The sequence below is a fragment of the Delphinus delphis genome, chromosome 11 (assembly GCF_949987515.2).
Source record: "Delphinus delphis chromosome 11, mDelDel1.2, whole genome shotgun sequence".
Classification (NCBI taxonomy): domain Eukaryota; kingdom Metazoa; phylum Chordata; class Mammalia; order Artiodactyla; family Delphinidae; genus Delphinus; species Delphinus delphis.
Window position 1 is genome coordinate 78,209,166 of NC_082693.1, and position 72,089 is coordinate 78,281,254.

Genomic DNA, 72,089 nt, shown 5'->3' on the forward strand with positions numbered 1-72,089 from the left:
CTGTTCTAAGCATTGGGAATGTAGTGGCAAAAAAACAGAACAAAGTTCTATTTTTGTGGCACTTTCGCTCCAGAAAAGAGACTAAAGAAACCAAACAACAACTAAATAAATGTATACTATGGTAAAATGTCAGGTAGGTATGTTGAGGACAAATACAATTTGGGTGAGAAGACAGAGCATGACCAGGTGTTGGGGATATTTAAAATAAGATAGTCCAGAGAAAAGCATCTTTGAAGAGGTGATATTTGAGCATAAACCTGATTGAAGTAACAAAGGGAGGCATGGGAAAGTTCAACGGAAGGGTGTGTAAGGAAAACCTTGGGGGGCAGAAGGGTCCCAAAGGAGTGGGTGGTGGAAGTTGTAAGGGAGGGGTAGAAGGGAAAGGAATACAGATGCTCACATAATAGCACCCCCTACCAATCCCTGAAAACCTTAAATTCTTAAGTACTATATGTCATCTGCTTCCTTTTGCAACCATCTCAAGCCCCTTAGACAGTACTAATTCCTTCCTTCATCATGACTTGCACAGTCATGTCACTTTGTATCACTAGAATTTGTTACTTTGCTATAACCTGAGCTTCTCCAAGGTAGGGATGTTGTTCACCTTGGTGACTGAAATACACAGCACAGTTTGCTGGGAACTCCTAGGGCCCACAAATGTATGTTGACAGAACAATAATGACAAACGAGGTGACTTTTTGAACGTGACTTCTGAAAACCACTATAAAACGTATGATCTGGCTGCTCTGTCCTTTGTAAATCTTCATGCTTTGAAATATGAATGGGTCAATATCGCATTAAATTTTTTTTCTTTTAGAATTTAGTTTACTTAAAAACAAATGAGACACATTGGACTAAGTTAAACAGAAGTACATAGAACCATAAGGCTTTTTAAAAAAAAAAAAGCAGTCCCTTGCGCCTCTCTACAAACAGCCAGTTACTACTTCTCTAGAGGTCACCCTTTTAACTCTTTTGCTGTGTCTTTTGGTATTTATCTCCATCTCCCTGAATAATAAGCTAATGCACAGTTTTTCTTTCAATTTTAGGCTTTACCTATTAACTTTCTACCATAAAATATAAGGAATCAGTTTTCACAGCACCCTCCTCCACTCCTACTACACACAGATGCACACTTCCCATCCATATTGAGTTGATACCCAATATAGCTGTATCATAATTTTGGTTAAATTAACATTCTATGTTCACTTTTTTATGACTACGTAAATATTCATAGCAGAGTTATGTGGTATATTGTGGTTTCTATTTCCATTTTTACTTTCTTGCACAACTTTTTTTTCCCCTAGTGTTAGCTTTCTGTTATTGGCTGGTCAGTTGATTGGTTTTCTAGTTTTCTGTGTACTCGATCATGAATTAAGTCCCTTACCTCCTCTCCTCCAGTTCTGTAAATCTCTTCCTAATAAAATTAAACATGTCAGATATGGGTGTGTGTGGGTGTGTGTGCATGTATTTTTGTTTTTTGACAATAGCATTCGTTGAGCCTTTTGACCTGCCATCTGGACTGGTTGCTCTTTTGTTCCAGTGCCCAACAGTAATCCTGGGATTTTTCCTTTGCTGACATCCTACGGGTTCCATTTACCTTTCTCAGACTGGATGCCCTGTCTTCCTCTTTCAGCTCATTCCTTTGTTTTGGTGGAACACCTCCTCAAGTAACTTCCTGAAAGGGTGCATGGGAAGTAAATTTGTTGGGACTTTACATGTCTGAAAATGTTTTTATTCCTCCCTGACACTTGAATGATAATATGGCTAGATAATATTAAATACAGTAACCATTTTGCTCAGAATCATGAAGGCATCATTAATTGTTTTGTAAATTCTAGTGTTACTATTTAGAACGTGGAATCTATTTTGGTTTTTTTATTTTTTAAAATTTAAAAAATTAAAAAAAATTTTTAATCCTCTTATTATTCGTTTTTAACAAACGGCCCCAGGGATAGGGGTATTCTGGTTCTTGAAACTTGTTTAGTAACATCTTTTTTCTTTTTTCCTTCATCTTGGGGAATGTTTAGAATCTCTCAGGACTTACCTGGTGGACCAGTGGGTTAGACTCCACACTCCCAATGCGGGGGTCCTGGGTTCAATCCGTGTTCAGGGAACTAGATCCCGCACGCATGCCACAACTAAGAGTTTGCATACTGCAACTAAGAGTTCGCATGCTGCAACTAAGAAGGCTGCATGCCACAGCTAAGAGCCCTCATGCTGCAACTAAAAAGATTCTGCATGCTGCAACTAAAGATCCCACATGCCGCAAGGAAGATCTTGTGTGCTGCAACTAAAACCCGGCACAGCCTAAATAAATAAACAAACAAACAAATAAATAAATATTTTAAAAAATCTGTCAAGCCAATGTTCTGTAATTTGACAATTATGTACTATTATGGTGTGTTTTTAATTTTTTTTATTTTAATTTTTTTTTTTAGTTTTTCGCCATTCCACGTAGCATGTAGGATCTTAGTTCCCCAACCAGGGATAGAACCCACACCCTCTGCATTGGAAGCATGGAGTCTTAACCACTGGACCGTCAGGGAAGTCTGTGGTGTGTTTTTTAAAAAGAATTAATTTTGTGTTTTATTTATAAGTTGAGGATATCACTTTATTTTTTAATAATCAGGAGCAGTTAGTCCCTGAGATATTTTTTAATAAAATCTATTGATGTTTAGTATACAAAAAATAAACTGCATCATTTAAAATATACCCTTTTATGAATTTTGACAGAGATATTGAAACTACCTTGAAACCACCACAACAATCAAAACAAAGAACAATTCCAATTGCATCACCACCAGTTGTTTCCTTGACTCCTTACAGTCCATTCCTCCTTCCACCAAGGCAGGTGCTGCACTGCTTTTTGTTACTATGGATTAGTTGGCATTAAATGTGGATTGATATCAGGGTAGGCCCCCTGACTTTGCCTTTAAAAAAAAAGTGTTTTGGCTAGGTCATTCACATTCCAAAATAAAATTTTGAATTAGCCTGTCAATTTTCACACACAAAAAATAAACCTGCTGGAATTTCATGGAGATTAAGTTGAACATATAGATTAATCTGGAAAAACTGACATTCTAGCAATATTGTTTTCCATCTCATTAATATGATATAGCTCTCTATCTAGGTCTTTAGCTTCTCTCAACAATGTTTTATAGTTTTCAATGTATAGCTATTGCATATATTGTATTAAACTAATTGTAAATATTTCATCCTTTTGAATGCTACTGAAAATGAAATTTTTATTTCATTTTCCAATTGTTTATTTCTAGTATATAGAAATACTACTCTATTTTTGTATATTGACTTTGCATAAGCCTTGCTAAATTCACTTATTGAGTTCTAGGGTCATTTTCCTGTTTGCCTTATGATTTTCTAGTACACAATCATATTGTCTGCAAATAGAGTTCTACTTCTTCCTTTCTATTTTGTGTGCTTTTTCTTCTCTTTTCCTTTTTTTTTTTTTTTTTTTTTTTGACTTTTTGCACTGGCTACGGCTTCTAGTAGAACGTTGAATAGCAGTAAGACAGGGCATCTTTGTATTGCTCTCAGTCTTAGGAGAAAGGCATTCAGTGTTTTGCCATTAAGTATGGTGCTAACTGTGGGCCTTCCATAAATGTTCTTGAACCAGTTGAGGATGTTTCCTCTCTTTTTTTCCTAGAGAGCTGATAATTGTGAATGGATGCTGAATTTTAAAAAATGCTTTTGCTTTATCTATTGGCATAATTATAATGCGATTCTCCTTTATTTTGTTAATATGGCGAATTATGTTAACTGGTTTTGAGTGTTAAACCAACCTTGCATTTCTGAAATAAACCTTACCTGGTCATGATGTGTAACAATCCTTTTTATATGTTACTGGGTTTAACTCACATTTATATGTGTATATACAATTTGTGTCTCTATGTATGAGGGATTTGAGTCTATTATTTTATGTAATGTCTTTGTCTGGTTTTAGCATCAGAGTAATACTGTCTTTAAAAAAAAATGAGTTTAAGGGATATTCCTTTCTCTTCTGTTTTTGAAAAAATTTGCATTGGGTTGGTATTATTCCTTCCTTACATGTTTGATAGAATTCAACAGTGAAGCCCTCTGATCCTGGAGTTTCCTTTGTTGGAGAGTTTTCTAATTACAACTTTAATTTCTGTAATACATATAGGACTACTCATTATCTATTTCTTCTTGTGTCAGTATTAATATTTGTGTCTTTCAAGATATTTGTCCATTTTATTTGTTATGAAATTTATTGGCATAAAGTTGTTCATACTATTCCCTTATTATCTTTTTAAATGTCTTTTGGTTCTGTATTGACAGACTCTCTTTCAATCCTCATACTGGTAATTTGTGTTTTCTCTTTCTTCTTGATAAGTCTATCTAGAGCTTTATAAGTTTCATTAATAATTTCAAAGAATCAGATTCTTGTTTCATTGATTTTTCTGTGTTGTCCATCTGTTTTCATTTTCATTGTTCTCTAATCTTTACTTTAAAAAAAAGTGCTCTTCTTTTTCTAGATTCCTTAAGAGAGAGCATAGATTATTGATGTTGGATCTTTTTTTTTCATAATATAGGTATTTAAACTTATATATTTTTCTATAGGCATTGTTTAGCTGAATTCCATAAAGTTTTATATGTTGCATTTTACTGATTATCAGTTTGAATATTTTCTAATTTATTTGTGATTTGATTTCTTCTTTGACCTATGCATTGTAAACAAGCAAAGTTGTTTAATTTTCCAGATGTTTGGGGCTTTTCTACATGCTTTACTGTTTTCTATTTCTATTAATTCTATTGTGATCAGAGAACATACACTGTATGATTTATTCTTTTAAAATGTATTGAGACTTGTTTCATGGCAGCATATAGTCTATCTTTGTAAATGTTCCATGTGTATTTGAAAAGAATATTTATCCTGCAGAGGTTGGGTACAGTGTTCTATAAATGTCAGTTAAAATACTGTAGTTGATTGTGTTCAGATCTTCCACATCTTTACTGATTTTTTTTTTTCTTATCTGGATGTTCTATCAATTACTGAGCTAATTCTGTTAGTCTCCAACAGTGATTAGGATTATGCACGTTCTTTTTTCCCCCTTTAGTTCTGACATTTATTCTTTTTTTAAAAAAATTATTTATTTGGCTCTGCTGGGTCTTAGTTGTGGCATGCAGGATCTTTAATTGAGGCATGTGGGATCTTTTCGTTGCGGCATGCAGGCTCTTAGTTGCAGCATGTGGAATCTAGTTCCCTGACCAGCGATTGAACCTGGGACCTCTGCGTTGGGAGCGTGGAGTTTTAACCACTGGACCACCAGGGAAGTCCCTGACATTTATTCTTCATATACTTTGAACTTATGTTATTGGTCACATATTATTTATAATTAATATGGCTTCTGGTTTTGCTGACCTTTTTATTGTTATGAAATATCCCTCTTTGTCCCTAGGAATATTCCTTGTCTTGATGTCTACTTTTGGAAAGCTGCATATGTTTATATAATTCATGTATCAGTGAGGTCTCCAACATTTGGCTTCTATTACTTGTAGACTGTATTATACAGAACTAGGAAACCCTATGTGCATAGATAGACACAGAGGTAGGAACAAGAATGGCAGGACCATTCCACAACCATGTCAGGTGATGAGGCTGTAGGACCAGCAGCGAGAAAGCAGCAGAGGTTAACATTTTGCCCTTTATGCTCTTGACAATATAGCATAATGGTTAAGAGCGCAGTTTTTGTAGTCTTACAATTCTAGGTTTAATTGCTGTCCACCATTACTTAACTGTGTGACCTTGGGCAAGTTACTTAACCTCTGTTTCTTCATATGTAAAATGGGGACATATAATAGTACATGTGTTTTACAAACATAAAATTACATATATATAGTATATATATATACTTCATATACATATCTACACACACATATAGTGCTTAGCAAAGTATCTGTTCCATAAATATTTTTATGTCATTGTATAATATATAATATGATATATTGCTATATCACATATTCATATATTCTAGTTTCCACTTTCCTGACTTCAAATTTTCAGAGATTTAGTTAATTGTCTTTTCTTTCTCCTATTTGCCCTTATTCCTCCTGCCCCTACTCCTACTCTATTTTCTTATTTCCCAAACTTTTTGGTCCCCACCCCTGCCAACATGTATTTAATAACCTCAAGAACTGTAAACTACAATTAAGGCGGTTGCTGCTTGCTGTCTTTGTTTTGAGGCTCCCCATCCATCTTTATAGCTTGTCTAGGGCTTCAATTTCTGCTCTGAAAAAATTTCTTCTCTGCATTTATTCGAGTTTTCCGGTTATTTGCAATATTGTTGCAAATAACCGGGGCTTACATACCTAGTTCAGAAACACACTCCAAGTGTGTACTTGTGCTGAAAGAATAATAACACTGTTTACAGAAGAAATGCCCTATATTTTTTAAAAGGATTCTCAGCAGAGCTTATTAAAAAAAAAAAAAAAAGCCCTGTTAGAAGGGGAATATGAAAGCTCAAGTCACCTACTCCTTTTCCCACTCTGAGAAGCATCTCCTTCAGAAGAATTCCCAACCAGATGGTGTTCGATGTTCCTGACCCTGCAGCATGATTTGGAAAAAAGATCATAGGTTTTGAAGTCGGATAACTCAGACACTTAGGCTTTCTGTTATTTCTTAGCTTTTCCTAGCATGTCTCCTGGTTTGTAAATTGCATCGGGTATTATCGGCTGTCCATGGTTTCCTCTTCAGGGAAGACATTCCCAAACCCACATCCATGTTCATTTCCCTTTCATACATTTTGTACCTTTCATCTGAGGCAACTCTCAGAGTTTTTGATTTTCATTTAAGTATGTATTTATTAACGTCTGCCCCTAATACTGGACTGTAGCTCCACCAGGCCAGGGACCACGAGCGTTGACCGTACCCCTGTATTCCCAGGCTAGACTCAGCACTGTGCACCCAGAGTCTAGCAGAGTGCCTGGCACACAGTAGGAAGCCAACGAACAAATGGATGACAAAAGGGCAGCAGCCTCTGGCCCTAGCGCCATCGGTGGGGTGTGGAGGGAGCCGCCCAGGCCCGCAGATCCGTTCCAGGCACTAGGACCAGGACCCCCACCAGGCCCAGCACCGCCCCTGGCCCTGGCCCTGCCCCTGGCCACCAACCCGAACCATCGCTTGCGGTAGCGCCTCTCCCGGTGACGCCATCCGGGGGCGGGACTTCCGGCCGCCGAAGTTTAACAGTCCAGGCGGGAGCCGGAAGCCCAGCGCCGGAGAGGGCCGCGCCGGGGCCCCCGGTGTACGGCGGCTGAGAGGTGAGGTTCCGGAGGGTCCGGGGTGGGGGCCGACGCCTGCCGAGTACTTGCCCACTACTGGTGCCCGCTCTCCGGTCAGTTCAGGGGGCGGGTCGGAGGCCCCTGGGGTCCCGGGGCTCCGGCCGGCCTGGCGCTCCGGACGGTTACCGGGCAGGGGTGCGGCGGCGCTTTTGGCGCGGAAGTGCCAGGGAGATGCGGGCCGGGGTCGCGCACCTCCCCCTGCGACGGGCTCCGGTCGGGCCTGAGAGGTGGCCCGGGGCAACTGGGGTAGGTCGGTGGCGGCTCTGGGGGCTGCGCTGCCTCCGGAAAGTTTGCCGCTTGTCCACAGTCCCGTTCTCTTTTTGTAAACCGCTCAAATCCAACTCGTTTAGCAGGCGCTCAAATGCATTTTACGAGGTAACCCCAGTTGAGCAAGACTCCTGCAAGTAAAATGCATTTTGGGTTTTTACTGAAACTTGTAGAAGTTTTGTTTAAGCTAAGTCGTAGTGGAATTGTTTTTTGTAGCCGCGCTCCCCGAATCCGGGGCTGACGGTGCTACCGCCTTGTGTCCTGACAGCTCAGTTTTGATGGGAGCCTCTTCCTCAGGCTGATATGATGCCGCGCCCTTAAAATGTGCTCAGTTCTCGGAAGACTGAGGTTGGTGGGCCCTTTCCCGCTCCACTTTGAGAGGAGGAGACCGACGTTGGATGACTTGGCCAAAGTGACTGTCACCTAACTCTGGGGCAGATCATCTGAGCCAGGTCTAAAGGGATCTTTCCGCTACATCACGCCGCTCAACAGGCATGGTCTAAGATTATAGTAAAGATATCTTTCAGTGGTTTTTACTGGGTTTACAGATGCCTTTCAGCACTTCATTGTTGTTGAGTAGGGATCCGAAAGGGCACATGTTACCACCTGTTAAGGCACCGAATCCAAACACTATGTCTACATTTCAGCAGATGACTAACGGCTCTTAGTAGAACTGTATTTATCTGATGAATGGAGCATAGTGAATCACATAGGTGGCTTTTCTAGTTAACAAAAGTTTTAGCTTCTTTATAAACACATTGAAAATTTTGTCTCTGGAGAATGAAAGGGCCCTGTAACTTGTTAGGGCTTTATTTAGGTTGTCCTCTGAAATAGAGTCTGCTCCTCATAATTGTGATGTTTTGTTGATGACTTGGGAACCTGTCTGTAATATCACTTATGCGCTGCTGCACTCTTGCACTGTCCACACCAGGAAGGTGTGAAGGGTATATTTCTAGGCCCCCATCCCTTCCCTTCCCCTTTCTCCCAGGTATTTCTCAGCATTTTTTTCTTACCCATCATGCATTACTACTTGCCTTTTGTCTTCTAGACTGCCTTGGTTTATGAAATCACTTTGTCAGAATTCTGTGTTTGAACTGTATACTGTGAACAGATAATACAAGCGAAGGCATTGTAGACTGTGTGTTGGTATAGGGACTTAGTGACATCTTCTTAGGCTGTATTTGCTAATTTTAGACTTATTTGGAAAGCCTGCCATGGCGGGATTCTGACCTGCAGGAGTACTACAGTTTATCATAAATTTTTTAAAAGGTAAGGAAGTTACCTATCCAGCAGTTATTTGTTGAGTACCAGCTGTGTGCCAGGAATGTTTCAAGACTGGTAGTAAACAAGATGAAATCCCTGTTCTAAGGATCTTTATTTTGTTCAAGTCAAGGGGAGTCAGACATGAGAGTAAGACTGCAGATAGCAGGAAGGGCCATAAAGAATGAAACAGGGTAATGGGATATAGGACAACTGGTGTGGAGCACCTTTAGCCATGGTGGTCAGGGAAGGCCTTTCTGAGGAAGAAACATGAGCTGAGACTGGAATGATGTGAAGGAGATGACCTTGGGAAATCGGGAAAGACCATTCCAGGCAGATGGGGCTGCAAACAGAAAGACTCGGAGGTGAGAAAGAAGGCCAGTGAGTTTGGTGGCCCTGGGAAAGAGAGATAGGAATGTTACAGCAGGCCAGTTTGTGTAAGGCACGCTAAGGAGGTTGGATTTCATTGTAATTGTTCTGGAGAGTCATTGGAAAGGTCAGCTAAGAGAATATGATCTGGTTTATGTTTTAGAGAGATCACTCCAAAAGCTTTGTGGTGAGCACAGTCTCTGAGACAAAAGTGAACGAGTAGAGCCACTTGTTTTAGATAAGATGCCTCATCTTAACTCTTGTTTTTAAAACCTATCCTTAATTGTTTTTAAAATATGTTGTTTTAAACTATTTGCAGGTGCAGTCATGCAGGAAAACCTCAGATTTGCTTCATCGGGAGATGATGTTAAAATATGGGATGCTTCATCTATGACATTGGTGGATAAGTTCAACCCACACACATCACCACATGGAATCAGCTCAGTGTGTTGGAGCAGCAATAGTATCCTTTTCTTTTTTAAACAACCACTTTTTGTTAGGTTAAATAACCAGTATCAATGAAACTTTTGCATGTGATCCATAATGAGAAATATATTTGGCATAGCTGTGAAATAGGAACTTAGTAAACAGTATGTCATATGATGCACACTGATATTCTCTGTTAATTTCATTAAAAACTTATTTGCAATTCACTACATTGAAAAACACTGCTATTAAAAATATGTTAGCTACTAGATGCAGATCATAGAATTAGTTTTGTTATTAACAGTTTGTTATTGAATCAAATGGAATAAGGTAGGTAATGGTGGGAAAAGTTCTGAAAGGTTCTGGAATGATGTTTTGTATCTGTGTTTGGATATTTGTAGTTGGGAAATTAAAGACAGAACTTGAAGGCAGAAGCAAAGGTTGAGGGAAGAGATAAAAATAGTCAAACATTCCCATCTTACTGATGTATTCTCTGTATTTCTCTTCCTTTCTATCTGTGATGAAAATAGTCTTGTTTCCCAAAAAGACAGGAAAATTATCTAGATTGAACTTTCCTAAGGTTTTTATGTTTCTGATTGACATCCTCCCTGTCTTAATAAGTTCCTAGATGTGGATAAAATGAACTCATAAATAGGGATTTCTCAGTATCTCACTATTGACATTTTGGGCAAGATAATGCTTCGTTATGGAGGCTGCCCTGTGCATTGTAGGATGTTTAGAAGCCTTCCTGGTCTCTACCAACCAGATGCCAGTAGCCCCAGTGGTGACAGCCAAAAATCATCTCCAGAATTGCTAGATGTCACCCGGGAGCCAGAATCACCCTCGGTTGTGAACCACTGCTGTAAACAAAGTATTCTTACCACCTTTTGTATGAAAATGTTCTGTATACTTGGCATGCTAGAAATAATCATTCGCCTGTGGAACTCATACGCATACACTATGTCTTAAACAACAGATTAAGCTTTAACATGTGTCTGATCTTATCAGTATCAAAGTAGTAATATTCTGCTTCCTGATGAAAGTAAAAATATCAAAGCTTTAAAATATGAATGATTCATGAACAAAAACATTAGAAGTTTTCATGCTCAATCTAACTATTCTTGCAAATACATAACAAAAATGATGAATTTTCTTATTGAATTAAATTTACCTCTTCATCATTCCTTGATTTTGTATTAAAGTATCAAAATAAATAACTTTGGTGCTTTATTAATCAAACTCATGGTGAAGGGACTGCATTTTTGAAGGACTCTAGATGTAGAGTGGGGTAAGATGTTTTAAAAAGAGTCACAAATGTGTGAGGTTCCTTCTATTAGATTTTTATTATGTTTAGAGCTTAATTTTCCTTGTTACTCACTGCATAAAAGTAGCAGTTCTTAATGAGATTTATTATTTTTTTCCTCCAAGGAATTTTATTAGGAGTTGATACATTTACTGATAAACCACTTAATGCTCTGTCAACAAAACTGATGTAACTATGTGATGGTGTCCTATGACTTTTGGAAACTGGTCTTATTTCTGTATAGTTTTGTTGTACAAGTACATGTGCACTGAAAACCTTTGTATAGTTTTATACCTATTGAGGCTTTGATGCCTTCCATAGAGGTTAGTTACTGAAGACCAAGGAATTCCCAGACTCAGAGATTTAGGGACCACTTAGCATGGATCCCAAGGACAGCGTTGATGGTGAGGTGCCAGGGAGATTAGTTTTCTTTTTTTTGGTTCTCTAGGTAATATTCCTCACTTTCTCATGATTTCTAAAACTACATGAGAAATAAAAGGAGTAACTAGAGTACCCTCTTGTATTGTTTTCTCTCAGTCCTTTCTTTAATATATTCTAAGGAGAAAAGTAACAATAAACATAGGAAGAAGCCAAGGAAAGGGAAATGATTTATTTTTCTCAGTGCTGTAATATCTAGGTAGGTGGAAGTGATTTTGTTTGAATCATATATCATAATAAAATAACAGTCCATGGTATGTTCACAAAATATCTGAATGTTATGTAAATCATCCAAAAGTAATGCAGTTAAGACTTTGCTTGTTAAAAGTATAGGTTTAAACTTCTGATATTTTAATTTGTTTTGACTCAAAATCAGATTCTTGGTCTTGGTTATATTATTGTATTTAGTCATTTTAGTTTTAAAATACTTACATTGTTTTGTGTTTACTGATTATTCCACTTATAATTTATGTAAAATAAGGAAATTATAATTTTAAATTATTAAATTAAATTTTAAATAATTATTTATTTTAATAATTTAAAATTATATTTTAAATAACTTGAATTTAATTGAATTGAAATAAAGTCAAAACTCTCATAACATAGTTGCTGTGTAACCACACTTATTTATATTTGCTACATATACTGTAATATTCTTAATACATTTAAGATTAAAACACTCTATCACAAAAATTCCATCCTGAGAAAATATCAGGCTTTATCTCTTAGTAGAAAAATAGGAGACTAATGTGGATATTTGCTTCCTAGCTTAAATTGATATCAAGCACTGTGTTACTAAATAGCTGTCTTAAACAGTATTTATAGATGAAAAGGTTGATTGATATTTCCCTGATGTTGCTTTTATCATGCTCTCATTCTTGAAGGATAAAATTAGACCTTCTGGCCTACTCTTTGAAAATGGAGTAGTATTTCACATGGGTTAAATAGCTTTCAAGTGATAGCAGAGTCAGAAAGGATGGTTCTTCCCTGCAGTAGTAGTAAAGAGAATTAGTCTTAGTAATTAGTAATCTGAGCCAGTTTTGAAAGCTAATGTATCAGCTATATTCGTTGCTTAGCGTGCTTGCTTTTATCATCTCAATTCTTATAATGATGGTCGAGTGCTAGAGCTGCTCATGGATTGTTCGATTCTCCATAACTCTTCATTTAGATAACTTTCTAGTGACAGCATCTTCCAGTGGTGACAAAATAGTTGTTTCAAGTTGCAAATGTAAACCTGTTCCACTTTTAGAGCTTGGTGAAGGGGTAAGTGTTTTTTTAACTTTTAAAAATCTGTTTTGCTTGGGTTGTAATTGCTTATTTATTATGGTGCTGGCAACTAAATATGAAGGTGTTTAAAAGCGTTATTCTTAACCTGAGCTTAAAATAATAGAGTAACACTTAAAGGTTAAGTAAGTGTGCTTACTGAAACATCTTTAGGTAAAATAATATTGGGTACTAGGGGAGCAATCAAGGACTTCATTTCGTCAACTAGGCAGTTACTTTCTCCATTTCCCCTCTGTGGGAGGTTCTCTGGTATTGCTGTGGTTTTTCAGGATGATGTTGCACCACGGTCACTGAGTTGATTTGAGCAAAAGAGTCCTAATGATGTAGCCCTACCTTTGCTGACATTGGGCTCAGGACCATCAGCTAAAGAGCCTTATCTGATGGTAGCCTTCTGCTTTAGCTTCTGTCCACATGGTACTGCCTGAGTCTCCCCAAGCTCTCCTGCAACAGAATGCCTTTGTCCCAGAGCTTTGGTCCCAGAGCATTTAAATGAAGCTCTCACTATATGTTCTTACCCTTTAGTTTTATAAGTTAATCCCTCTGATTCAGGATAATGCTGGCTTTCTTATTTCCAATCACACACTTCTTGAAAGCTATTTCCATTTTAAATAAGATCTAAATAAAAAGGAATAAGTAGTTAGTTGGTAGCTTGTTCTTTTTTTAAATTTCATAGTTTTCATAGCAGACTCTAAACCATTATGAATTGTCATAATTTTACACACTGGAGTAGATAAGGCAGCCCGATTAATAATTGTTCTACTCCAATTACAGTGGAGTAGAACACAGCAGAGCATTGGAATATAAGCTCATCTAACGTAAAAAGGACTTAGGATTTCTATCAGTCCTTTCCTAAAGGTATCTGTTGGATTGATCTCAGCATCAGTTCCAGCCCACAGATATTAAGAGACTGGGGCGGAGAGAATGTCTGCTAAGGGTAGGAATGATGTTTGCCTATCAACCTCAGTAAGTGAAATTGAGGCAGAGAGTGTCGCTGCTCAATAAAGGCAAACTGTACTCTTCAAGAACAGGCGGAACATCTTAGTCATCTTTGGATCTTCAGATCATGTCAAAGGTGGGCAGCAAACATTTGTGAGTTAAATATCAACATCAAAACAATTTAGATTTCCACCTCTACCACTATTTATCTATCTATCTACACACATGCGTGCACACACACACACACACACACACACACACACACACTCTTATGCGTTGCCTTAGAACCAGTTTGGGACCGTTTTTTGTTGTTGTCAATGTGTAAAATATAAAAATGACATGATATTTACAAGTGTGACACCACTTTAAGGATTTTGTGAATATTTTACATTAGTTGCTGTAGTTCTGTTTCCCACAGTTAAGTCATATCAGAATGCAGGTTGATGCAAGTGAGATCATTGTATTTATAATTTAAATCTGCTTTGGTTTACTTACAAAACATATTTTACAACCATTGGTTTTTTAGTCTTTATTAGTAATTTCTTATAACATATTAGTGTGTTGGTAACCTTTGCTTCATAGGATCCAAGTCCTATTACTTATGTACCATTTGAGATATTAGACCTTTGCTCATTGGGAAAATAAGGTTCTGTCGTACTTATTTTAACATTATTTTTAAGGTGGAACTTTATTAAGTTTCATATTTATTTTCTTTGATTTTGTATTTTACCTCTTTAAAGTAGACATATTGGTCTTAACAGTATTATAATGGATACGATAGGCTACTATATAGCCTAGAAATTTGACCTGATGTTATTTTCAGATTTTAAAATTCCACCCATTGCTTGTGTCTTAGGGTACAGGATTTCTGTAGTAAGCACTCAATTTCCATTAATTATTTAAGTTCATTAGCTACGTTAATAATCTATTAACATAAAAAGATCTTCTATCATTATGGTAAGCAGCTATAAATACAGGTTTTGTTCTGAGCCCTTAAGAATAATTTGAGTGGTTTTTGATGATTAGAATCCTAATATATTGATCTTTGATGGATGCCCTTCTTCTCTGTTTTCTTTAAAGGTTATTTTATAGCTCTTAGCACACTGTCCTGATCTGCAATGATCACCAGATTCTAACTTTTACTAGTCTGTTTAGACTAAAGTCAATTCCTAGAATGACCTGCAAGAGAATTGTAGCAACCATACTGAAACACTGATGGAACGTGCTCCTGATATTTTTGTATGTGTTAATAATTTTGACTCAGTCAGAATTTCAGAGCTGGAAGAAGCCTTGGGGGAGGGAGAGGGGGTTATCTGTACCCTTTTAAGAATCTGGTGCTCTCTTGAGCAGAGGATGTTTTTGAAGATGCAGGACTCTCAAGAACAGTAGATCTGGTCCTCATCTCTCGTTTCTCAGATGTAGAAATGTAGGCTCGGAAAGGTGAGATGACTTGCCTAAACCTGCATAGTTTGCCTTTTAACCTTTAACTAAGTCACAAAATGTCCCCTTTGGAATTCATTTCTCTTTTTTCCCCTCATGGTATTCAGGTGGAGGTGAGAATAATTAATGTAACTATGCAGTGTATCTGAAAATTAAATAGAGAAAAACATGCAATACTGTGCTCTTTGTAGCATAGTTACTGATGGTACTACCAGATAGATGACACTCATAGATAATCATTGTGAGAAAAACTTGGTTACCTCTGTACTTTAGCCGTTTGTTCTATAAATATTTATTGAACATGGATATGGTCTTTGCTCTAAGGAAACTGACATTCTGCTGAGAGACAATAAACTAGTAAACAGAATACTGAGTATAGTGATAAGTTGTTATGCAGAGAGCTAAAATAAGATATTGAGATAGCAAGTTACGTTAAGTGGCCAAGGGAGGTCTCCTGAAGTTGTGGCATTTAAGTTGATATCTATTGACCAGAAGCAGCCATTCAAGCCAAGATTCAGGGAAATTAACTTTCGAGGCAAGACTAGCTGTGTAGAAGCCTTGAGGCAAATATAGTGTTTACGGAATGGAAGATGGTCAGTGTGGCTAGAGAATTAGTGGATAAGGAGGAAAATGGTGAGACCAGGTAAGAAGGGACAGATGAATAGGGCTTTGAAAGCCAGGTTAATGATGAGTTCGGAATTTATTCTAGGTGTGATTGGAAGCCATTGAAGATTTTTAAATGAGAGACACATGATCTGATTTACATTTCTTAAAGGTCACTCTACTTACGGAGCATGGGATGTAAGGAAGCAGGAGTGGAAGCAGGACAGCCGGTTAGGAGGCTGCTGTTGTGTTTTGTCAAGGTTTGGATTAGGGTGGTAGCAGTGACAGTAGATAAAGGGGGGCCCATGTGGGATAGATTTTAGGCTTGGAGTTTAGAGAACTTACTGATAGATTGGGCAGAGGGAGAACAAGGAATCAAGGTTAATTCTGGACTTTTATCTTGAGGAACTGGATGAATGGGACCTTTACAGTGGTGGGGGAGAGTGTAGAGTTAGGTTCTGATGACATGATGTTTGAGACTTGGGCCATTAGGGGGAGATTTGCTGTGACACTGGACTAGTATCTTATCCTCTTTATAAAACTTTGCCCTTCTGTAAAATGAGCGTTTTAAACTAGGCATTCTTTACAGTTCCCTCTACCTTAAGAATTTTCTGAGCTGTGGGTTGATTTTAATATGAGATATTCTGTGGGAGTCTAAGACCAGGTTTTATTAAAGGGAAATATTAAGGGCAAGTAAGCCCTGATGGGAGCCCAAGACTTGCTGGTATTTCCTAAGCTTCCTCTGTCACCACGTTTCTGTGGACTAGAACATGAATCTTGAATCTGGTTGATTTCCTTAAAGCCTTTTTGAACACTTTGCAAACTATTGAATCCATGTGACAGATAATGAGAGGTGAATCTTTAGTACAAGAATTGGCATGTTTATAGCATTTAACTCAACAAGTATTTTTCATGTGCTTACCAAGTGTTGGGTGAGACTTGAAAGTCAGCTCTGGGCTCTGTTACGTTAATGTGACTTTTTTTTTCTTTAATAGCAAAAGCAGACATGTGTCAGTTTAAATTCAACATCAATGTATTTGGTAAGCGGAGGCCTAAATAACACTGTTAATATTTGGGATTTAAAATCAAAAAGAGTTCATCGATCTCTTAAGGTAAGCAACTTTTTTTTTTTTTAATCCTTACAGAAATGGGTATCCCACAATGTTTATTAGTAATAGTTACCAAACTTTTAATTTTGAGCTTTTATGATAAAAATAAGCTGCTTCAGAATTGAAGTGAGATTTGTTAGGGAAAAGAAAGATGCTGTGTAGCCAAAAACAATTTTTTTGGTTTATTTTTCCCTCCACATATGTTACTATATTGCTATATTGCTGGGGTTAAAACTTTTTCCTTATTTTTTCACTTTGGTCTGCTCTCGTGTGAGTGAACCACTTACTTCATTTTAAAAAAAATATGGTTTGTTGTCATTAGAGATCTTTTTAAGGCACTTTGAAATAATGAGAGTGGTTTTGGGATGACAGTATTTGGGGATATGGCTTCTTAGTTCTCTGCTACAGTTTGTATGTATGTATTTTCATCTCGGTAATGAAATGTTTCTAAAATGGTTTACAACTTACAGTTAGTGTTTCTTTAAATAGTTAGCTTTTTGCAGTTTCAGAAAATGAAAATAATCATCATGAAAGCCCCTGGTTGCAATTGTTTTTTTGGACTTCTGTCTTTTTAATATTTGGAAGTTCATTTATTAAATTACTTTTAATTTTTATGTCTTTTAAAAAAGTTTTAATATGCAAAATTTTAAACATATTTTTATCTATACACACACATACCTATATACACAGAGAAAGAACTTCCTTTAACTCATCATCCATGTATTCATCACCTGATTTCAGTGATGATCAACTCATGGCCAGTATTGTTTTATTTATGTGCTCATCTACTCTCTCATCTTCAGACCTTCAGAGTATTTTGAAGCAAATACCAGAGATCATTATAATTTTATTACATATCTTAATGTCATTGAGTTACTTCTTACTAGAGAAATAGTATATAGAAAATGGTTTTCTCTTAGCTAAGTTGAAATATAATCTTATGATTGCTGTTTAAAATATTACTTTTGGAAGTTCATTATTTTAAGTATTAACTAAACTTTGAAGAGTCTTCAGGAAAATTGAAAAGTTGCCAATAATGAGAATACTTAACTTTTATTGAATTCTTTGACATGCCAGCCACTGTGCTTAACATATTTATTCTATCTATTCTACAACTCTGCAGAGCAGGTAGTATTATTCCTAAGTACAGATGGAGAAACTCCGACTCAGAGATGTTAAAGAACTTGTTCAATGTCAAGCAACTAGTAAGGGCAAAGATGAGAGGCACACTCAGATACTATTCATTGTTTAATATTTTAAATTATGAAATAATTGAATTAAAGCTGTTTAGGGGGATATACCTAGTATGACTAAAGAATATCTTAAAGAATTGAGAAGAGATTAGAAGTCTGTGGCCAATTTTGTCACACAGTGTCACACGTTTTAGGAGCATCACTTATTCCCATCCCTCCTTACATGGCAAAATTCTACTCATTTTTCCATCCTCAGCTGAATGACTTATTTTCCACAGTTGAAATCAGGAAGACACACCTGCCTCTTTACAAAGTCATAGAAATTGTATTGGACCCCACGTTATAATTTCTCAAATGGGAATGATGCACTATATGTCCACTCCTTTTTCCTTTCTTATCAGATATTCTTTTCCTCAGGATGACATTTGTTTGATTTAAAAAAGCAGTAAAATGTAAAGGCATTTCCCAGCATGCTTCAAGGACCATTTGAAAAAGTTGTAAAATAAGTGGAATATTATAGCTACTATTCTTGATATTACATTAATCTAATTACAAGATACAAAGGTTGGTTTGTTTATCTTATTAAGGTATGACATCAAACTTAAAACCTATGCTGATCACTATGCTCCTAGGCTAGATATCTCTAATTTAATTTTGGAAAACATAGTCCTTGTGAACTCAGTTTGTTTAAAACTGAACAGTTTTATTTCCTCAAAGTGGATTCCCCTTTGGATTTGGGAGACAGTCGAGTATAATGAGAGGAAAATAAGCTTTGGAATATGACCTGGATTGAATCCTGGCTCTACCACTGGCAGTTCTGTGAGCTTGCACAGTTTCTTAACCTTAGTTAACTCATCTATCAAATGGGGAAAATGGCCTTGCCTCCCATGATTGTTCTAAAGATTAATAATAATATATAAAACTCCCAGCCTTAGTCGGTACTCAGCAGATGGAAGCAGCAGCCATCAAATCTCAAACATGCTTTGCTCATTCTGGCTTTGGGGCTTTTGTTTTTTGCTCTCTTCTATTTTGCAGTGTCAGTTTTCTTTCTCCTCCCCTAACTTACCTCTTATTACTTTTTTTAATGTTGAACTCAAGCTTTCTGTCTTCCATAAAGCTTCCTCTGTCAACTCAGTTCACAGTGATAACTCTCTTTCCTCTGACACTTTGCCTCTGCCACTCATTTAGCATTCATTCTGCCATTTGCATGTTCACTTAAATGTCCTGTCTTCTCAGTTGAACAGTAATATTCTCAAGGGCAGGGACTCTCATAATAATCAACTTGCAATAAATGTTACTTGTCAGTGGAAGTGAATTCTTTAAGGTAGACATAATGCCATTTAGAAAATTACCTTTCCTTTTTGTCTCTTGTTTCAGGGTGCCTGACCATTATTATGGTTATGAAAAATAAATCTTTGTTCCCTGAAAAGACTTGGTGTTAATCAGATAGTTTACTACTCACTTGAGTAATTTTTTGGGGGTTATTTGAGGAAAATGTTAAAGCATATATTAGATTGACAAATACATAATAGTTACAAAACATGAAATTTACAAAAAACCGTGGAAATATGCTGTTTGAAGGTTGTGTGGCACTGTATTTACTTTCATTTCTTTCATTCAGGATCATAAAGATGAAGTAACTTGTGTAACATATAATTGGAATGACTGCTACATTGCTTCTGGATCTCTCAGTGGTGAAATTATTTTGCACAGTGTAACCACTAATTTATCTAGTACTCCTTTTGGCCATGGTAGTAACCAGGTACAGTATGGATTTATTCAAAATAAAGTTGATAAGATAGATTTTTAAATTACCTTACATAAGACAATGAATTTGAGTTTTTAAAATTGAGTATTTTAAATTTGCATTTAGCTCACTCAAACTTAGGTAGCTATTCTTTAATGGTAGTATGTAAAAGCTAATTCATACTAGATGACGGTGCTTACCTGAGTTCGGTCATGCCACTGAACATGCTCCTAGAACTTAACTATGTATAAACAATACAGATAATTGTTAATAGATTAAGCCCAAAACATGGATATTAATTATGACATTATAGAAGTGTTGCATAGCTTAAACTATGTCAGCTACAAGACAGATACTTAGGTTCATAAATACTCTGTTTGGTGGACATGGAATAATTGTATTGGGTTGGCAAAAAGTTCATTTGGTTAATGAATCCATTGTTCAATAAAGTTCTTGGTGAAAATGAAAAATGTCTTTTATTTTTACTTAAAACTGAATGAACTTTTTTGGCTAACCCAATATTTAGGCACAGGGTAAATTGAGTTTTCTTGTTTGTTTGTTTCAAGTATGTGATAGTTAAAGTATCAAAGCATATTTATGTATTTCAGGTTAATAACGAGTATTTAGGGAAAATTTTTATAGAAGAAAATTAGTCAATTATTGAATTTTTTTTCTTTATAAAAATTAGTCTATAAAATTCTTAAAAGAATATATTCAGTCTCTCAAGAAATCTAATTCTTGGCTAACTTTCCATGAAATTCTCCACAGGAATTTCCAATGAGGTGAAACTTCTTTTAATCTTTTTATTGTAATCACTTTAGCCATAAGTATTATTAGATAAAATATGGGAGCTCTTCAATTTTGAAAAGCATTAAAATCATTATTTGAATAGTATTTAGTGTTTAAGGAAAATTTAATGGATATTAAAAATGTACAGAAAAAAGTCTTTTCTCAGATTTCATATGTATTGAGGTAATAAAAGAGATGTACATATAAATGATTTTATGGAAGATCGATGAAAAACAGTCTCATGGTGATCCAGAACAGAGAAGACTGTCTGATTGGGAATAAAATAGAGAAAGTTGAAGGAGGGAGGATTTCATCTGGGTCTAAGGCTTATAACTGATTTTGTTTTGTTTTGTTTTACTAGTATATTAACTGGCCTCTGACAGTTATTTGATTCTAGCTTGTATTAGGGTTAGCTCTTTACATGTCCACATTATAGTTGGAACTGTGTCTTGTTTCTTTGTACTCAGCCATTGTCTAACTTTGTGCCTTATATGGAAAAGATCCTCAATAAATATATGAGTATATGAATACATTTAAAGATAACAAAGATCTTAATAGGCTAATAAAGAACTTTGGGAGAGGGATATTTTATATGGAGGAAATCATATGAAGAAAAACAAGGAGAAAGGAAAGCATATGGGTTTTATATAGGGCTAATGTGAGAAAAAGATTAGAAAGGTAAGCAGGAACATAGTGTTGAAGTGGGACTTTGAATGCCAGACCAAACTTTGGCTTTTATTTTGGAAGGCATTTAGGGAACTCAGAATTTTTTGATTAGTTGAATATTAGAATCATAGAAACCTTGAACTGAGAAAAGACTTTAGAGGTAATCTCACTTTCTGCATTTTATGGTTGAGGATAAGTGATTTGCCACAGAGAATGTATTAATATTGTCATAAAAATAGGAAATAATATTTTGTTTTTGTAATTTTTTTGGTTATTATGATAATGGAGACATAAAACCTAAGCCCACAGAAGTTGGAACTATTGGAAAAAAATCGTATCTAGTGTTCAGATGCCTTGCTTTTTAAAGAAATAGAGTAATCTTCTCCTCCTCCTTCTTCTTTTCTCCTTCCTCTTCCTCTTCTTCTTTTTCTCTTTCTTCTTCCTCTTCTTCTTTTCCTCTTTCTCCTCCTCACTTCCTTGGTATATTAGAAGCATGCTAAATTTAGATTTATAAATTCTGGGTTGACTTTTCAGTAACATAAATATTAGGTCATATACTACCATGTATATTCTTAGATTTCAGTTTTTATTGTATTTTGCTAGAGGGTTTTCTTATTAAAAGATGAAGGAATAGTCGTGAAAACATTAGGTTTGGTTACTGCTCTTGGCCTTATTGTGTGTAAAATCTTAAAGTTTTAAAAATTGAGATAACTTACATATAATAAAGTACATATATCTTAAATACACAGCTTGATGAATTTTTATACATACATACACCTGTGTAACTACATACTACCAGAATCAAGATACAGAATCTTAATCCTTTCCAGTCACTGCCTCATATTTCTTAAAAGAATTATATGTGTCTGGTTTCTCTTAGTCTTCATTATGTTTGCTTTGTTGCATGGAATAATAGTAGTTCATACTGTTTTACTACTGTGTAGTATTCCATTATATGGATGTGCCACAATTTATTTATCCATTCTACAGTTGATGGACACATGAACTGTTTCCAGTTTGTAGCTATTGTGAGAAAGCTACTATAAATATTCTTATATAAGTCTTTTTATGGATATATGTTTTCATTTCTCTTGAGTAAATACTCAGGAGTGAAATTGCTGGGTCTTAGGGTAGGCATCAATTTTTGCTTTATTAAAAATTGCCAGAAAGGTTTTAAAGTGCTTGTGCCATTGTCTACTTCTCCCAGCAATGTATGTGAGATCCAGTTGCTCCACGTTTTTGCTTATACCAAATATTGTCTAATTAACTTTAACCACTTTGATGGTTGTGTAGTTGTATCTCATTGTGGTTTTAATTTGCATTTTTCTGTGTTGAATGAGTTGGCACACTTTTATATACTGTGAGGTCACTGTTCAAGTCTGTTTATCCTTTTTGTTTGGGGTTATTTCTGTTTTTCTGATTAATTTATAGTTTATTCTGTATTCCAGATGGAGTCATCTTTTGGATATACACGTTGCATATATCTTCCTTTAGCCTACGGCTTGCCTTTCCACTCTCTTAATGCCTTTAAAAAAAAATGAACAGAAATTCTTAAATTTATGTCTGTTATGCTCCATTTCAAATTAATTTTTGTATATGGTGTGAGATGGGGTTCATCTTTCTATACAGGTATATAGTTATGCCAACATTATTTATTACAAAGTCCATCCGATTGCCACTGGGGTGAGTGTAGGTGGTGAGAGGGTTCAGAGAGCATTCAGGCAGAGGTTATATCACCTTGTAGAATTCTTACTACCATTTATTGTGTTTCAAGCATAGTGATCATTGCTTTATATTACATTTTCTCATTTATTCTTTGCTACTCACTTGTGAGGTATAGGTTATTCTCATTTTACAAGTGAGAAAACTGAGATTCCAGGACTTTCTGATCACAAGATTCTTAACTGACTGATCTGAAGGTCGACTCTTGAAGAGTGGTAGCATTGTTTCCTTTTGAGTGTCTTTCTAGCTCAGAGACAGCTGAATGTATAAGGATTTGAGGATCCAAACTTCTGGAAACTTTGCAGTATTCTCTTGTCACTTTGTGCAAGAGTCCAACATTTATTCTTATCTCTTCTTCGCATGAAGAAAATTTTTTTAAATTCTAGGTGACAGGTTGCTGTATTGTTGATTTTCAAAGGATTTTTTTCATTGATTACTTTGCATGGCAAAACTGAATATATCTTCTAGTTTAGGAAAACAGTAATGCTCAAAGCTTATCTCTTGTGCAAGGTCAGATGAACCAGAACCTAGATTTTCGCGTTCTTGCTGCCTCTTGTTTGGGCAGTTGGCATCTCTATAAGCTTTTTTGGTATAGCTCTACATTGTAAATCCCACATTTATTTGGAGAGCTAGCTGTGTGAGCCTGGGCAAGTGACTTAACTCTCAAGCCTCCTTTTCCTTAACTGTCAAGTGAGAATGAAAATATACTTTCAACAGGGTTTTGTTTGGTTTTGGTGTTTTTTGTTTTTTTGTTTTTTTTTTTTGGTCTAGATGAGATGCTAACATAGTTCCTAACATGTGGAGATTAGGGAACTTTAGTGTGAACTTTTAATGAATAATCATATTAATTTACTAAAATAGCTTTTGTGATTTACTTCTGCAAACTGGTTTGAACATCTTTAGGTTTAATGTGTTCCCTCCAAACCCCTGCTAATTAACCAGTTGTAACTTGACCTCAGTAATCATATTTTGTGTTTTAGAGCAACTTAGAATAAGAAGAGCATTAAAGAAGGTGAAGAAATCGAACTGGAGTGTGTTGGTTTTTTTCCCTTTTCCTGGAACAAATGTTTATATATTTTTCGTGTACTATATTATTTCATTTTTCTCTACAGCATTAAAGCAGAGTGCCATGGGTTAGGAAATACCACTTGGCCTCTTTGTATGTAAGTATGCAGTCTCAGTTTTCTTAGTGAAGAAAGTCACAGTTATGATTTTGTATACTTACGTTTCCATTTTACAGGCAGCATAATTGAAATCTGTGGAGGTTTTTTTTTTATTAAGATTCCTCACAATTCATTTATGATTTCAAGTATATTAAATATTCATTTTTTTAATTTAAACAATGTTCATAAAAATTTCAAGTCTGTCTAAAAATTGACATAATTCAATTCCAATACACTGTCACCCAGCCCATTTTCTACACTGACAGTTTTACTATAGGGTTTGGGTTTTTGAGAAAAATAGTAGGTAGGGCACATATAATGATTAAATTAAAATTTTCTATTTTTGTTTCTGTGAACAATCAAGAATTTGAAATCTTTAAAAATCATCAAATTGATTTCTTAGCAAAAGTGACAAAACCATGGAGTCTCACTGAATCTGCATTATACTGAATTTCATATTGGAAATGAGATTGCCTGAATATATTGAGAATCTTACTTTGAAATGTCTGAGCTGAATTGAAGCTGTTAGTTTTTTGTGGATCGCAGTGTCTGTCTGCAGGGGAGAAAGAGCCTTACTGCTTCTGCAGAGCTGCCAGGGCTGACAGACTCCTTAGCATTTAATTGCAAGTCGCTATTTGGCAAGTTCAGCAGCTTAGGCTCACAAATAGGTTAACCTGTGTTGCCTTTCTCAGACTGCACCCTTTTTGAAAGCAGTTAAAAAGTGGATCTATTTTATTGATTTCTTAGATTTAAAAGTGATTTTTAAATGCAATGTCTGTGAGATTTTAAATATAGCATTTTTCAGTATATGTTAAATAAGTCCATTTTCTTCAGTTAAATTTTTGACATTTTAGGTATAGCTTTTGTAAGTATTAATAAGCCTTATGAGTATGGAGATCTGGTAAATAATTATTAATTACATTTTAAAAATAATTATTTTATCAAGAATGAATTTAATTCCAGTTTAGTTAACTTGGTTGACTGGTTTTGTTTACACCTGAACTTTGGCGCTCAAATAGTTTGACTGACTACAAAGCTTTATATCAAGAATAGTGGTTTCCTTTATGTTATATGGAAATGTTGGTATACAGTTGTATACTATGGTATAATATGTTCTTGATTCTCTTTATATATTTCTTTAGTATTTGTATACTTTTCTAGCCTTTATATTATGTTTTTGAGCAGTTTTATGATTGACATGTTGGCATAAAATAAACTTCCATATGTTTATATATTCTTAAAGTATAATTTTTCCTTTTGTTCTTCTCTTCTACGTTTTAATAGGAAGTGATTTGAAGGATGTTTTCTTGCAGTTTCTCTGTATAGCTCTGTCTTCCGTCCATAAAGTTATAATCATTCTGTTGGTCCAATCTTGTCTTCTGCTTTTTCTTATTAGTGTTCTGTCCCAGGTATTCTCATATTGCTAGTCTTCATAACTATAATTTTTAATGGCTACATAATATTCCATTGTTCAAATGCCACAGCATATTTAAACATTTCTGTACTTTAGGTGTTTTCCAAATTTTTATAATCACGAGTAACATATGTTAATATTGTTTCCATAAGTGTATGTTTTCTGCTTTGACTTTTTCTTTGAGATTACAAATTCTCTTTCAACATAACTCAGTAGCAGCAGGCTCACATTTTCTTTCCTTGAGGAGTTCAAGTGTGTTACTCTATCATTTTTGGTCTCAAATGTCTGATGATAATTTAAGTATTTTTTTCTTATAAGTCACTTGTTCTTTTTCCCTGTATGTCCAAAAGATTTTTTTTTCCTTTAAAATTCAGTAATTTTACTAGACTATGTCTTGGTGTTGGTCATTCTGTATTGTTATTCATAGGTACATGGTATGCTCAATTAACATGTAGTTTCAAATCTTTTCTTCTTTCAGGAAGTTTTCTTGAATTATAGTTTTTAGTATTTGATATTTTCTTTATCTCTGTTTTTTTCCTTGTTGGATCTTCTTATCTTCAGTGATTTACTACTGTCTCTCAAATCATTTTTAACTTTTTCCTTATTTTTGACTTTTAAAAAGTCTTTCCTTTTGACCTATCTTTATGGTATTATTTGTTGAATTTATTCATTCTGTATTCCTTTTACCTTTAATGAAGGCTACATAATGTAGCCTGCATTTTTAAAAGGATTAAAATTGCTAATTGTTTTCCAAGTTCTGACATCTCATTTCTGAGTTTTCTAATTCTGATTTATGTTGTTTTTTAAGGTCTTGTATCATTTTATTGTCTTTCTGGTCATCTGTTGAGAATGTCTTTCTTCTTATTCTCTTTGTTCTCATAGTAACTTTGTATGGGATTTATCTGTGAAGTCAGTTTCCCTGAACTCCTAGACAGAGATGGAGTTTAGAGGGCATCTTTTCTAACTTTTCTGAGGTTGCTTGGCTTTGTGCTACTCCTGTACTTGTATGTGAATTTTCACTTTCCTTCAACTATATTGACTCCATCCCATTCAGTTTGTTTCCGCTCTTAGTAGTGTCTTCTCAGTATGGTGCCCTGACCTGGGAAGGAGATACCTTGGCTGGACAGTTTTGGGAGTTCATTGGAGCTAAACTGCTCTAGCCCTTCAGACCTTTCTGCAAACCTCTTGCATAGAACCACTAATGCATTGGATATTCCTGGTCTAGCTGATGTTGTCAATTGGTCACCATGCTTTCCTGTGAAAACCTTTCGGCTCTTTGGGGCTTTTCCTGTTCTCAGATCTGTCTCAGTCCCTGTAATTTCCTTCTGCTTCCTCTTGCACAGATACTAATACTATGAAGGACTATGGCTGTTAAATGTTTGACTTACTAGTGTGTATTTTGGGGCTCATGGGGATACCTGATAGTCTAGTTTTGTTGTAAATGTTTTCATGGGGTTTTAGTTCTGCTATTTGGTTTGCTATCTATCTGTAAAACACACACACACATAACGCACACACTCACATACTTCTACTCACTGTCTGTGCTGGGATTCCCCAAGACCAGGTTTGATGTTTCACTAGGAGGACTCACAGGACTCAACATGTAGTCATACACATGGCTATGATTTATTACAGTGAAAGGATACAAAGCAAAATCAGCAAAGGGAAAAAGGTGCATTGGGTGAAGTCCCAAGGAAGCCAAGTATAAGCTTCCAAGAGTGTTATCTCAGTGGAGAGGATGTACTTAATTTCCCCATCAAATTGTGACAACATGTATGGAACATTGTCTACAGGGAAGCTTGTTAGAGACTCACTGGCCAGGGACTTTGTTGGAGGTTGGTTACCTAGGCACCCTCTACCTAGCATGTACCGAAATTCCAAACTCTACTAAGGAAAGCAGGTGTTCAGCCATGGTTCAGCCATAAACCATATCTTTTGCACAAACAGTTTAGGCACAGTGAGCCACTCTTATCAGTCGGTGAGCCACTCTCTTCAGCTAGGGTGGTGGGAACCCTCCAAAAATCCAAGTTCCAAGACTCCAACCAAGGGCCAGTCTTGAAAGCAGGACTTTCTAAAGATAAGCAGTCTCAGGCCTGCTTGTGCACACATACACACAAAAATGGGGGGATTCAGGGAGATTAAAAAACTCTGCCACCATCATAACCTCTGTCTTCTCAGAGCTCTCCCGTTACAAGGACTTTAAGCAAGACAGAATTACGTTCAGATATCCAGTTTTGAAGAGGTTATTGCTGCAGTAGTGTGAAGGACGGATAGCAAGCCATTGAGAATGGAAATGGGCAGTAGCTCAGGTGACAGATGATTGGTGCTTGAAATAAGACACTGGGAATGAAGAAGAGGGAGGAATGGAGTTGAACGGATACTGTATATTTACGAGTGTGTATATGTATGTATGTTTGTATATGTACATGCATAGATATATATATAGTCGTATATGTATCAGAGACTATAAAGCTATAAGAATGTGAATGTACATTCCTATCTCTGTGAAGGGGAGGCTTTTCTAAGTGTAGGAACAACGTCATAAGTCATGGGACAAGTTTGATGTATTTAAGTACATAAAAATCTAAAATGTGACAAAAAGCAAGATGATAAAAATCAACAAAGTTGAAAAGAAAATGGGGAAAATATTTATGTCTATGAGAGCATTAATGTCCTTATTATATTAAGATCAATTGCAAATTAGTATTTTAAAAATCTTAATAGCCCAATAGAAAATAAGCAAAATAGATTAATGGGCAGTTCACAAAAGAAGGACGACAAATGGTCACTTAGCATTTTTCAACCGAGAACCTTTAAAGCGTGAACAACAATAAAATACAAATTCTTTTATAAAGTAGCAATTTTTATAAATAATAGTAGTCAGGGTACTTGGAAATTGGAAATAGCCTAAGTGTCCATCATTAGATTATTTAGATAAATTGATATACTCGTACATTCATATATTATCCAGCTATTAAAATCATGTAGTAGAAGATATTAATAACACAGCTAACTTTATTATAATAAAGTATGGTCCCAAGTTTGCTGTTGGTACTTTACTCAAACGCAAACATACATATACACAGAAAAATACTTAAAGGATATCCTCCAAATTATTAACCAGTTTTTCTCTAGGTGGTAGGATTATGGATGGTTTTTCTTTTCCTTTTTGTGATTTTTTTTTTAAAGAAACATTTCCAAATATTTATAGCAGGGGTCAGCAAATTATGACCTATAGGCTGGCTGTTATTTTTCCTAGAAATATCTTGAATATGGAACAAGATAGGGACTTAACAAATGCTGTTGATACTAAAATGAGTTAATACTTATTTTAAATATAATTTAGATAAACATTTCATTTATCCAGGATCATTAGATATTCTCTTGATATTCTAAATAGATGATGATTTAATAGATGTAGAAGGCTCAGAAATGAAGGTCTGTTATCAAAGAGTTGGTGAGTTATTGACAGAAACCAGTGTGGCTACTTAAGGGTCTTTTAAAAACTTATATGTAAAAGATGCTCAAATGTATGGTACATGAATGAATGTGTGAGTCATGAACCTGTGAGAATAGTAGCAACACCTACTATGTACCTGGCTTTTTGCAGAAATGCTATTTAATCCTTAAAGTAACCTTGACAGGCAAACAAAAGTGTTTTCTGTGTTGTTCACGAGAACACTGAGGCTTGGAGAGTTTAAGAAGTTTTTACCCAAGTCATACAGAGTTTCGCTCTACTTGAAACGCAGGTTCATCTGAGAGGAAGATTTATGGTTATCTTTAGTCTTGTTTTTCTTTTCTAAATGAGTTGCCATATAGGTCCACAGAATTTGAGGCAATGTATGGAATTTAGGTTTTGACTTAAATTCATTTTAAATTATTTATTAAGTTTTACAGTGGTCCCTCCTTATCTGTGGGCGGTGCATTCCAAGACCCCCAGTGCATGCCTGAAACTGCAGTTAGTACCGAACCCTGTATATACTATGTGCTTTTCTACACATGCATACCTATAATAAAATTTAATTTATAAATTAGGCACAGTAAGAGATTAACAACAATAATAAAATAGAACAATTATAACAATATACTGTAATAAAAGTTTAGTGAATGCGGTCTCTCTCTCAAAATATCTTACTGTACAAATTTAACGCCATTTCCATCCTAACTAAGCATTTATCACACACTGTGGCTATAACTCACAGTTTGAGGTGCGCAGCAAAACTAGCATTAATTTCTTTATCCTTCCTCATAATTTCACGGTTAGAAGATTCATTCTTACCATAGTTTTTTTTCTTTTCTTATTATGATTAAGTTGAGAACTTTTACCTTTTCACTTAACGGAAGCACTGCACCCAGCTTCTCTTTGGCATATCTGAATTGCCAATATCATTAGTGTTGCACTTTGGAGCCATTATTAAGGTTACTTGAACACAAGCACTGCAATACCTTGATAGTTGATTTGACAGCTGAGATGCCTACTAAGTGACTAATGGGCAGGATACCCTGGACAAAGGGTATCCTGGCGTACTGGAGTGAGATTTCATCATGCTACTTAGTGCTCAATTTAATATTTTTGAATTGTTTATTGCTGGAATTTTCCATTTAATATTTTTGGACTGTGGTTGACCACGGTACGTACCTGAAACCATGGAAAGTGAAGTTGTGGACAAGGTAGGGACTACTGTATATAAAACAGTAAGCTCCTTGTTCCCTGCTGTATTCAAGCAGATTCTGGATGGCCCGTATTTTAAGGATGTTTTAGCAAATTACTACTGTGCCTAAGAGGTTGAACTTTATGAACTTTGAGTATCTAGAAGGTCTATGATTTTATGGTGATGTTTTGTTTTTAATGTTATGCTTGTGCATTTTATCCAAATTTAGATTATGTGAAGGGCTATAACTATATGAACTCTTAAAATGCTACAGAAGTCTTTTACAAATTAATATTTTGCTTATGTTTAGGTAGGTTGGTATATGACTCTGCAAACATTATAATTCACTAAGGCTCTCTATATCTTTTATATAGTCAAGGTCCATGTAGTTTATTTTTTCTTGAGTGTAGACCAGAGGAAAGATTTGTCTATTCAAATGAATATGCTTTTCCTCAACAAAAATGGAAAATATAAACCAAAATTTTGTTTGTACTTTAGCCATATGAAAATGAGGAGCCCAATTTCATGGTTGACCGTAGTGATTATCTTGCCTGAGGTGTCGGGTTACAAATACTCGTTTCCTTAGACAGAATTTGTGTTATGTTATTCCTAAATATTTTTTTTGTTGTTGAGGGCTAATACTTACTATTTTGAAACATCTTAGAAGTAGAATATGAGTTTTTTAATATATAAAAGCTGGTGGTTTTAAATCTTTTTGGAGTGTGCAAACAAAAAGCCCTCAGGTTTGACTTTTGTTCTGTGGCAGTTTTTTTTTTTTTTTTGCGGTACACGGGCCTCTCACTGTCGTGGCCTCTCCCGTTGCGGAGCACAGGCTCCGGACGCGCAGGCTCAGCGGCCATGGCTCACGGGCCCAGCCGCTCCATGGCACGTGGGATCTTCCCGGACCGGGGCACGAACCCGTGTCCCCCGCATCGGCAAGCGGACTCTCAACCACTGCGCCACCAGGGAAGCCCCTCTGTGGCAGTTTTATCTGGGACCTATATGTGTAGTTGATACCTGCCATCTAGAACATGATTCATTGCTTGACTCCGGACTATAACTAAACTGTTTGAAGGTGTCTTATAGCTAGTTTCCCACTCTTGTGGATTCTACTTAATATTCATTTCTATACTTACATTGCTATTTCTGTGTGGGGGGAAAATAGCTTAAATGTAAAATACTTAATTCTCAGCACGATAAATGATAATATCAGTCAAGTTTGAAAGCAACATTTTAGTAAAAGTAGATAAAATTCATCCAGTTTTAATCTAAGACCTGTTTACTCAAACTAGATCTTTGTATATTCTTGTCCAGCAGAAACTAGAAAGAATGTCTCCACTGCCTCTAGAGATGAGTGTTTTAGAGAAAGGGAGCGTTGCCCTCAGGCCAAAGCTTTTGAAAGAATGGGTATATAGTCCATCCCCAGTCTAGAGTGTTGCCAATTCCCCTTTGTGTTTTAGTTAATTTTTTATTGTGCTTCAAGTGTTGAATTGCCAGCACATCAGTTTCAAGCATATCCAGATATCAAAAATATATACTGAAAACAAATGCAAAATATTATTGCTTATTCTCTACCAGCGTTCCCTTATACTTATTCATGATTTGACTGTGACTGGGCCTTTTATTTAGGTGGAATGTTCTAATCCTGATGAATTAATGTAGTTTACCTCAATATATTGTATTTTTCTTCTGAAAAAGAGGTGACTGAGGTAACTCTACTCCAACATAATAAAATCATGACAAATATTCAGTTACTAGAATTAAGATGTCTTAGGGTCATCTTATAGCCCACTAAATGATTTTATGGTTGTCATGATTGAAACCTGTTATGCGATAAACCAGAGAAGTTCTAAATCCCTTGTGAATAATGTGGTTGGCCATATTTATACTTTATATAAAATGTTCTTATGTATGCTTACAATTCCGTAAAATTTATTTTTATTTTCATAGTCTGTTCGGCACTTGAAGTATTCCTTGTTTAAGAAGTCGCTACTGGGCAGTGTTTCGGATAATGGAATAGTAACTCTCTGGGATGTGAATAGTCAGAGTCCATACCATAACTTTGACAGTACACATAAAGCTCCAGGTTCAGGCATCTGTTTTTCTCCTGTCAATGAATTGCTATTTGTAACTATAGGCTTGGATAAAAGAATCATTCTCTATGACACTTCAAGTAAGAAGTAAGTATAACATGCTCATTTCTTAATTTAGTAACAAATAATTCTTTCATTAGCAGCCATATTTGTGATTTGTATAGACCTCTGATTAATGTTAGAAGATGTAAAGTTTGTGTATTTGTTATCTAATAAGGTAGAATTTTCTTTTTTTTCCCATGCAGAAAAAACTAGATGAGATGTGGGTGTTCTTTAGAGCAGCAGTCCCCAACCTTCTTGGCACCAGGGACCGGTTTTGTGGACGGGGTGGGGTGGGGGGATGGCTTAGGCCATAATGCGAGTGCAGAGCAGCAGATGAAGCTTTGCTCGCTCGCCCTCAGTCCGCTCACTTCCTACTGTGTGCAGCGCGGGCCGCGGACCCGAACCCATCCGTGGCCTGGGGGTTGGGAACCCCTGCTTTAGAGTACTTCTGGATGATGAATGTTGAGGGGTAGCATGTTAATGATTTCACATCTTTATTTTAGCATGCATGCATATTACTCTTTTTCAGAATACAACTAAATTTGTGTATTTTTAAAGCAATATGATTAATTTGCTTTAAAATTAATTCATTATCTAGAGCAGGGTTTCTAAACTGTTGACATTTTGGGCTGGATAATTCTTGGTTGTGGGGAGCTGTCCTGAGCATTGTAGGATATTCAGCAGCATCCCTGGCCTCTACTTACTAGATGTCAGTAGTACTCCCCAAATTAAAAGTAGTAAAATTACCCCCAGTTGAGAACCACTGATATAGAGCTAAAGGGTACATAATTCTCTAAGTATCTAGGTCTGTTATGCCTTCTTGTTCTTCTTACAGTTATAAGTGTGCTTGGTTAGCTTAAAAAACAAAAAAAACCTGCAAGACTGCAAGAGGTGTATTCAAGACACCTAACAATATCTAATGATCATGTGAAAGGAAGTGGCATTATTATAATATTACTGCTAGGGAAGGACCTACTGTGAGCCCCTTTTTAAAGTTTACTGTTACTTATTTTACTCTTCTTTTTTTTTTTTTTTTTTTTATTCTTTTCTTTTTTGAACTAATTTACTGAGAACCCTAACAGTAAACCATTCCTCTCGTATACCTGACACTCCAGCAAGGAGTTCAGCTTCAGCAGATCAGTATCCATACTTCTGTATTAGCTTCTGGGGGGATTAAACCTCATGAATCCTTTTAGCTTTTGGGTCAAGAGATGCATAACCAAGAGCAAAGTAGCAGCTGCTTCCTTGTCAAAGGTCATAATCCTCTTGAGGCCTAAGCAGGTCACTAAATGGAAAGGGGATACTTGGAGCCTCCTTAACCCTGAGGCTATAGAGCCCTTATTTGTGGAGTAACATGCAGGAATTCTATCACGTTCACTGCCAAAATAATAATTACTCAAAGAAATAGGTCCTGTTTCTAGAAGATGTAGAATGTATTGTATCTATTGGAAGTGAATAGAAAAATAGGATGGAGTGCTTAGCAGTTCCTTTACATGCCATTGTAGTAGAAATGTCTCCAGGTCTAATTCTGCATTTCTGCTTTAAACAAACATTTGAGATGGGTATTCCAAGTAACTGTGCCGAAATCTAAGTAACTTTGGTTTTGGTTTACAGTTGTTTATATGTCGTATAAGCTTATATATATACATTCACATATCTACATATACTTTGCTCTCCTTTCCAAAGGCTAGTGAAAACTTTAGTGGCTGACGCTCCTCTAACTGCAGTAGATTTCATGCCTGATGGAGCCACTTTGGCTATTGGAGCTTCCCGTGGGAAAATATATCAATATGATTTAAGGATGTTGAAATCACCAGTTAAAACCATCAGCGCACATAAGACATCTGTGCAATGTATAGCATTTCAGTACTCCACTGTCCTTTCTAAGGTAAGATATTTTCTTTGTTTTCAGCATTTTTGATTTTACTAAATAAATCTAGTTCAGAATATAGAAATCATATGTTGTCAATTAAACACAGTGTAGTTTTGCTTCATAATAATTTTTATATCAAAGCATTGTAAATAATTTTAGTACAAATCCATTTGATACTTAGTTTTAAAACTTTTTTTGCGCTTTTCACATTTCTCTCTCTTCAAAAATATTAAAAGGTTTTTATGGTTCAGAGGGAAACTCTCACATCCACCAGCAAGCTTAAGATTTCTAAGGGAAAAACAATATTTTTTAAACTAATAGGGAATTTATGAAATATTAATGTCTCGTGTGGAGCATTAGAAACCTGATCTTTTAAATATTCCCTTCCGTTTCAGTCAGGTTTAAATAAAGGCTGTTCAAATAAGCCCACAGCTGTGAACAAACGTACTGTTAACGTGAGCACTGCTAGTGGAGGAGTCCAGAATTCTGGAGTCGTCAGAGAAGCAGCTACCACTTCCATTGCCACAGTTCTGCCACAGGCCACGACAGCAGTTGTGGGGAAAGGAACAGTTGCTCTTCATGACAAAGCAGGTAAATGTTGTTTATATATAGTATTTGGAGTTCCCATCCTGTCTCCTCCCCAAATGGATATCATTATCACTTTCTTTAAGAACCTAGAACTTAAATTCACTTGAGTATTTAGGTAAAATTATTAGTAGATAGTGAAAATCGAAAAAGTGAAAAATTTAACTTTAGCTATAAATGTTTAAAAGGTTAATGAAAGGTACTTCACTTACTCTGTTTAGCTGAACTTCCGTTGTAAGATATTTTAAAAACAGAATAATGCCCTCTCAGAAGTACCGCTACAGACTAGATGACTTTTCATTGTGCTTTCAGATTAATCAGTAGATAATATGAAACTTTGATGCTTTCATTATGATTTGATCTCAGTTTAAAAGAAAAAGCTATTAATGGCCCCTATACTTCAATTTTCAGACTGGAAAGTAAGTCAGGTGATGAAATGAATATATTTAAGTACTGAATAGTACCTGGCACATATTAAGCCGTAAATTAGTCATTTGTTAAATAAAAATAAATGAAAATGTTGAAATTTTTAAGGAATTTCTTCTACTCTGATAATCGTATTGATGAAACAGTTTTTAAAGAAGAGTTCATTTAGACTTTGTGAAGGTATAATATGGTGATAAGCTTCCCCATACTTACTGTAGAAGATATTCTTTGCCTACAATAAAGATCGTAATTCCCTAAATTCCTGAAAGCCTTTTTGTTTTTATTTTAAGAAGTTATGCTATACTGTCACTTTCAACATATTTTTAAAAGTCTACATGATATACCAGTATGTCTCTAAAGTATTCTTACCAGAAATGAATGTACTCATGTCTTTTTGAATTTTCAGGACAAGTACTTAAATTGAGCACAAATATTTGTTGGTGCTTTTTCAATATGAGTTTACTATTCCCAAGTATAAGCAAAACTTTAATTTGTTAGTCTTGGTAGTGTAGAATTTTTTTAAAAATATAATAAGTATATTCACTATAAATTATCTTTGAATATCTATATCATCCTTACATAAAAATCATTATATATTATGTAGAAAAATAATAAGGTCCTTATTTAAGAACTCCTAGAAACTAATACTATTGCTATCTGTTTAAAAGAAGAAATAATGTTTGCCAAGATGTTGAATTAACTATGTTATGAAAATTGGTATTAGTTTAAAAAATTACTATTTATTTTATTCATAATTTTCAAAAATTAAAATAAAGATTCTCTCATTTATTGTAAACTTTCTGAAGTCTCAGTGTCTGTCATTTAGTTTTTAATAAGGAAGTTTATGTGTAACAATGGCAGCATTAATTAGATGTGGAAGACTTGGGTCTGCAGGGCCACCAGTTAATGATAATTCTTGGCTGATTAGCAGTTTCTGGCAAAATGCGTGCTTACTGTGCACCCACAAGGAGAAATTTCGGTTTATTGATTTTATTTGGAAATAATTGCAAACTTACAGAAAAGTTTCAGTAATAATACAAAGAACTCTTGAGTTCTAGTATATCCTTGAGCAGGTTCACCACTTTATAAATTTTACCACATTTGCTGCATCATTTTCTCTCTCTCAACTCACACACATGTACATTTTTCCCCCTGTGAAACATTGAGAGTATGTTAGACTTCAGTCTCAGATCTATCACTTTCCTGCCTGGATGACTTTAGGCAGTTTTCTTTTATATATATATATTTTTTATTGGGGTATAGTTGTTTTACAATGTTGTGTTAGTTTCTGCTGTACAGCGAAGTGGAGTTCCCTGTGCTATACAGCAGGTTCTTATTAGTAGGCAGTTTTCTTAACCATGCTTTTTTCTCATTTTTCTCTTCCATAGATAATATTTAACATTTGAGGTTATTGTGAAAATCGGAGAAAATGTATCAAAAGGGCATAGCACATGTAGGCACTCAATAAATTATAGTGTTGCTAATATTGTCGTTATGATCATCATTACTGCTATTACTTTAAGCATGGTGTAAAATAAATTTAAAATTTGAAATAAGTTCGTATGGTTTCTACTGAAGGTGTCCTAATTTAGTTATTGAAAAGAACCTCTGCAGGTACTTCCCTGATGGTGCCATGGTTAAGAATCTGCCTGCCAATGCAGGGGACATGGGTTCCATCCTTGGTTCGGGAAGATCCCACATGTCACGAAGCAACTAAGCTGGCGTGCCACAGCTACTGAGCCTGCGCTCTAGAGCCCGCGAGCCACAACTACTGAGCCTGCATGCCACAACTACTAAAGCCTGTGCGCCTAGAGACCATGCTCCGCAACAAGAGAAGCCACTGCAACGAGCAGCCTGCGCACCGCAACGAAGAGTAGCCCCCACTCGCCACAACTAGAGAAAGCCCGCGCACAGCCTTGAAGACCCAACACAGCCAAAAAAAAATAAATATATTTTAAAAAAAGAACCGCTGTCTGCAGACTTGTTGCTAGTGCTCATTTTCAGTAGGAAACAGCCATTTAAGAAGAGAAAAATAAGGCTTTAGCACTATTTTCAAATGATACCAAGCTTCTATTTCATAAAGTTCCAGAGGCTAGAGTTATGCATCAAACATGTTGAGGACCTAGAAAAGGGAGAGAAATTTCTTCTTTATAACCGATTACACTCTTGGTATAAACACCCTTCAATGACAGTGATGTACAAATGTTTGGTCATAACTTTTGTGAGGTTATTAGGTTTATTTCATTAGCCAGGCTTGGACATTTTTGAATATTGTGAACAAAGCTAATCTTTGTTTTTATCCCAGGCTTTTCAGTTTTCATTTGGGACCAAGATGGCAAATAAAACAGTTTTAAAAATGTAAGACAGTAATATGCTACCGATTCAAATGCCAAGATTTCATCAAAGTTCTTGAATCTCTAGAACTCAGTCCTTGACCCAAAAATGAGCAAGAAGTTACTGAGCCTGCAGAGTTCCTATTATAACGTCCTTGCCCTAAAGTCATGCAATATATACTGAGAGAGGAAGTAAACTGCATGCCTCTTTATTGTTGTCTACTGTACTATTCTTTATGAGTTTGGTGTTCTGGTTTCCTTCCTCTCAGTAAACTATCCCAAGGTTAATGAAGTCATTTAAGGTCAGTAACGCTGAGAGCAGTGTTAGGTTCCCACTGTTAGTGAAGAAAAAAATAAAAGGGAAAAAAGAGACCCATTCACTGCAAGCTGGGGAAAGGAACTAACGTTGCTTGAAAACTGCTATATGTTAGGCATTGTACTATATGCCTTAGAGACTTTTTTTTTAATCACTGGTAGATGATCCTAACAGTGAGTCAGTCACTAACAAAAATAAGTTGTTTAAGAAAAGTACATGAATTATTTAGAAAAGTTCTATCAAAGTAGATTTAAAAAGTGGTGTTATATGAGCAAATAAGTTATTCGCTTTTGAGGAGCCCTTCATTCCATGAAAAGGATGCTTAACTGAGCTATTGTTATATTCTGCTTTCTTTTCCTGATGCCCACAGTTGTAGTGTTACCAATGATATAGGTAAGGCATTCATTTTTAGAGCCTAGCTTCTCATGATAAATTTATTATGAGAAATAATAAAAATGTTTATTTTTATATCCAATTTCTATAAGGTCTGCCTCGAAGCATAAACACAGATATTTTATCTAAGGAAACAGAGAGTGGGAAAACCCAGGATTTCTCCAGCTTTGATGATACTGGAAAAAGTAGTTTAGGTGACATGTTCTCACCTATCCGAGATGGTAAGTCTGTTCAGATCAGAGGATCATGTCCTCTTGCTTGGGTCGTCATGACATTTTTATTCTGGCTAAAAGATGTGGATAATAGCTTCAGTCTCACTCTATTCATGACAGTTGCTAATTTTCTCAATCCCTGAGATGGTATCTTTCCCTTTGCCCAGATATTTCAAATGTTATCATTCCAAAATATATGCTAGTAATTTTCACATAGGAACCAAGCAAATAGCTCTCAAGTTAGCATTTTAATTTCCACAGAAGTTTCTTAAAGGAAGTTTTGCCTCCATAGGCAATCTTTTACTTGTATCTACTTCTAAATAAATCTTCCCCAAATCTTGGATATTTTGATAGGCAAAAAATATCTTCCTAACATAAAAAAATTTGTTTCTTTGATTATTAGTATTTAACTGGTATTAAATGTTTTCATGGAGAAATATGGCTGGGGGTTAGATTGCCTCATCTTTTACACTAACTATATATGAAAGTACCATACACATACACACATATACACACACACACACACACACACACACACACACACACACACTCCCCATTGCTAGTAGACGTTGCCATTAAAAAGAAAAAAGCCAAAAAAACAAAAAAAAAAACCTTTGCCAGTTTGTTAAACAGAAACATATATCGTTGTTCACTCTATATGAACTAGGCACATGGTTTGGCTGTGCTATTTTGGTGCTAATGTTCATACTGTTTTCTTTACTGGGATAGTCTCACTACTAATAGCAGTATTATTAACAGTATGGGTTAATTTCTAGAAGACGATTTGGCAGACTTAAATATTCATTCTTTTTGTCCTGTTAATTCCATTTCTATAAATTTACCTAAGAAAATATTCAGAGAAGCCCACAGAGATTTGTGTGTTTACTGTTTATTTATAGTATTGAAAAACAGGAGTGAATCTAAATGTCATCAGTAGCAGGGTGTTTAAATTATTACATCCACTCATGATCTTATAAAATTTAACTTTTTACTTTAAAATTGTCTGGTTTCAAAATTTTCTTCAACTAATTTCATAAGCAGAAAGAATAAATATATACGTAGTGGTACAGAATTATTGAGTGTCTTCTGCCTTACCCCAGCTTGAAAATGACTCCTTAAATTGCCCGGTCAAATTGCTATCTTCCATCTAATAAAAGAGGAAGGATTCCTTTCAGGATGAAGAGAGGTCATACTACCTAGTTGAGGGGTAAAGAGAGGAGAGATGTGGGCAAAGGAGGTAAAAGTGGCTTGGGCTGGAGTTGAGAAAGGTTTTGGAGGTTAGCACCCAATTGTGGAGCTTTGTTTATGAGAACCGCTGGAGTAATTTTTTAATTGAAGGGGCTTTTTGAAAGTGTTTGAGTTATAAATGAAATCCTTTTTAATGGTTTTTGAAAGTAATAAAGGATATAAATTCCTTTTTAATTGCTTTTGCTGTTTAAAAAGATATGATTAGAATTTGAGCCATAGGCCCTTCGTTTATTGGAGTTTGATATTATTGATAAGAAAAAGACATGGATACTAAATATAGTGCTGGTTTTCACTGTCAAGAGATTTGTGTTTTAATCTCAAAGATTCAACACTACTTAGGTAAAGTCTTAATCTGTTTGTGCTTCAATTTCTTCATCTTTTAAATAAGAGTACCTCTGCTTTTGTTAGGAAAAAATGAGTAACTTATATAAAAGTGTCTGTGTTGTGCGATTACTAGGTATAACACACACATGCAGATAGATGAATGGTGGAGAGATGGATGATAGTCCTACTAATATGATAATCATGTATGATAATTTATTGGCCATGTGAATTTCTGGTGAATTTTTTAATGACCTTTGCCCATTTTTCTATTAATCTGTTAAAATGGAGTTAGCAATTTTTGGTTGTTATTTGGTAAATGAATAATATTACAATATTGAAATATTCTTAAACATGTTCTACCATTGAAAAAATTTTAATGAAGCCTTATATTTTTAATAACATTGTGTTGCTTACAAAATATTTTTACATTATTTCAATTGATCCTCAAGACAGTCTTGTGAGATGGTCGGGGCATTGTCCCCATTATATAGGTACAGAAACTGAAGCATAATTATACCCAAGTCTTGTCCAAGGTGACAGAGCTATTCAGTGGTATAAGCAGAACTGGATTACAGGTCTCTGGAGCCTACTCCAGTGCTTTTTCTGGTATACCTTGCTGTCTCATTAAATGACTCTATACATAGAATTATCTTTGCTGCTATGCATGAAGCTAAAAGAATGAAAAGGGAAGTTTATATGAATACTAGCTTTACCTTCACTCAGATTTTTCTTCTTAAAACTGTTAGTCCCTGAACTCTTTGGGGAACGAATAGGAAGCCTAAATTGCTATGGCTTCTTTTTCACTATTTTTTAAATTTTATTTTCTAATTTTATTATAGATGCTGTAGTTAACAAAGGAAGTGATGAGTCCGTAGGAAAAGGAGATGGTAAGAACTGTTGAGAAGTATTTTTATCAAAGTTAAAAGTGATTTTGTGTTATCTACTGCTGTGTAACAAACAAATTACCCCAATATTTTGAAGCTTAAAAGAACACTTACCATCTCATAATTGTGGGTGAAGAATCCAAGCGTGGCTTAGTTGGGTACCTTTGGCTTCGGATGTCTCATGATGTTTTAATTAGGGTATCAGCAGGGCTGCAGTCATCTCAAGGCTTGACTGGGCAAGGATCTGCTTCCAAACTCATTCATGTGGCTATTGGCCGAAGATATCAGTTCCTGCCTATGTGGGCCTCTCCACAGGGCAGCTGACAACACGGCAGCTGGCTCCTCTCAGGGCTGGTGTGAGAAAGTGAGAGGGCACTCAAGATGGAAGCCACAGTGTGTTTGTAACTTAATCTTGGAAGTGAGATCTGCCACTCTTCTGTATACTCTTTGTTAGAAGCAAGTTCCTAGGTCCAACCCACATTCCAAGGGAGGTGATTACACGAGGCCATGGATCCTTGGCAGGAGGCGGAGATCATGAGGAACCATCTTAGAGGCTACCTACCAAGATATACCACAGACATATACCAAATTAACAATTTTGTCAAAAACTTTTATTTACTAAAACATTCATTGTATTTTGCAGTTTTCAATGTATCTTCACATACAATATCTCTTTTAAGCCTCACCACTCAGGGAGGTGGATATCATCATTCACATTTACAGATCACTTAACAGTCACAGAGAGTTTTACGACTTTTACCCAAAAACTCAAATGAAACAAGGGGTAGAGCTGATAAGTGAACCTGTCTTCTGAATCGAAATCCCATGTCTTTCTACCGTATTAACATGTCTATTGTGTTAAGTGCTTTTCTTAAATATCCAAGATTGGGGAACATCCCATATAAGTGCTAGTTTTTTTCTCCTCTTTTTCAGGCCTTGACTTTCTACCACAGTTGAACTCAGTGTTTCCTCCAAGGAAAAATCCAGTAGCTTCAAGCACTTCAGTGTTGCATTCTAGTCCTCTTAATGTCTTTATGGGGTCTCCAGGGAAAGAAGAAAATGAAAATCATGATCTGACAGCTGAATCTAAGAAAATGTATCTGGGAAAACAGGAACCTAAAGACTCCTTCAAGCAGGTATCTGCCTATAAATGATATTGAACTCACTGTGTGTGTTTATCACTAGCAAGTATAATGCATCTCATCACTAGAAAGCAGGCAGCTGCCACTGGATATGTCCTAATTATTGACAGTGCTGTGCACTTACTAGGTAGAAAATATTCTTAAATCTTGATGTCACATGTTAAAAACTGAAGATTACTTTTGAAATCTGTCTTTGGATATGTTGGAGGTAACAGCAGGTGTAATCTTACACTGTTTGTTTCCTAAGACAAGATACTTGATTTAACTGTCTGTGTAAGAATATTTTATACCTGACTTCTTTTAGAATGTATTTCCATTGTAGCACAAAGCACCAAGTTGGTGGTCAAGTCTTTTACTCTAAGTCTTAGAGCAAATTGATGGTGCTGAGAAGGTATTTCATCATCATTACCTTCTGCTGTAATCTAATAGAGTCTATTGTGCAGTATGTCTGTTTATTTTCATTTTTATTTTTTAGAATGATATTGAAAAGATCATTTAAGAAGTACAAAAAAGTCTTTTGACTTATTTTTGAAATATTTCTGACCAGTTATCACATGAGAGTCTGGGGATTTATTTATTTAGTTTTTTGGCCTGTGATTGCCATTTTAAATGATATTCAACTGCAGATTCTTAGTAAATGAGCTTTTGCTTATCATGTTATCATTGAAATTGTTTTTGATTAGTAAAGTTGATTTATTTTGCCACTGGCCCTAGCAACATTTTTTTCTCCTTCAAGATACCTTTCTATTCTTCCTTTTTCTGACCGTACTTACTGGAAAAAAGAGAAAAGTAGATACAAATTATATGGATAATATGGATAAAACCAGAATTTATATATTAATTGTTTATTTTAAATGTGAAGTTTGCAAAGTTGATCTCTGGTGCTGAAACTGGAAATCTAAATACCTCTCCATCATCCAACCAAACAAGAAGTCCTGAGAAATTTGAAAAGCCAGAAAAAGAAATTGAAGGCCAGTTTATATATGAACTTCCAGTCAATGGATCCTCAACTCCAAGTAAGTACATAAAACTTCCTGATGTTTGAGTGCTAAGTTGAAAACTCCCAGTATTTAACTTGAAAAGGATAAGTTAAGAGAGTGATCATAGACAAAAAAGTTCGAGGAATTTAAAATTTATGACACTTCTCTAGTGTGTGACTCTCTTACTAGAAGAGGATGAAATGGGTATGAAATGTTAAATTCACCCACATTGATTTGGTACTCTTTGGGTGTGAATTTCGTTTTCAATCCAATATGTAAGTGTCTTGATCTACTGTGGTACAGATAGGAATATAGGACCCTTTGAAAATGGGTCATTAAGTACCTGAAATTGTCTTTTTTTTTCCATATTAAAGTTCTATCTATAGAGTTCATGGCAGAGACCCTAAAAACTCCATCACATTTAAAGTGATATTAGGTTCAGCGATAAGAGTTACCTATACAAAAAACTCTTTGTATAGTAGTAGCTCTTTTATATAGATACCTATATTTTAAGATTTCTGTGGATGTATTGCATTAGCTTAAACTCTAGGGCCTTGCCTGTAGAACTACTTTACTCCTCTGTTCCTTCTGTTTGTTTCTCATAGGCTTGGTTTATCTAGTTTGTGGTGTGGCTTGTCACATTCATCTTTTGTAAGAGAAAATGATTCAGAGATTCTTCAGGATTAATTCCTCTGTCGTATGTTATTACATTAGACACTTGGCAGTTTAGGTAGGTAGGTAGGTAGGTAGATAGATAGATTGATAGATAGAGAGAGAGCTAAATGACTCATTAGAAATAATGTCATTGAAAGTTTCTAAGATTTGTATTCCAGACAGTGAATTTTTCTGAATGTCACAAGATCACTGTTTCTTACCAGTGTTTCAAGTTTTCTCTTGCCAAATCATATTTAGAAGTGTTTGATGTCTCTTAGTCCAAGTTGACTATTAATATTTTGTCCATTTTTAATTTTAGATCCAAAGATAGCATCTTCTGTCACTGCTGGAGTTGCCAGTTCACTATCAGAAAAAATAGCTGATACCATTGGAAATAATCGGCCAAATGCACCATTGACATCTGTTCAAATCCGTTTTATTCAGAACATGATACAGGAAACATTGGATGACTTTAGGTAATTGAGAAATTATCTAGACCTTGACTAGCTTTTTTTATTAGGTGTAAAACTGTAACTATGAGTAATGTTTGTGGTTACTACTTTTGCCTAAGTTCTGGGGTCCATAAAACCATAGAAGATATGAGTTTTGTTGATCTTGAAGTGTTGAGTTTATTTTATATCAGCTAGGAAAAGGCACATTTCCCTAGGGCAGTTATTAGATAACTTGGCAGGATGGTGTAGCAGGCTGGCTGCCATTGTGGATCTTTTTCATCATCAAACTATGGACAGATTCTGGTAAGCTCAAATGGGATTCTTACAATATTTATAGATCACCTGTTAAGTATGCTATGTGCAGTAATGTAGTAAAGATATTTTTTAAAGGAATTCTGAATATTTTCAAGTAGAATGCATCAGAATGTAATACTTAATTTTAAAAAGTTCTTGCCTGGACCTGTCCTTGTCTCTCATTCTTTGAATTTTGAACATTGTAAGAATGTTCTAGAATGCTGGTTCCTTTTACCTGTTGTCTCAATATATTTTGAAAGCTATTTTCAATTATTAGAATCTTTTGCATTTTTTTTCCTTTTCTGACCTTTAGTTACTTAGTACTCTTGCTCAGATTTGGAATACCATGGGCAAGAATGTTGGAGAAGATGTGCAGTTTTTGTTGGTGCATGTTTCTTTTTAATGTTAAAAATGTTTTGAAAAAAATTTTTAGATGTTAACAAATATATTTTTAAAGAAAAATAATCATTTTGACATTTATAATGTGCCTAGTATGTACTGATACTAAGGATACAAAAACGGATGATCTGCCCACAAAAGCATTATAGTTTAATTAGGGTAGACATAGTGCGGGCTGCTCTGATGTGTGTTTCTTTGATGTTAATTAACTCATTTGTAAATAGGGCAGTAATGACAACATGATAAGGAAATTTTGGTGGTTCATGTAACAGCCACCAAAACAAAGTACATGAACACAGGTAAAGGCAGCAAATCACCTATCCATGTCCATCTCCTCCTATTCCCTTCCTCTTAATTTGGCTTGGCTATGTGCTTTGTGTTAGGAAGTGCTTATTTTGTGATTTTTTCCCCATCTTTGGGCATTTTATCCTTGCCTCCATGCTTGACAGCCCCAATCCTTCTATCTTCTTTCCCCTTTTACCAAATGACCCTCACTTTTTTTTAAGGTAAAATCTTTGATTATTCAATATTTAAACTATGCTAGTATTTTTATTAGGATTTAATTGTTTGTGTTAGTGCTCAGGTTACAAAGATTATATAGGTTTTGAGTGGTCTGCCCAAGTCCTTTCTCCTTAAATCCTGTTACTTTCTTTCCTTTGTTTTTTTTTTTTTTTTTTTTTGCTTTTTCAGTATTACTGTGGTAAGAATACTTACCATGAGATACCCTCTTGGATTTTCAAGTGTGCAATATACGGTATTGTTAACTATAGACACAATATTGTAACAGCAGTCCTCTTGAACTTACTTTGTGTATTGAAATTTTATACTCGTTGATTTTCCCTTCTCCCCAGCCCCTGACACCCACAATTCTGTTCTTTGCTTCCATGAGTTTGACTGTTTTAGATATCTCATATAAATGGGATCATGCAGTATTTGTGCTTCTGTGTCTGGCTTATTTCACTTAGCATTATGCCCTCCAGGTTCATCCACGTCACATGTCAAGATTTCTTTCTTTTTTAAGGCTGAATAATACTCCGTTATATGTACATACCACGTTTAAAAAAATCTGGTCCTATTATTTTTTCCATAAACAGTTTTTTAAAATATATGAGATATTTCAGGAATGCATATATAGGGCAAAATGGCAGAATTGTCTGTTTACAGCTGTAATATAATGTGAATAAAGCAATGTTGAAAACACAGAAAGGGAGAAGTTCTTCTGGGGCAAATTTAGAAAGAAATCATGCCTTGTGTGCCTGTACCTGGGGATTGAGGGTGGGTAGGGGCCTCTCTCTGCTCTTCTGCCCCTCTGTCAGCCATAGGCAGCCTCTGCTTAGAGGACCCAGAATGGCTCAGAGGATTTCTGCAAATTCGCCTGCTCTGACTTCAGCCTCCAGTAGGTGTTGCCAGCTGTACCTTACAACGGAGGGACAGAGTGGGCTATTGAGAGGCTCTCTGCTAGCCATTCTCCCTCAGCTCTGGGGCTGACTTCTCTGTGAGGGCCTGGAGTGCTTCAGAGGGGTTACTGTCAGTTCTCCTCCCCTGCCCTAAGTCTTCACCAGGCTCTGTGCATCTGTGCCCTAGGGGCTGTCTCTCTCAGCCCTCCTGCTCTGCCCCTAATTTTTACGTGAGCACTCAGTGAAGTCCTGTGGCAAAAAGTTGTGGAGGGAATGGAGACTTTATTTTCGGCTGGGACTCCTTGGGATTCTAAACTGCCTTGACAGTCTTCACTTGACCTTTAAAAATCTATAAAAATTTCAGCTAGTTCTCTTTAGCCTATCAGTGGCAGCTTTTTTCCCCTGCTGCCCTGTCTAGGATGAAAACAACTGTGGGTCTTTCTTCTTCTGGAGGGACTCACCATTTTCTGGATTTTAGTTCATTTAGATTTCTTTGCACTCTCAAAGTTGAATTTATTTAAAATGTATGATTTTATACGTTACCTGGCTTGTTCTCATTATTAGGGCTGGGGAGCTAACATCCTAAGCAGAAGTCTGTGGGTTTATTTCTGTTGTCTTTAAAGAAGATTTAAGTTTCTTGCAAGCAGATCATTTTCTGGGTTTTAGGTTTTCTTAGGGCTATTTTATTTCTGGTTTGCCTTTATTCCTAGGGTTTAGTCTGTGCCCTTTTAAGATGTGAGCTGAATGTCTGGAGTATTCACCAGGCCTTTTTATCTTGGTGGGTCCCGAACTTAAACCTCCAATTCTTCATCACAGGGCTCTCAAAATCCTTTTCTCCTCTCTAGCTGCCTTTTTTTTTTTTTTTTTTTTTTTGCAGTACGCGGGCCTCTCACTGTTGTGGCCTCTCCCGTTGCGGAGCACAGGCTCCGGACGCGCAGGCTCAGCGGCCATGGCTCACGGGCCTAGCTGCTGCGCGGCATGTGGGATCTTCCCGGACCGGGGCACGAACCCATGTCCCCTGCATCGGCAGGCGGACTCTCAACCACTGCGCCACCAGGGAAGCCCTAGCTGCCACTTTATGTTTGTTTTCCTGCCATCTAACTCAGTACAGGCATTGCTTAGGAGTCAAAGATGTCTTGAGGGGAAATTGCACAGATTCAGGTTTACTTTCTACAGGTACCCCCTTTCCAGAATCTTGGACCTTGCAGTGCTGGCTGCCTTGGGAGTTCTGAATTCTAATACTCCCCAACCAAGTGAGACTGTTTCAAACTCCAGGCCACTGCTCTCATCTCAGCCTCTTTTTCTCATAATATGGAATCAGCACATCCCGCAGAGGGAAAAGCAGAGGTAAATGTGGAGGTTACCTAGTAGACTCACCTTCTTTACAAGACCGTGGTCCCTCCAATCCTGGCTACTTTAGTGGTTCTACGGTGCCTTCACTTTTTGTTGTTGATGTTTGTTTGTGTTTGTTTTTTAATACAGCTCTTGTCATAACTCAAAGCAGAAGAGAAACAAATTTTTTTAAATATCTTTTAGTTGCAACAGAAGAAATAAGGTACTTAGGAATAAATCTAACCAAAGATGGTAAAGATCTGTGTGTGGAAAAACATTAAAAAAAAATTATTAGAAAGCATTAACACTTAAATGGGAAGATATTATGAAGCTGTTAGTTCTTCTAACTTGGTCTATAGATTGAATGCAATTCCAATCAAATCCCAACTGGGTTTTTTGGAAGAAGATGATGAGATAATTCCAAAATGTATATGAAAGAAGGAAGATATGAAATAACCAAGACACTGGAGAAGAATAAGGTTGAAGGGGACTAGTTTGTCAGATAGATAGGCTATCATTAAAATAGTGTATCATTGGGCTTCCCTGGTGGCGCAGTGGTTGAGAGTCCGCCTGCCAATGCAGGGGACACAGGTTCGTGCCCCGGTCCGGGAAGATCCCACATGCCGTGGAGTGGCTGGGCCCGTGAGCCATGGCCGCTGAGCCTGCGCGTCTGGAGCCTGTGCTCCGCAACGGGAGAGGCCACAACAGTGAGAGGCCCGCGTACCACAAAAAAAAGAAAAGTGTATCATTAACACAGGGTGGACAAATTGCCCAAAGGGATCAAATAGGCAGCCCCCCCAAAAAATGCCTATGTATATATGGAAATGTGATATATGACAGAGGAAATGTATATATCCCTGTTGCATGCTATTTAAAAAATCAGTTCCGTACAGGGTAAAAGTTTAAATGTAAATGGAAACATTTTAGGCATTGTAAGAGAATTTATATCAATATATGACTTCAGGGTTTGAGAAGTTACTTAAAAATAAGAGGGTACACTACCTATAAAAATAGATTGATAAATTTGCATTAATATTAGGTTAGTAAATTTGAGAATATTAATAGGAATTGTTTATCCCAGGACACTATTAATAAAATGAAAAGACAAAAGGTATCTGCAGTACTCATATAACCAATAAAGGATCAGATTATGTAAAGACCTCTTATAATTTTTTTAAAAAAGACATTCAGTAGAAAAATAGTTTAAAGACAGAGGCAAGCATTTCACAGAAGAGGAATGGCATATGAACATAAGGAAAGATGCTCAGCCCTACAAATTAATCAGACAACTGAAAATGCAATGGGATACCATTTCACACCCAGTAGATGGGAAAAATATTGTAAAAAGCTTGGTAACACCAAGTCTTCGTATGGATGTAAAGCTAGATGAGCTCTGTTATACTGATGATGAGTGTGTCCTTTGATACTACCACTTTGGAAAATAATTTCTGTTATTTTGTAAGTCTGAGCAGTGTACCTCTGGATCATACCTGTAACTCAACATATCTACTCTTGGATATATCATGTACAGAAATTGGCACATGTGGGTTGGAAGACATATACATGATTGTTTATAACAACATTGTAATAATAAACACTTGAAAACAATTCAAATTGACAGGAGAATGTACACACTAGTATAAATCAGTGAATTACAGATATGTAGAATATGAAACTTGAAAACATGATACTGGATTATTTTTTAAATGTCCACTACTCAAGCCTACATAGGATATGGTACCCTTTTTGTAATGCTCAAAAGCAAGCACAACGAAAATAGACTGACTACAGATTCTGTGTTATACATACAAACATACATACATATATATATATATATATTTCTTTTTAAAACATTTCTTTGCTCAAACAAAATTCAGCAGCGTAGTGACTTCTTTCTTAGGCTTCTCCCAAGAGGTAAATGTTGGAGTCAGAGAGGAGCACACAGGAAGCTTCTATGATTTTGGTAATGTTCTAGCCCATAAGTTGTGTGGCAGGTGGCTGAATGTTCCTTTTATTGTTATACTTAATAACTTTTATGTCTTTTTCTTTGGCTGCACCGTGTGGCTTGCAGGATCTTAGTTCCCTGACCAGGGATTGAACCTGGGCCACGGCAGTGAAAGTGCTGAGTCCTAACCACTGGGATGCCAGGGAATTCCCACTTTTATGGCTTTTGTAGGCATGAATTAATTGCATTTTATTGAGTAACCTCTGTTACACCCAAATAGGCTCTTTTCATTCTGCTGGAAGTTTTTTTTTTCTTTTTTTTGATAGCTTAAACATTGATAATAGTTAAAGCATTATAACCTAGAGCATTATCTGTATTTCATTGTAATATAAACCTGTGTCTTTCCTTAATGATAATTTCTGTATTAAGGAATGTAGTATAATGAGAGTTCTGGAGGTAGACAGCCTGGGGTTATATCCTACTCCACCATTTACTAGTTGTGTGACATTGGATAAGTTATAACTACTCTGTGACTCAGTTACTTCATTGGTAAAATGGAGGTAATAATTGCACCTAGTTGTGAAGATTAAATGAATTCTTACATCTGAAGTACAAGAAACAGTGCCTAGCACAGAGTAAATAAATACTAGGTGCAGTGGTATTTTTACTATTGTAATAATAATTATTAACAGTAACGTGAAACGATAAGAGTTTAGCCATTTTCTTGAATGATCTAGAGCTGGTAAAATTGTTATAATTCTAATAAATATTTTACATTCTTCCCTAGAGAAGCATGCCATAAGGATATTGTGAATTTGCAAGTGGAGATGATTAAACAGTTTCATATGCAATTGGTATGTATTGACATATTTTATTGTAAGTGAGCATAGCTGTGGATCTAAAAAGTCCATAAAGGGGTGATGTATTTTTACTTAGTTATATCTAATTGCTAAGAAATAAACAGGGAGTTTTAGAAATTTAATAAGTAAAATAGATTTTAACTAGTCACTCTTCTTTGTAACCTGTGATAGTTACAAAGATATGATATGATAGTATGATAAAAAAGTATGATAGCTACTTTTTCATAGCTTTTTTTTTGCAGTAAGTAAGCAAAAAGCTTCCGAAATGTGCAAATATAAGGTTTCCAAATATATAAATTTCACCAGTGCTCTTTCAGTTATATTAACAAAGTAGTAAGGGTGGTTAAGTTAAAAAAAAAAATCAGTTAGTTAATCGAACCTGAGAAAAATGATAGCTGAAAATATGTAAAAGGGCTTGCCAAATAAATGAGATGGCAATAATTTTAAAAGCTTTTTTTCCCCCCTTTTCTAGAATGAAATGCACTCTTTGTTGGAAAGATACTCAGTGAATGAAGGTTTAGTGGCAGAAATTGAAAGACTACGAGAAGAAAACAAAAGACTACGGGCACACTTTTGAAATTTCAGTGAATACTTTAATGTTTTGTAATTTGGGAAGCTTCTGGCAACACAGAGCTATATAGATTCAGTATTGTTTTCATGGCCTCTGGGAAAATTTTTTTTCAAGTAAAAGGGTGATGGGATTGTATACCAACCACTATTTCATCTTTTCTGTCAAAAATATTTATATTTTTATATTAAAAACTGTACACTGTGTCATCTGCCTAAGAGGAAAGCCAACAGAATCTTTATTTTCTGAAAGCTTTAGCTATACACTAAGTGCCCTTTTTCATAAGAAAAGAAAATTGTGCAGAAAAAAAATAGATTATGTATGTTTTTTAATAACCTCTTTTAAACATAATATTTTTGGTTGACGGTTGCCTTCCAAATTTTTTTGGATGTTTGATGATTAAAGAGTTTGAGATACCTTCTATTTTTATGGAGAAAGTAATTTTAATTGGTGTTTTGGGTTTCTAAGCAGTTGACTAATAAAACACAAGGTTGATTAATAATTATTTTGTTAACTTGATGAAGTCAAGTATGACTATTATTTATTGTACATTTGATAAGAAAATTTTCAGAATTTCGAATTGCACAGATTACATTATATCTATTGCATTTATGTTACTGTATTATACTTCTAAGAAATCTCTACTCCTGGTCAGTGTTTTTTAGCTAATTTCACTTTATGAGAACTTTTAAGGGTTTATAAGACTCAACCAGAACTGCATATCTGCTGATTATCTCATGAATTAATAACATACAAAATTATACTATAAAGTTTCAATCAATATAATTCAACTTATAAACAGTGAAAATTTCATATTACATACTAAATATTACAGTATTAGTGCCATTTTTTTCCTCCCAAATGATGTGTGGTTTATTTTGTTTTGTGGTTTATATCATTAAGTTTCTCTAATTCTTTGTGTGTTGTGTGTAATATTTTATACTATTGACCTTACTATAAAATAAATAAAATTAAAAAAAACACAACAGGAAGGTTAATTGTCAAAAGAATTTACACCTCTTTGATAATATGTAGATGTGTACATCTGCCTGCTCTGATCTACATTTTTAGTGATATAAGATTAGGGGGGCCACTGGCTTGTTTACCTTCTTATAGTCTTTTGTCCCAAAGATTTAAACTATGTACCTTGTATATAGCACTCCTGCCCAATTTTGACTTCTGAGATGAAAGTATTTACTAAAAGAACTCTATTAAAAAAAAAAGAAGAAATGTAGCTAGCTTACTAACTTTTTTCCCCTAAGTGCTGAGAGATTTTAAGGGTATATTAAATAAGTGTAAACATACTAATAATTACTTCAAGAAATAAAAGCAGATTACTTTGTCCTAGTGCGGCTCAGAGAATACATTTGTATTAAAGCTTTAGGAGTGCTTCTATAATCTTTTTTCCTGACAGGTTATAAAAGCATTATGGCTTGTAACAGGTTTTCTTATATATCATTATCAAACAGATTTAGAAGACATAAAAGTGTGTTTTGCTACATGCTGTATTTAAATCGGTTAATATTTTCCTATTGCCTTTTTCTCTAAATGCACATAATGTGTATTAAAAGAGATTGGATAAATAAAATAATTTTAGTAACTTTATGCATAAAGATGAAATCTTTTTTTGTCATGGAACTTAAAAGCTAAATAAGCACGAAAAATTTTAAATGGTAAAAATGGGAAACTTGAAATTGAATTTTAGCCTCTGGCCAAGATAGCATAATAGAGATTGGATTTATACAACTGAATTTTAAAAAGACCCAAAATATTTGAAATAATTTTCAAATACTGAATTTTTGAAAATAAAAAACTCAACTTAGATTCTGTACCTAGTGAGAATACCTTTTGAAAATGAAGTAAAACTTTTTCAAACCTAGAAAGGCTGAAAGAATTTATCACAAGAAGACTTTTGCCCTACAGGAAATGTTAAAGGTACTGGATAGAAATCTTCTGTGCAAAGGAATAAAGAGCAATAAAAATGGTAAATATGTGTACAAATGTAAGGCTTTTTTTCCTTATTTTAAATTTTCATTAAAGGCTAATAGACATTTAAAGCAAAAATAATAACAGTGTATTGTGTGGTTAACATATGTAAAGTGAAATGTCTGAGAAGAGTATCATCAAGGGTGAGGGGAGGGAAATGAAAGCATACTACTCGTAAGATTCTTATACTAACTGTGAAGCAGAATAATACTACCTGAAAGTGGAATGTTATAAGCTAAGAATGTATACTGTAAACCCCAAAGCAACCACAAAAGAAAAGGTTATAACTAGTAAACCAACAAAGATGATAAAATGTAGCCATAGAAAATAATCCAAAAGAAGGAGGGAAAAGAAGAAAGGGGAACAAAGAATAAATGGGACAAATAGAAAATAAACAGTAAAATAGTAGATTTAAACAGCAGTATCAGTAATTGCATTAAGTTGTTGTTACCCTTATTATGAGAGTGAATCTTTTTTATCCAACTGTATACTGAATCCATGAAATCCACTTTAAATATAAAGATACAAATTGCTTAAACATAAAAAGATGAAATAAAAAATTAGAATGTATAATGAACTGAATGCAAATGAAAACATTATAATTTGTGGGAATCAGCTAAAGCAGTACTTACAGGGAAATTTATATCATTAAATACCTGTATTAGAAAAGGAAAGGACTCAATAACTTCAGCTTCCACCTTAAGCTAGAAAAATAATAGCAAGTAAAACCCAAAAGGAGCAAATGAAAAGAAAAAAGATTAGAGAAGAACTCAGTGCAATAGGAAACAAAATCAATTGAGAAAATCAGTGAAATTAAAAGCTAGTTCTTTGAGATCAATAAAATTGATAAACATTTAGCTAGATTGATGAGAAACATAAAAACCCCCTTAAATTACCAATATCAGGAATGAAAGAAGTGACATCACTACAGATTCTGCAGATATTTCTGACAAAGAAAATGCCAAACCTAAATGGCTACACTGGTGAATTCTTTAAAATATTTAAAGAAGAAAATATCCCAATTCTCAACAAATGCTTCCAGGAAATAGAAGAGGGGATAATTCCCAACTTATTGTTTGAGGTCAGCATTACCCTAACACCAAAATCACAGGAAAACTACAAACCAATATTTATCAGAAATACAGATAGAGAAGTACTAAACAAAATTTTAGCAATTGGAATCCAATGATGTATAAAAAATAATACATATGACAGGCTTATCTCAAGAATGCAAATTTGGGCTAACGTTATAAAATTAATGTAATTCACTATGTTAACAGACTAACATAGGGAAACCATATGATCATCTCAATAAATGCAAAAAGAGCATTTGACAATATCCAACATTTATTTCTGATTAAAAATTCTCAGCAAAGTAAGAATGAAAGAGAACCTCTTCAACTTGATGAAGGGCGTCTTTTACTTATTTTTTTTTGCTGTGCTGCATGGCTTGCAGGATCTTAGTTCCCCGACCAGGGATTGAACCCAGGCCCTTGGCAGTGAAAATGCGGAGTCCTGACCACTGGACAGCCAGCGAATTCCCAAGGGCATCTTTTTTAAAATTTTTAAAATTGAAGTATAGTTGATTTACAATAGTATATTAATTTCAGTTTTGCAATATAGTGATGAAATATTTTTATAGATTATGCTCCATTTAAAGTTATTACAAAATAATGGCTATATTTCCCTGTGCTGTAAGGTATGTCCTTGTTGCTCATTTTATACAAAGTATTTTGTGTCTCTTAATCTCCTACCCCTATCTTGCCCCTCCTCTCTTCCTTCTCCTCACTGGTAACCACTAGTTTGTTCTCTATATCTGTGAGTCTGTTTCTGTTTTTTTATACACATTTGTTTGTTTTATTTTTTAGATTCCGCATATAAGCAATAACAGAGTATTTGTCTTTGACTTATTTCACTAAGCATAATACTCTCTAGGTCCATCCACGTTGTTGCAAATGGCAGACTTTCATTCTTTTTATGCCTGAGTTATATACATATAATATTACAATGTATATTATGTATGTATTATATATATCACATCTTCTTTACCCATTCATCTGTTATTGGGCACTTAGGTTGCTTTCATATCTTGGCTGCTATAAATAATGCTGCTATGAACACTGGGGTGCCTAAATCTTTTCAAATTAGTGTTTTCGTTTTCTTTGGATATATACCCAGCAGTGGAATTGCTGGATCATATGGTAGTTCTAGTTTTAGATAAAGGGCATCTTAAGAAAAACGTGCAGCTAACCTTGTACTTAATGGTGAATGGTTTTTCCCTAAGATCAAAGACAAAGCAAAGAAATTAATGGTATCCATATTACAAAGGAAGAAGTAAAGAAGTCTCTTCACAGATGATGTATTCAACTATATAGAAAACCCTATGGAATATATTAAAAATTTAATACTAATACGTGAATTTAATAAGGTTACAGTATACAAGGTCAATATACAAAAATCAATTGCATTTCTATATACTAGCAAAAAACAAATTGAAATTAAAAGTTAATACTACTTACAGTAGAATCAAAAATATGAGATACTGAGGTATAAATTTCATAAAAGTTATGCATGACCTGTACTCTGAATTCTACAAAACATTCCTGAGAGAAAGTAAACCTAAATAAATGACATACTGTGTTCATAGACTGGAAGGCTCAACATTGTTAAATGTCAGTTTTTACCATGTTGATTTTTAGATTCAATGTAATAATAAAAATTTTAGCAGAAACTATTTTTCTCTTCAGCTATGTCTAATTTAGTATTTACCTAATCTGGTAAGTATTTAATATCATCTATTTTATTTTTTAGCTTAGAATTTCCATTTTGTTCTTTTTTATAGTTTCTAATTCTCTTGGTGAATCTTATAATTTAATTCCTTAAATATATTAATTTTAGGTTTTTTAAGTTAAATTTATTTTTTGTAAACTATGCTGAAACAAAGCTATAGAAAAAGTGTGTGTAGTACATAACATACTCATATATGTGTTTATCGCATATAACTTTTATAGTTAATTTGAATTTATCTTGAGTAAACAAGCATAATTTAACAAATCCGTTATTTTAAATCACCAATCCAATAAGGATAATCTCAATAGATACAGAAAGAGTATCTGATAAAATTCAGCAAATTGGTAAACTATGAATAGAAGAAATTTTCCTTATCCTGACAAAATATATCTTCCAAAAACCTACAGCAAATATTTTCTTTTCTTTTTTCGTTTTTAATTGAGATATAGTTGATTTACAGTATTATATAAGTTTCAGGGACTTCCCTGGTGGTGCAGTGGTTAAGAATCCACCTGTCAATGCAGGGGATACAGGTTTGAGCCCTGGTCCATGAAGATCCCACATGCTGTGGAGCAACTAAGCCTGTGCACCACAACTATTGAAGCCTGTGTGCCTAGAGCCCATGCTCTGCAACAAGAGACGCCACTGCAATGAGAAGCCCACGCACCCCAACCCCCGCTGGCCACAACTAGAGAAAGCCCGTACGCAGCAACAAAGACCCAATGCAGCCAAAAATAAATTTATAAGTTTCAGGTGTACAACATAGTGATTCACAATTTTTAAAGATTATACTTCATTTATAGTTATTATAAAATATTAGTTACATTCCCTGTGCTGTACAATACAGCCTTGCCGCTTATTTATTTTTTACATAGTAGTTTGTACCTCTTAATCCCCTACCCCTATCTTGCCCCTCCCTTATTCATTTGGAAGTCTGTGTCTGATAACTAATATCTGGATATCCTATGCTTTTGTTTCTATTTTACATTATTTCTCTCAGTTTTTGGTCACATGACCAGTGTCATCTGGTCTTCTTGAATATTTCTTTATTGAGTTATTGATATCATAAAAAATTGTAGAAATACTTTGAGTCTCTGAATGCTATTATCTTCTCCCTGAGAACATTTACTTCCACTGTGGCAGGCAGTTAGGCTAGGGGAATGAGCACACCCATGTCATCATAACGCAATCAGGGATTGAGGTGTTTCCAAGTTGAGTTTAAATTCCTGGTTTATTTTTATTTTTAAGGTGTAACCCTTCAGAGTTTCAAACAAACTCTTGAGGTTCCAGTAGGACCATCCTACTTGGCAAATCATGAACTCTAATTTTTAGTCTCTCCGCTCTATTTCTTTTCAAGATTCTTCTTACCTTGTATCAATAAGGTTTAGATGTATTACTTTGCAGTTAAAGTTAACAGAATGCCAAACAAGTTAATACTGTAGATAATCACTGCATATTTCTAGTAAAAAATTATTTTATGTATTAAATTATCAAGTTCCACATACTTAGATAGGTGGAGCTCTTAAAAAAGACTACAGAGTTAAAAAGGTAAAGACAGAGTCTGTTTAGATTTATGTTATTTGTGGGAAAATCAAGGGTGTGGCTATGGAATCTATAGTTAGAACCTCTGAAAGGAGAAAAAGTGTCTTTTAGTAGACCAGTAATTCTCCAAATGTGGTTTGCTGAGCCCTGAGAATTCCTAAGATCATTTTGGGGGCCTGTGAGGTCAAAATTATTTTCATAACAGTACTAAGTAAGACATTGTCCTTTTTCATTCTTATTTTCTCATGAGCATAGAGTGAAGTTTTCCAGTGCTTATGTGACATGTGATTACATCATTGCCCTGATATCTAATGGAATGGGTTCTTGTACTTTCTAGAATTTTCTAAGGTAAGCTCTTTGGAGTCTTCAATAATTTTTAATAGTATAAAAGATAACCTGAGGCTAAGAAAATTGAGAACCTGTGGTATGCCTTTTCAACTGGTAAAAAGGACATTTAGGAAGGTTAAGGGCATGGTCCCACATTAGTCTGATATGCACTTATTAGTAACAGTAATTAAGTCAAGAGTGAGAGAGAGAAGCATGTCTAGTAAATAATTGTGGGTATGACTTTTGACTTTTGGCTCGGTAGACTGGAGTCAAATGCATAAACATTTACAAAGTGTTTTAAACAGTTGATTTAGCAAAATCACTGCTGCCACTTAGGACTAAAAGATGCAGGCTTTTCAAAAATATAAAAAATTCTCCAAGCCCTGAACTTTGTAATCCAGGAGGCAGGCTGAGAAAGTTGCTCTGTTGCCCAAATGGCCTATCTTCCAAAGCCCTTTTCAGAAATGGTTGAGGAGGATGAAAAACGAAGGACATCTTGAAGAGCAGTCAAAAACATTGTGGAGAACAATGGATTTGGGAGGCGCCCCCAGGAAGCAGAACCCAGGCCTAATTAAGAAACATTTCCCATCCACAGAGCAACTTGGGCTCAGTTGAATTTCAGAATTGCTGTAGGCCAGTGACTGCTAGGAGCCTCCCATTCTTCTAAAATGGGAGTGTTTATTGCAGTTATCCTGTCCTGGTTTCAGTTTGTAGGCTCCGTGTGTGTGTGCGCATGCGTGTGTCTCGGGAGTTGCTCATTATTCTGTTCACTGAACAAAGAGCAATCCATTGTTCTTATCAAGATGAAACATATCTGAATCTAGTGTAGATTACAAGGTCTTGAACTGAGCCTGATGCTGTGATTGGATGTGACTTTTAGAGTCCTTGGGTTGGGGTGAGCATATATTGCATTTAGGAAGAACATGAATTATTGTGTTCTGGAGGCCAGAATGTGGTATTTTGCATTATTGTCACCAGTCCTAAACCCCTAGCTGTATTCCTGCCCTTTGCCATTTGACTTTGCAGTTCCTACTACTAAAGAGGTGGAATATGTTTCCTCTCCTTGTGACTTTGGGTTTGGCCATGTGGCTTGCTTTGGCCAATAAAGCAGAAATGATGGTGTGTCAATTCCAAGCCCAGGCTTTAAGAGGTCTTGCATGTTTCCACCCACTCTCTTGTACCTCTGACATGGACCTTAAAAAACAAAACTAAACACAAAAAGCTTCCTAGGCTAGCTGCTGGTCCCGAGGAAGATGAGACGTGTGATGCAGAGCTGTCTCAGCCAAGCCACTCAGCCAAACCCAGCTTTAGTCCAGCCCAATAGATCCTCAGATCTATGGGAACAAATGCCTACGATTGTTCCCAAATGACAAGAATGGTTGAAGATAGTTGACATGCCCTTGATGTAGATATTGTGGGTCCTTTTCAAGTGAAATCTGACAACCAGCTCACTTAAAATTAAAATGTTAAAAATCAATTATGGGGCTTCCCTGGTGGCACAGTGGTTGAGAGTCCACCTGTCGATGCAGGGGACACGGGTTCATGCTCCGGTCCGGGAAGATCCCACATGCCGCGGAGCAGCTGGGCCCGTGAGCCATGGCCAATGAGCCTGCGCGTCCGGAGACTGTGCTCCGCAGTGGGAAAGGCCACAACAGTGAGAGGCCCGCGTACCAAAAAAAAAAAAAAAAAAAAATCAATTGTGCCTCATTTTGCATTCTGACAAATTGAACTTTTCAAAATTTGTTTGAAGCACATCTTAGGTCAAAAGACACCTACTCATTATTTGAATACTAGTGAAATGAGAAAACATTTTATTTCTCATTTTTTAAGATGATCATGCACACTAAATCTTTATCTGCCAAAATGAAACAAGAATATCTGGATATCTAAATATTGCTATCGTTACTGAACCCTTTTTAAATATCAAAGTTATTGACTTTGGCAAAGAACCAAGTTGCCTAAATTTAGTAGGAGGGAACAGCTGGAATGTGGGCCATACGAGGAGCTTATACAAGAGAAGACTGGAGAGGAAGGTGGTCTAGATCAGGAAGGGCTTTGTAAGACATAGCTAAGAGTTTAGAATTTATCCAGTAAACAGAGGGATGTTTGCCTGTAGATTACAGAATAAGGGGACTGACTTCTCTGTTTCTACCCTTCTTGTTAGAAAGTATGCACACTCTTAAATCCATTTTTTTTTTTTTTTTTTGCGGTACGCGGGCCTCTCATTGTTGTGGCCTCTAGCGTTGCGGAGCACAGGCTCCGGACGCGCAGGCCCAGCGGCCATGGCTCACGGGCCCAGCCACTCCGCAGCATGTGGGATCTTCCGGGACCGGGCCCCTGCATCGGCAGGCGGACTCTCAACCACTGCGCCACCTGGGAAGCCCTGACATCCATTTTGTACAACAGGTTTGGCTTTCTAAGTATGAAACGGAAATAGCACATCCTCTGAGTGTGGGTGTGAGATGATTTGGGTAAATCTATAGGATATCCCAGATGAAGAAGTTTGGCTTTGCTGGGGTTTCTCTCAGGATTAGTGGTAGATAATACTCGCAGGCATTATCCCCTGGTCTGGGCAACTCCCACAGAGGATTCCATTCCAGACTGTGCTTCAGGAGAGGTGTTCCAACTGACAGGGCTCACTTTTGCTCCCTCGTCTTCATTTTTCTTCATCATTCATTCAGTGAACAGCAGTCACCTCCTATGTGCTAAGCACTGGGGATCATACTGAAGAGCACACTCATCGAGCAGAAATGACAGATGCAGAGACTGAATAATCATGTGCTAAGAGTGGGGAATGGATATATACACAGGACACTTGTGGAGGCAGCAGAGAGGGGTATTAGTAACAATCTGAAAAGGTAGAGTAGTATCTGAGACGGCTTCTTAGAGGAAATAGGAGATAAAAGTCCTGAACTGAGGATTAAAGATGAATAAGTACCTGGTAAAGAGGGAGGAGGACATGCCTCCCAGACAGGAGGCTGGACATAGCATGCACAGGACCTGCAAGGGCCAGGCAGGGAAGGCAGGATGTGAGTTGCAGAGATGAGCCATGTCAGATCATCAAGCATGTACCTTGGGAGCATGCCAAGTACTAGGTTCTCTTTGGAGGAACCAATAAAGGGTTTTAATCAGGGACGTGACACAAATTTAGAAATATGATTCTGACCACAGTGAAGAGAATGGCTTTGAGACGAATTAGACTAAGGGCAGTGATGTAGTCTTAGTGTGTTTGGGCTGCTATAACAAAGTACCATGACTGCGTGGCTTATAAACAACAGAAATATATTTTCACAGTTCTGGAGGATGGGAAGTCCAAGATCAAGGTGCTGGCAGATTCGGGCCTGCTTTCTGGTGCACAGGAAGCACCTTCTCACTGTGTCCTCACATGGGAGAAGGGATGAGGGATCTCTCTGTGGCCTCTTTTATAAGAACACTAATCCTATTCAGGAGGGCTCTGCTCTCATGACTTAATCACCTCCCAAAGCCTCCACCTCCTAACAACATCACCTTGGGGGTTAGGGTTTCAAGATATGAATCTGGTGCAGGGGGCAACACAAACATTCAGACCATAGCATTCATCATTTAGGAGACTGTTTAGTCCTCCAGGTAAGACACACTGAAGGTCTGAACCATCAAAAGATTAGAGAACTATTGGAAGGTGAAATAAGCAGAGCTTGATCAAAGATAGTGGATTTAAACTGGAATGTATCTAGAAGCTACCTGTTGTACATTAGGTGGGCTCTTGGTTTGAGAAGGCTTTTTAATATTTAATAATTATCCTATAAGCTCTAGTCTTCAAAGTGTTTTAAACATTAAAGGTATGAACAGAAATTTAACAGTTTCCAACATCTGTTGAACATCCCCTCTTTAATACCTACAGATATGAATTGTTGTGATTTATTTTTGAATATGGACGCATCTTTTGTTTGGGGGATAAATTCTACATGGTCAGGGAGGACTCCTCTTTTCATATACTATTGTATCTTTTCCTGGTATTTTACTTCAGAGTTTCAATTCTATTTTCATAAGCAATATAAACCTATAATTATCTTTGCTAGATTTTTTTTTGTTTTTTTGTGGTACGTGGGCCTCTCACTGTTGTGGCCTCTCCCGTTGCGGAGCACAGGCTCCGGACACGCAGGCTCAGTGGCCATGGCTCACGGGCCCAGCCGCTCCGCGGCATGTGGGATCCTCCCGGACCGGGGCACAAACCCGTGTCCCCCGCATCGGCAGGCGGACTCTCAACCACTCCACCACCAGGGAAGCCCTTTGCTAGATTTTTGTATGGGGATAAGTTAGCTTCTTAACAAAATTAGGTTAAATCAAGTGATGTGTTTATCTGGTCTAGCATATTAGTTAGATTAAAAATGATGTTATAAAGTTATATTTTAAACCATATATGTTTATTATGTTACTTGTGAACTTATAAGCAAGATGAATGGTCTTTTTATGCCTATCTTTATAACTTGAAACATAATATCTTCATTTTAAATTATTGTAGAGGGTCTGAATCCCTTCTTTGCTTTTATTACATATAAATTGACCATATTAGTCATAGCAATGACTTATTTGATGCTGGGCCATCAACTTCCTATTATAAAATTATTCCTGTGGGAAAACACTGACTCAAATAGCAGAGGTGAGGAAGCATTGCAGCAAGGCAGGCTGTGGACTGTTTCCTGTGCTGTAGTGTGTTGTGCAGTAAGTGTGCTCTTCCATTTGTTTTTTTATGGTTGTGTTTTGATCTTTAAATCTGCTATCTTTTTTTTTTTCTTTCACCTGAGAGCAACTAGTTGATGAAAATCCAAAGAAACTACTAAGAATGCAAGCCTGAGGGGGTGGGGGTGGGGGGAGTTACACATTCCAGTAAAGCAGAGCAAATCAATTTAAAGCATTGAATTGTCACTTCCTTTTACTGGGGAGTTGGCTACAAATGCACTTAAATTTTGTTCTAGCCAATGTATTCTTTCAATTGTTCCTTTAGTATTTAAGCCATTTTGGGGGGGGGGAAAAAGTAAGAAACACATGACAACAACAAAAACGTCTTCACTAGCTTAGAATGTGTATCAGTTTTCTATTTCTGCATAACAAATTGCCACAAATTAGCAGCTTCAAATAACCCACATTTATTGTCACACAGTTTCTCTAGGTCGGGAGTGTGGCATGGCACAACTGGGTTCTCTGCTCGGGATCGCACAGGGCTACCGTCAAGGTGTTGGCCAGGGCTGCATTCACATCAACAGGCTTGACTGGGTAAGAATTCATTTCTAAGGTCGCTGGCAGAACTCGTTTCCTCGTGGCTACATGCCTGCAGCCCCTGCTTTTTGCTGGCTGTCAGCTGCAGGTTGCCCAAAGTTTCTTGTTAGCTTTTCCAACATGGCTGTTTACTTCATCATCCTCACAAGTGGAGTTTCTTGCTTCGGGGAACATCCAGTCTCTCTTTTGAGGGATTTCATCTGAATAAGTCTGTCCCTTCCTCCTCCAACCTGAATAATCTCCCTTTTAATTGGTCAACACTTGATTTAGGACATTAATTTCATAGGCAAGACTGTAGTTTTGGCCTGCCTTCAAAGGAATGGTGAGGGAGGTGACATTAAGCTGAGATTAGAAGGATGCTGGCAGTAGGGCTTCTCTGGTGGCGCAGTGGTTAAGAATCCACCTGCCAATTCAGGGGACATGGGTTCGAGCCCTGGTCCAGGAAGATCCCACATGCCGCGGAGCTACTAAGCCCACGCACCACAACTACTGAGCCTGCGCTCTAGAGCCTATGAGCCACAACTACTGAGCCCACGTGCCACAACTACTGATGTCCATGCACCTAGAGCCAGTGCTCCACAACAGAAGAAGCCACCATGGTGAGAAGCCCGCGCACCTCAAAGAAGAGTAGCCCCCACTCGCTGCAAGTAGAGAAAGCACACTCGCAGCAAGACCCAACACAGCCAAAAATAAATAAATACAACAAACAAACACACAAAAAACAATGAGATTCGTTGGCATCTAGATATTAATGAAAGCCTCAGTAAGTATGGGGTCGCCTAAGGAGAAGTTATAGAATGAGAAGGGGCTATAGTCAAGATTTAAGGAATTCTAACATGTTAAAAGACAGGTAGATGAGAGTGCTTCAGTGCTGGAGACTGAAAAGAAGCCGAATAATGAGTAGGAGAGGAAATAGGGAAACGTGTTATCATCACATAATTAGTGAAATCCTGCCGAAGGTAATAAAGTAGTGTTGAAGGTTTTGAAACAGTGATGAGATTAGAGCTTTTCCTTAGGAAAGTTCGTCTGGCAATAGTGTGCAAGGAAGATTAGAGGAGAACCCGGAGTGAAGGGGGGCAGTTAAGAACTATTCCACAGAAAAGGTAGGTTAGATTTAAGCAATGTCATGGAGGTAGAAAACTTTGACAACATGCCGGGATTGGTTGGGCTCTTACAGCTTGGAGTTTGGACATTAGATGTTTTATTAACAGGAACATAAGGATTCAATATTCCTCAGACCAGTGTGTGTTTGAGCTGGACTATTTTTCAGGCTTGTGCCATCTTTTAGTTATGGTAAGATGCTTGAGGCAGTATGTTTTTCATATATATGAAATTTCAAATTCCAAGAGTCTTCTCCAAATTTAGGGATTACTCTATGCTCTATTAGTCAGTGTTTTAAGTAAATTATATAGACTTCTGTCGGCACCCTTTTAGATTTTCTTTTAATGCAGAAAAATCATGTAATCATAGGGCTGGGGGGGTGTACCTTAGAGATCATTGATTTCAATCTGGTTTTCTGTGAGTGATAGGAGGCCCATGGAGGGTCTCTATCCATGTACTAGTGGTGTCACCATCCTTAGGGGCTTGTTTTCTTCTCTAGTTTTTCCCCTCCCTCTGTCAGTTGTTCCACTGACTTCTCGGTGTTGTCAGATGGCAAAGGTATCAGAATGTAGCACATATTTCATTTATTAATAAAGTACATCTTAAGAACCTACCATGTACTACTTATTGTTTTAGGTTGTGGATATAAAGAAGAAAGCAGATGAGTCATGACCCCAAATTTTCCTATTTTGAGGGTAGTGTTTAATTAGTTTCCATTACTCTTTAATATCGCATAACATGATAATTTTCTTGGCTGCAGTCAAATAAAAAGTAAATGACATTTTTAATATATATAATGTGAGGACTCAGGGAGAAGGGTTGAAGAATGGATCCCCCGTGGACATGGAATATGGATTTCAAGATTTAGTCAATGTCGTAGTAACCACATGTACTTGGCGTCATAATTCTTTTACGTCTTGTAGTTATTGTTTATAGCATGTACAGTGTAGTGTAACTTGGTGTGGAGTCAGGCAGCAGGTTCTTTCTATTCACCCAGATTTTCTGTTCTTGAAGCTTTTGATAGATAGTATTCTTTGAGACATTCAACTCTTTTTGCTTTCATAATGAATTTTTGCTTATGAATTTTCACTTTGTCCTGGTGTTTATCAATCTGATGTTTGACTTGCTGTCTAGTGTATGCAAGCATACTCTTACCTTCAATATAGTTTTGGAGTAACGGATGCCTTACTCCTGTGGTTCTGAATAATACTGATAGCTGACTCAGATCCCATCCTGTTCAGAGAGTAAGCAGTCATTTATTCAATCAATTTATTTGTTCAATTTATCCTGTGACTCTAAGTCCACACCCTTTTATCAGAAACACTTTGGGGCTTCAGAATTTATAATTCTTTGATTTAATAAAGGTAAGAGTTTATACCTTGTATGGTCTGACCATTCTGGCGGGGTCTGTAAGCAGCATCCTGTAATGACACACATTAGTTGTTCCTTAGCCAAACAGGAATATTCACATTAAGTGGGATAAGGAAGGACTGTGGGCAGCCTTGTGTCCATGAGGGTCATGTCTGTTTTGACACCAAATGAGCCACAAAGGGACTTTTGGTTTTCAGAGGTTTGTGGATTTTGGAATCTTAGATAAGGGAATGTTTGCTTGCTTACGAACAAGGTGAATAAGAGGTAGTGTTTTCACTCAAAGGACACAGACACTTCTTGTTTTGTCCATTAGACCTTTTCTGTTTGTTGTAAGCCAGTTCAAATGTGTTTAGATTAAAAAAAAAAAAAGGGTGGTGGTGGTGGTGGAGTAACTTATTGATTCAAGAATTGAGAATTCTAGCAGACAGATTTTGGACAATGCTGTACCCAGGGCTCAAATGATACCATAGGCTGGGTTTCTCTTAATCTTTCACATGCCTTCTGTTCCGGGGATTTCGGTCTCTCTGCCTCTGTATGCTCTAGGGCAACTCTTTGGTGGTGGCAAAGATGGCTAGAGCAGCTCATTTCACAGTTAAATTTTCTAGGGAGGAAAAAGAGCCCCTCTTCCTGTTGGAGCATTCCCAGCAAAAATCTTCTTGCATTTCATTGGCTCTGATCTGGTCACATGCCATCTGTCACTGAGGTCAAGGGGTCACGGAGGTCAGGGAGATGAGATGTGCTGATTGGCTTAGACCTGGATCGCGTGATCCATTTTGGCATCAGGAGAGTCAAGCACATGAACTGAGCAGGTGGGGCTTTCTCAAACAAAGATTGGGAGCTGTTGCCAGAGGACGTGGGGAATGTTGGGTGGCAAAGCATTAATGTAGCCCTGCTGGTTGACACTGGATTTTCTTTGTAATTAAAATTCTTCTGATGGAATCCAGTGGAGTTAATGTCAGTATCTTTTCAGCTATTTATAGCTTTCCTGCTGATCATATAGCAAAACATTATTACTCTTTTATATGTAACAAAATAAATATACAAGAGCCTGTAAGTCTAGAATCAAATTTGACTCTAATCTGAACTCATCATCAAACCGTAATCATTAGGAACTTGTATCCCCAAGGAGAATGTGGCAAGCCTTAAGGCTCTGAACAATGTCATTAGGGAGGAAGTTCTGCTGGGGGACGCCTGGATTGTCTTTTTTAGTACAGGAATGATAACTCAAAGCTCTCTAGCTAGATATGTTGTTACTGTTGTTTTACTTTTTCATAAAGAAGCAGTTTTGCAGGATGGTTAAGAATATACAGTCTGGAACCCAAATGCCTTCATTTGAATCTTTGCTTCAACTATCAATACTTACTTGGATGAGTTACTTAACTTCTTTGTACTTCAGTTTTCTTGTATGTAAAACAAGTGTTATGGTAGCATCTACCTCACTAGGTTGTTTTGAGGATCACATGAATTATTACATGTAACGTATTTAGAATGGGGCTTGACACATAGTAAGTGTGCTATAAACATTAGCTATTATTATTATTATTTCATAGGGTAACGCTAACTCTGAAATTCCCCATAGTGAAGTAGGAATCTTTACAACATGGATATTAACATTTCTGTGCATTTAACTAATATTGCTGGTGCCCTGTGTACATTATTATGGGAAATACCATTTGTTTTATTATCAGGTTAAAGTTTAAAAAATAAGCCAACCATAATTTTTTTCAAAAAGCATTTATTTTGACACAAGAGGTTCCAGTCAGCCTTATAAACTTAGAAAGTGGAAATCTTCCCTGAACTGATGGAAAATGAATCCGATTTCAAATTCCAAACCAGATTCCTGTTTGTGTTGCTATTCTTCTCCTAAAAGACAAAACCTGATGTTCTCACAGTGTATATAAAACGAATTTTAAAATCCATATATAGCACAGTGTTTACCACCCACCCCTGTCTGTGGTCATGAATATCACAAATTCTTTAAATTTCCCAAACATGAGATAAATGTCAGACCATTCTGTAAATTGACTTTATGAAGCATTTCTGAGCTGAGCTTTCTGACATTCACACCAATGTTTCCATAGTAACTAATGTGTTCAGAAGGGGAAAAGCAGGAGGAGATGAAAAACAAAGGAGATGATCCAAATAAAAGAGATGCATAAGTAAGGGAGAGTAGAAGGTTCCATAAACTTTGAACCATTGCTTCTTGCAGGAGACAAGCATTCTTGTTCACAGGAGCAACTTGCCCCGCTGACTGACTGACTCAGGGGTCCTTACTGGAAAAAACTCCCAAAGCTTGACCAAGTGACACCCGACTACACTTGGACAACGACACAATGATGCTAATTTGGAATGTTCCTTTCCCCCTTTTATTTTAATCTTATTTTTTCTCTGTTTGGAGGTCCCTTAGTTACCACGGTAACAGTGAAGTAATTTGTGCCTGTCACTGAACTGTCAAAAAAAAAATGCAGTATCAAGTCAATTTAAAGAATAGTTAGAAACAGGGTGGGGGAACATAGGTGTTAGCGATCATCACAATTTGCAAATATTGAAGTAAAGAATGCTAGAACTCTACTAAAATATAGGTTCTCTTTTCACATCTTATTAAACGGTGGCCTATCAGTTGCATTTAAGAGCAGATTTTAATGATCAATTATTCTCTTATCATGTCCAGAGCACGGCACCTTTTTCTCACCAAACTTCAACGAACTTACTTCTATGAAAATGTGTTTAATCCCCAAGTTGTTTGTAGGCTTGATCAGGTCAATGGTTAGAGATGAATAGTTTTTTTTTCTGAATCATTTGGGGAGAAAAATACAGGCATCTGACTCAGGGAAATAGTACTTATTGATAAGCAAAATCATGGCCCCTCAAAATCTCCACGTCCTAACCCCCCAAACTTGAGACTATGTTACCTTACATGGCAAAAGAGACTTTGCAGATATGATTAAATTAAGGATCTTGACATAGGAAGAGTATCCTGGATTATCCAGGTGGGCCCAAATGTAATCTCAAGGGTCCTTATAAGGGGGAGGCAGGAACGCCAAAGCCAGAGAGGGAGGTGTGATGGCAGAAGCAGAGATCAGAGTGATGTGGGCCCAGGAGCCAAGCAACGCAGGCAGCGTTTAGCGCTAGACAAGGCAGAGAAACGGGTTCTTCCCTAGAGCTTGCAGAGGGAGCACAGCCCCGCTGACACCTTGGCTTTAGCCCAGGGACACTTCTGACCTTCAGAACTGTTAGGGAACAAATGTGTGTGGTTTTAAGCCACTAAGTTTGCAGCGATTTGCTACAACAGCAGTAAGAAAATAATACGGCACTGTTTGCAATCTCTGGTCCCACCCTCTAAGACTGTGTCATCTGATATTTACTCTCACTTGGCAGAAGACAACGGAGCCAGCTCTGACTAGGCTGAACATTCTGAGTGTCACTAACTGAGGGTCCCATGGGTGGGTCTCTCTCTGTGTGATACTTCAGGGACCTTACATCTGGTCCAGGGACCAGAAGGACTCTGGTTATGGCAGGCCAGCTACTGAGGCAACACAGACCTCTGAAGGCCTGGCTTGAACACCATGAGAGGCCAAGTGCTTCCAGGTCCTGGGTGAAAAGTCCTTGAGAAAGAGAACTCTTGTGTTCATAATCTATCTCTCTATGAAAGGACACCTGTTTGCTTGTCTTTCCACCTAGATTGTACATGTGTCAGTGCTAGACATCCTGCTTTATGGAAGTCTGTAAATCTCACAGTTCCCAGCACCATTCTGGGCACCCAGTAGATGTTATGAGAAATAGCAACTCCTGCTTCCCTGAGCTGCTTCCTAGGTAGGTTTTATTTTATCTTTTCCAATTATTTTACCCTTACCATCCAGGTACTGTGTAAAGCACCTGATGTAAATTATCTCATCCGATGCTTACGACTCTGAGGGAAAACTTGTTTTCGTTTTACTGACCTCAAAACAGAGATTCAGTGACTAGACTGAAACTTAAAAAGTGAGTAAGTAGCAGAGCTGGCCTCTGAACCCAGGTGTGTCTTCCTGACCCCTCCACCTCTAATTGCTGCCTTGCTGCCAGGTCAGAGGCACCATGAGGTGGGTGTCAGTGGCCTTTCCTCTCTATGGCCCTCAGTCCATGCCCTTTACCCTCTGAGCTCCAGCTTTGGCTTTTACTCCCACTCATGCAGCGGGTGGAGGAGGGGAATGAGAAGGCTGGAGAGGGCTGAGGGCTCGAGATCAGACAGAGAAGGGTATTTTGGGTCCTGGAGGCCTCCTTGACCTTTAGACACTAATTATTTTAGGTAGGAATCTGGTGTCTGTCAATTAGCACAATCCTATAGCTTTATAATTTCTTGGTTTATTTTCCTCAATTTTTTCCTGTGGCAGGCAGAATTCTAAGATGACTTGAAAGATTCCCACCCCCTGGTATGCATGTTTTTTTGCTGTGAACTGAATGCTTGTGAACTACCCCCCCCCCCCCACGCCCAATTCACATGTTGAAGGCCTAATCCTCAATGTGATAGTATTAGGAGGTGGGGCCTTGGAAGGTAACTCCACGGTGTAGAGCCCCTCATGAAGATAGCAGTGCCCTTAAAAAAAAGAGATACTAGAGAGATGATCTCTTTCTCTTCCATGTGAGGATACAGCGAGAAGGCATCCCTCTGCAAACCAGGAAGTGGGCTCTCACCAAGAACTGAACCAGCCAGCCTCTTGATCTTCGACTTCTCAGCCTCCAGAACTATGTGAAATAAATGCTTTTTGTTTAAGCCACCCAGTCTATGGTATTTGTTACAGCAGCCCAAACTAAGACACCTGTATAATCCCCTCCCCTGTGACTATGATGGGATCCTCACTCCCATTATTAGGTTCCTAATCAGTGGACTTCAAGTTAATCAGGTAGGAGATTATCTGGGTGGGCCTGATCTAATCAGGTGAGTTTTAAAAGAGAAAAATGGAAGTATGAGAGGGTATGGAGGGGACCTTGTGGCAAGGACCAGAGAGTGGTCTCTAGGATCTGACAGTGGTCACTGGCTAATAGTTAGCAAGACAATGGGGACCTCAGTCCTACGTCCAAAAGGAAAAGAATCCAGCCAAGAACCTGAGGAAGCTTGGAAGTTGGTATTTCCCTAGTGGACCCTCTAGGTGAGGATGCAGTCAGCCAGCCCCTTTAGTTCAGCCCTGTGAGATCTTGAGATAAGAACCCAGCGCCCGATGCCCAATCCATGGATACTGTGAGATAATAAGTGTTTTAAGCCACTAAGTTTGTGGTAATTTGTTATGTAGGAGTGGAAGACTAATACACCTTCCTGAAATTCATTAAAAAGAAAAAATCAGTCTCAGCAGGCCCAGGCAGAAGAAAGAAATAGACCCTGCCTCCCAAGTTCAGATGCTGTTTGTGGAGTTAAAACCTTAAACACCTCAAAAAAAAAAAAAAAAAAAAAAGGTTAAGAAAAGCATTTCCATTTGCCTAGGATTTGTTTTTACGAAGATGTGTCTCCCTTCCGTGATGTAAGTTATCATCTCTGATCAGTTCCTTTGATGGGGAACTTTGAAAGTTATTTTGGGCTGCTGAAACCACTGGCAACCCCTAAATATACCTACAAAAAGGGGAGGGGATGTCTAACATTCCAAAATGCCACTGGCAGCTTTTAACAGGAGGAGGGTCTGGGTTAGGGGAGATCCCTGTGTAGGCCTGCCCCTCTTTTAGCAGAAGAAGCTCTATTTTTCTTGGGAAAGTGGTCAGTCCCTCAAAGACACAAAGCCTTTCCTAGAAGGAAGGGTACCCTGAAGGGTCCATGCCAGCCCCAGGGCTTTGTCCCTTTCATTACCATTGAGCTATTAAGATAAGGAAGTTTGTGCTCTCCCTTGGGGAACCCAGGAATGAGCAAACCCTCTCTCCTGCAGGTGGAGGATGAACTTTTTGTAGACACAAACACCTAATAATAATAAGCTCCAACAGTTTCCGAAGGCTGAGCGTGTGCTAGGAGTTGGAGTAAGACTGTGACGCACGCGTGATCTCATTTATGCTGCTCCAAGCGAATCCCATTAGAATGTACACTCAAAGAGGGCAGAGGCTGGCTCCAATTTGATTGTCAGGGTATTCCTAGTACCTCTACAGCCCTTGGAACATGTTGGGGACTTCAAGGCATATTTGTTGGGAGTGAATGAATGAATGAATGAATACATGAGTGAATATATAGTTATACCTGACGACTTGGCTTAGATATTAGGGTTATCACCATTTTCTTAGATTAGGAGGCCGAGGTTCAGAGAAGTTAGGAAGTTCCTCTCCTATGGCCGAAGCCCAGACTTCCTTACCCATGAGTGCATCTCCCTGGCTCCCTGGGGGTCCTCCGCTTTGGACCGCCGGGAGGCGTGCTGGCCTCGGGCGGCGAGTCTAGCCACGGGCGCCCTCTGCCGGCGACGCTTCCGTGGTGCAGCGGCCCCGCCGGCGGACGCACAGGTGCGCGCGTCGCTCCGCTGACTGCCTGACGGGCCTGAGGGCTTGCTTCCTGTTTCGGGGTGCCGAGCGCGTTCCCTCGGTGGGACCTGGATATCACTTGTGAGTCTCATTGTCCTGGACGTCTTTAAGGAGTCGGCCTCGGGGTGGGGGCGCGGCTGAGGGGCAGGAGAACTTGAAGAGTTAAGAATTGCCCGGGTGGGTCGAAACCGGAGGCAGGGGGAAGCCGATAGGGCGAGGTTCTAGAACTCTGGGTCCTTGAATCCCCTCTGGGGAGCAGCGAGGAAGTGAGGTCGGGGAATGAAGTTGTCTTTGGCCGGAAGGTCGGAACCTGTGATGCAAGTGTGGCCCAAATTAACTGGAAGCGGGGAAGACCTTTGCTTCCTTTTTCCAGAACCTTCTGTTGCAGTCCTGCTTGGCAA

The 72,089-nt window shown here is 36.9% G+C and overlaps 1 protein-coding gene across 2 annotated transcripts; it reads left to right on the forward strand.

Moving 5' to 3' along the window:
- Positions 1-7,219: 7,219 nt before the first annotated feature.
- On the forward strand, positions 7,220-52,925 carry NEDD1 (NEDD1 gamma-tubulin ring complex targeting factor). 2 transcript variants are annotated; one of them, XM_060025422.1, is made up of 15 exons: positions 7,220-7,296; positions 9,533-9,676; positions 12,549-12,643; positions 16,639-16,755; positions 19,567-19,707; positions 32,049-32,278; positions 33,920-34,121; positions 34,502-34,697; positions 38,252-38,380; positions 40,783-40,830; positions 41,761-41,963; positions 42,832-42,985; positions 43,923-44,079; positions 50,210-50,276; positions 50,755-52,925. In XM_060025422.1, exons 2-15 carry the CDS (start codon positions 9,541-9,543, stop codon positions 50,857-50,859), a joined length of 1,980 nt encoding a protein of 659 aa, XP_059881405.1. In that variant the 5' UTR covers positions 7,220-7,296; positions 9,533-9,540; the 3' UTR covers positions 50,860-52,925. The 2 variants fall into 2 exon arrangements, with proteins under 2 accessions (XP_059881405.1, XP_059881404.1); XM_060025421.1 differs by lacking the exon at positions 7,220-7,296 and adding an exon at positions 7,545-7,563.
- The last annotated feature ends 19,164 nt before the right edge of the window (positions 52,926-72,089 follow it).

Bases quoted from the DNA above. Each gene is read 5' to 3' on its own strand.
- NEDD1 (XM_060025422.1), top strand. From the start codon at position 9,541: ATGCAGGAAAACCTCAGATTTGCTTCATCGGGAGATGATGTTAAAATA. The intron at 42,986-43,922 runs GTAAGTACATAA...TTTTAATTTTAG, and splicing joins CAATGGATCCTCAACTCCAA to ATCCAAAGATAGCATCTTCT. The intron at 50,277-50,754 runs GTATGTATTGAC...CCCCTTTTCTAG, and splicing joins AACAGTTTCATATGCAATTG to AATGAAATGCACTCTTTGTT.